The 72089-nt window shown below is 38.1% G+C and overlaps 1 protein-coding gene and 1 long non-coding RNA gene across 9 annotated transcripts; both read right to left on the bottom strand.

Annotated features, from left to right (window-relative positions):
* Nucleotides 1-15189: 15189 nt before the first annotated feature.
* On the bottom strand, nt 15190-16787 carry LOC108024076 (TBC1 domain family member 20). Of its 3 annotated transcripts, none has more exons than XM_044091377.2 (4): nt 16595-16787; nt 15760-16544; nt 15598-15707; nt 15190-15543 (listed from the first exon to the last, which is right to left on the bottom strand). In XM_044091377.2, exons 1-4 carry the CDS (start codon nt 16635-16637, stop codon nt 15330-15332), a joined length of 1152 nt encoding a protein of 383 aa, XP_043947312.1. In that variant the 5' UTR covers nt 16638-16787; the 3' UTR covers nt 15190-15329. The 3 variants fall into 3 exon arrangements, with proteins under 3 accessions (XP_043947312.1, XP_016949340.1, XP_016949336.1); XM_017093851.3 differs by having other exon boundaries at nt 15760-15839; nt 16595-16786; XM_017093847.3 differs by having other exon boundaries at nt 15760-16529; nt 16595-16783.
* An 8410-nt stretch (nt 16788-25197) lies between these two features.
* On the bottom strand, nt 25198-57235 carry LOC127011807 (uncharacterized). 6 transcript variants are annotated; one of them, XR_007765171.1, is made up of 3 exons: nt 56854-57235; nt 37231-37697; nt 25198-25254 (listed from the first exon to the last, which is right to left on the bottom strand). It is a non-coding gene; the product is annotated as an uncharacterized LOC127011807 (long non-coding RNA). The 6 variants fall into 6 exon arrangements; XR_007765170.1 differs by lacking the exon at nt 37231-37697 and adding an exon at nt 49022-49488 and having other exon boundaries at nt 25205-25254; XR_007765169.1 differs by lacking the exons at nt 25198-25254; nt 37231-37697 and adding exons at nt 28146-28240; nt 49022-49488.
* Between the last annotated feature and the right edge of the window lie 14854 nt (nt 57236-72089).

The following is a 72089-nucleotide window of genomic DNA, read 5'->3' as shown; positions in this document are numbered from 1 at the left end:
ATCAGTGTAGAGCAGTAGTTTATCTAGATGTCTCCATCTCGCTCGCTGGCGATGCTTTATTATTAACAGTTTGGCCTTGTGAAAGAAATTCATAGTGCACCATACCGCGAGTAAAATAAATGTCTTAGAACTTGATTTTTGAACGCTTATTCTACATTAGCTTGATTGGTCGTTCCTGTTCGGGATCGTAAGCATAAATATTTTTTTTTTCAAGAAACGCCGTTTGGTGAACAGAAGCGCAAGTAAATTACCTAAAATGGCATTTACTAGAAATTTGGGAAAGATGTAATTCACAGTCTTACCAATTCAAGAAAAAAAATTTAAACCGAAAGATTAGAACCGCGAGTAATAATATATATTATAATTACCCAAGAAGAATGTGTTGTCCCAGCACTCATGTAATTCATTCGCAACATACGCGAAAACAAATTTATTGCGTATTGACCTCCAAATTGAATATACAGAAGCCATTTTAAAGGCTTTCACAAACTGTCCAATATCTTTGTCGAATAGTATAAACGACTAAAAATAAAAAAAATTTAAACAAGAACTTTAAGTGAAATTTGATTGTAAAGTTCAAAATGTACCTCACAATGCGTCACTTCAATAGATAAAATAATTTTGATAAGAAGGTCATCAAATAAAACATTTTTTTCTTGTAACTCTTTTTTTTTTAAGCCAGCATTGAAAAAACATTTACCATCGTTGTTTTTTAATTTTAGAATATCAATTCCCACATAGCTGATGTAATCTTCGGTTTGAAGCAGTTGAAACTCAAATTTATCGTTCCAGAATATACAGACTGTACTTTGCTTTAGATATGTCCCCACTATGAAAATAGAAGTTTCAATATTAAGAGATTGTTATAACACACTCTAATTAATTTTCATTACTAATAGCACTAAGGACAAGTGACCAACTTTGGTTGATAATCATTTTGGCTTTTCACTTATAAGTTTGGTAAAGAAAAACCGCTACTATTATCGGAAAATTGTGCAGGGAATGGACTCTATGAATTCGTAATAGTATGTATACCCTTTACTTCCATAGTAAAATGGATTATTCTATTCTTTGAAAAGTATGTAACAGCATTTGTAGTGTATATACATATTTGTTCAGGACCACTAACCACATCTGCATATCTATATAATCTATCATTAAGTTTTTAAAGCTAAGAAATTTTTATGATAGATATAACATTTCATAAATTGTATTTGCGTCGCAATTAAAATTGTGTAAATAAAGTTCATTACTTATCAATATATATATGCCCAAGTCCGTACCAATCGTTAGGCCAATTTATGGTTATTTTTGTAGGCGACTTCAATGTGCAGCTATATGTTATAGCCGTCTGTATTTTTTTAAATTGTATTCAAAATGTTGAAATGTGAAATAAGTGATATTCCCAAAAGTATGAGTTAATTGTTAAAAGCCACCAATAATATTTTTATTTATTTCCAATGTCTATATTGACTGCAATAGAATTAAGCCCTTGGTTATATTTCGAAAGCTTTAAAATTGAGAGACTTCTTTCCGTAGAGACTGGCGCCCATGGCTAGATTGACTCCTCTAGTGTTGCTGATCAACAATAAATACACTTTATGGGTTCAAAAACGTCTCCTTCACTGCGTTTTAACTTTCTGTGGAAGCTTTACTATATAGAGAGTAAATAATTTAAAAATCTCCATGAAAATTTTGGCGTCAATGAAGAGGTAAATTAAATTCCGCTTGAGTGGTTTGTTTATTGAAAATGTTTAATTTTTGTAAAATTCTACTTTTTGAGAATATTATTTATATTCTTACACATTCTATAAAGACAAATATTTTTCTAATTATTTAATGATAAATTTAAAAACATTATTAGAAGTCATAAAATGTATAAAGAAAACAAAAAACGAAGTTAACTATATACCCAGTTATAAGAAATACTGAACTTCATTAAAACAATGTGAAATTTTTAAGAATTGTTGCTGACTTCAGTGATGTTAAAAAATATTTTTTTTTCAGACCATTTGTTTACATCTATATGTAAGAGTAGTCCAACTTCTATTATTAAATGGAATTCGAAATTTTAAAAAATATTTAAAATTATATGCCCAATATTATAAGATAAAATGTCAAAAAGCCCTAAAGCTATATTTTGTTTCATATTATTTTCCTACCAATTTTTCGATCGTTTCTATGACAGCTATATGATATAGTCGTCCAATTTCGATAAAATTCAGAACTTATGAAAATTACTATTTGATATAGTCATCCGATTTTGATTAAGTTAAATTTGAAATTCTGAATTAATTAAAAAATGTTATTTACAAGCGTAAGAAGTTTTATGTTAATAAACAATAAAGAAATAATTTAAAAAAAAAGTTGTTCTAGATAGTTCCTATGGATAAGGTAAGATAAGATATAGTTTTATATATTTGATATAGTCGGCCGAATTTGATTAAGTTTATTTCGAAATTCTGAACTAATTTAAAAATGTTATTTCCAAGTGTAAGCGGTTATATGTTAATAAACAGTAAAGATAAAGATAAAAAAAGTTTTTCGATAGTTCCAATGGGAGTTATAAGATATAGTTTTACGATCAGGCTGGCTTATACTACCTGCAACAGAACGTTTCACGCTGATAGCTTTTAAACTGACAGACTAGTTTGCTAGAAACGGACCGAAAGATGGACTCGATCGACTCTTTAGTGATGGTGATCAAGATATGTATACATTATGGGGTCGGAAACGTCTTCTTCACTGCGTTGCAAACTTCTGACGGAAATCATTATACCCTCTGCAAGGGTATAAAGATAGAAATATATATAATTTATACGCTAAAGCGGAAAGGGTAAGACAACCTCGTTTTCCAAGTTTCCTTTCTTGTTCTGAATTTATACTCAATCAACAACAAATTAAGCAAATAAAAAAATGACTTGCATATTTTGAATACTTTAGTTACTTAGGCACGCGATATTTTTTCAGGAGAAAATTAATAGTAGCTCTAAACGAAATATGTTCCTAGTAAAAATAGTAACAATAATTCAGTCCATAAATGCAATCTCGTAAATATATATTTATGTTAATATAGCATTTAAAATAGTAACCAAATTTAAAACTTTCTTAAGCTAAAAAAATCAACTTGCCGGAAAAAACGTAATAATTCAGAACTTATTGAAAAATTATATTTCCAAGCGTTGGAAATTATGTGTTAAAAAACACAAGAGATATTATTTTTGAACATTTTTTTTATTCCTATAAGAGCTAAGATATACTTGTCCGATCCGACTGGTTCCGACTTATATACTACCTGCAATAGAAAAAATACTTTTGGGAAAGTATAATCCCTATAGCTGTAAACCTGAGAGACTAGTTTGCGTAGACACGGACGGACAGACGGACTGCGTTGCATACTTCTGACTGAAATCATAATTTTTAAACATTATAAAAATTAACCATACTTATGCCAGATTGTGTACTTTTCCGATTCGGATCGTGTCGAGTTATATACTTGTATTACGAGGTTTGTTTTGTCTTGTACTACTTTTTGAGCAGTGTAATTTAGTGTAGTTTGTTTTCCGGCTAGTCGTCAAATGTCCCAGAAAGAGAAAAAACAAAATTTGATCTACGCAGCAGACAAAACAAAACTAAATTTAAAATTTAGACAAAGGCAGTTTTCAGAACGTATTGTTGAACATCTGGAATGGACTACATCTGGAATATCTACTGCCACAAATCCATTTCGCTAACACATTGTATTTCAGAGCATTCAACTTGCGAGCCAGCGATTCATATTTTCCATTCGTAAACATATGTATGTGTGTTGTCTGAACATGGCAAAGTACGGCGAAGATGCTGTTATGGATGGATGACCTTAGCGACGCTTGTAGGTCCGCCAAGTCTTCACCCCATTGCGTGTGGTCGTCCTTAAGGTTCACTCGAATCGCTGCTAACACGTATTGCTCTCTCCGACGTGTTGGATTGTGGTGCGTATCCCCACGTCCTTAGATATGTAATCCAATATTCTTACAGCATGTTATCTATCAAATTCCTTGGAGATAAACTGTCTTCCGTTGTCCGTGTGGATGAACTCTAATTCTGTGAATATTTCGTTTCGCAGGAATCAGATCACAGCTGTCGTGTGGCCTTCGAAATCGCTTCTAGCCACACAAACTGGGTTAAGTGATTGAACGCGATAAATAACATGGAATTTAATCTGCGAGAACGCGTAGACTTTCTAGGAAATCCAAGTACAACTTTTAATACTATCTGAACGTTATGCGCACTGCACGCAGAGCACGTATTTTTTGTATGTACGAGATTTAAAAATGAACGTCGAGATCTGAGCATAAGGGTAGGGAGGACGCCAACCGTTTGTAACCTAACCGAATCATAAATCTAAAAAAAAAAACTGCGCATCGCAGAAACACTACTAAATTCCAATAGGATAGAGTATATTTAAGTCCCTGCTAAGAATACTTCATCCGAATACTGGGTTCCATATCCCGCCTTGGATGGCAGACATTCCCGAGGTATTAAATCCTACCAATGCCGAGACTGATCCATTCTCTACGGAAATGCCACCACTTTCTGCGGCTTCGCTCCCAGGAACATCCACAAGTACTGCTCCAATTGCTTGGCTCACAAACATTCCACAGACTCCTGCCGCAGTGCTCATCAGTGCCACAAGTATGAAATGGACCACCCCACTCTCCTACATACGGACAACCGATCTTCACTTCCCTTATACTCCTGAGCCTACTATTCTGACGTTCTTGCCCCGGGTGTCCTCGCAAGGAGGGAAAGACAGTTTACGCCAGAAGGGTGTTTAATATCGAAATTTTTAAAAATGTATTAAATCATATTCTCAAATAATAATACGAAAAAAAACAGAAGCTATACTTTGGTTCTAAAATTTGTCCCACCAATTTTCCGATCGTTTCCATGACAGCTATATGATATAGTCGTCCGGCTCTGATAAAATTTAATTCGAAGCTCAGAACTAATTACAAAATGTTATTTCCAAGCTTTATTAAGTTAAAAAACACAAGAGATAATTTATAATAATTAATTTTTCTCTGATAGTTTATACTGAATCTATAGGATATAGTGGTCCGATCCAGCTGGTTTAGACTTATATACTAGCCGCAATAGAAACTTTTGGGAAAGTTTCAGCGCTATAGCTTTAAAACTGAGAGACTAGTATAGACTAGTAGAAACGGCCGGACAGACGGAAATGGCTAGATCGACTCGTCTAGTGATACTGATCATATTATATTATTTTCCCAAATAACTAAAATGCAAGTTAGTTTACTAAAACATTTTATTAAATAAATCTACACACCAAAACGGCGTGTAATTTTTGGAGGTAGTGTAGAGCAGCAGTTTATCTAGATGTCTTCCACGGAGCTCGCTCGCACTGCCATCTGCTTTCCCTCTGCATACTTCCCCTAAGTCACCACTCTGCTGCGGAGCGCCTTAGTTAAGCTAGGCCTAAGCAGTTAATTTACCCAAGTGTACCAATAAATACCCACGCACGATTTTTCAGTCCTGGAGTTACATTGGATTTTTCCCAGCATCAACGGTGGCTCACCGCTTCAGATAAGGTTTTTCGAACTTATTTCGACAAAACTTCTGAATGATTATTGTCTTACTATGAAAGTAATTAATACGATACAACGGCGATTAATTTATATATTCCAATATTCCATTTTCTCTCACCCACAATTGTAAACTCAAAACAATTTCAGTGAGATACAAAAGAAATGCCAGTGCTACCCTTCAACCCACATATTTATTTCTTCTTATTTTTTATTCTCATTGTGCGTGAAATATAACCCAGCCACAGTAAAAGAAATACAGATTTTTTCCTCAACAATTGCACTCTTTTTTTAACTATGTTCCAGCTGCGTGTTTATATATACATTATACATTAAATGTTTACGCGTTAAGAATCAATTCTAATACTGACAAATTTACTACAGGAAAAACGAATAAAATTGATTTGTGTCGGTGACAAGCAAACTCACCGACAAATAAACATAAGCGAATACTTCATAATTTTATTGCGCTATTCACAATCCACATTGCACATACAATCGGACATATTCGTTTTCTGCAGAAAAAAGTTTTTTAGAAAAATCCGACCATCCTATCTAATTAATTATTATTGAATTTGCCTGTTTGCATCGTATATTTCTATGGATTTCAATTGGTTCCTGATTTCCGACCCATAAGCAAAATCCGCTTTATCGCTGACGTTTCAGGCCATTCAGAACTCTACAGGGTCTCCTACTATAAACTTATTCGAATGTATAAATCGACGCGATCATTTAAATTCCTTGTATAAAACGTTGATTGCGTTTTAAATGCAGGCGAGAGCTCCACGTACACAAAATCAATTCTTGTATCCAACTATTATCGTGTAACAGTTAGTTAGTTAACAAACCTTGAAATACTGCTGAAGCATTTTTGATGCCCATAGGCATTCTCAAAAATTTAAACGGAGATATTTATTGATTCGTCGTTCACAAAAACGTGAAAGTATATATTTTTCAGATCGAGCTTTGAGAATATACTTTTATTGACTAGCTTGTCAAATAGGTAATCTATTAAAGGTAAAGGATAGTTGTCTTTTATATGATCTTTGTTTAACTTCCTATAGTCTTTGCATAATCTAAGATCTCCCGTTTTTGTATACCCTTGCAGAGGGTATAATGATTTCAGTCAGAAGTTTGCAGCGCAGTGAACGACACGTTTCCGACCCCATAAAGTATATATATTCTTGATCAGCTTAACTAGACGTCCGTCTGTTCGTCTGTCCGTCCGTTTGTATGCAAATTAGTCTCTCAGTTTTAAAGCTATCTGGCTGAAACTTTTCCAAAAGTCTTCTTTCTATTGCAGGTAGTATAAAGGTCGGAACCAGCCGGATCGGACAACTAGATCTTATAGCTCCCGAGAAATAATTAAAAAAATATATATCTTTGGTGTTTTTTAATATATATGCTCCTACTCTTGAAAATAAAAATTAATAATTCAAATTTCGAATTAAATTTTATCAAAATTGAACTACTATATCATATAGCTACCATAGAAACAATGGGAAAATTAGTAGGAAAACATGCAATATAAATTATATCTTTTGTGTTTTTTAACATATGACCTTATAAGCTTGAAAATAACATTTTTTAATTAGATCTAAATTTCGAATTAAATTTTATCAAAATCGGACGACTATATCATATAGCTGCCATAGGAACGATCGGAAAATTAGTAGGAAAACATGCAATATAAATTATTCTTTTGTGTTTTTTAACATATAACCTTATAAGCTTGAAAATAACATTTTTTATTTAGTTCTGAGTTTTGAATTAAATTTTATCAAAATCGGAAAATTAGTAGGAAAACATGCAATATAAATTATATCTTTTGTGTTTTTTAACATATAACCTTATAAGCTTGAAAATAACATTTTTTAATTAGTTCTGAATTTCGAATTAAATTTTATTAAAATCGAACGACTATATCATATAGCTGTCATAGGAACGATCGCATAATTGGTGGGAAATAATGTGAAACAAATTATAGCTTTGGGGCTTTTTGACATTATCTTATAACATTGGGAATATAAATTTTTATATTTTTAAGAATTTCGAATTCAATTTAATAAAATGATCGATTACTTTTTATAACTGCAAGGGTATACAAACTTCGGCTTGCCGAAGTTAACTTCCATTCTCCAATCGGTAAAAAGTGATCCTCCGATGAGCCTACTACAATTCGGCCATCCTGCGTATTGGATATCCTGATCCTTATATACTTAAGACTTAATTTAAATTAAATAATTATAATATTTTTATAATGGTATTATTATGTTTCTGTACATGTTATATTAAATCTATGCGTTACAATGACGGTCTTACGTTTTAAGCACTCCCAACAACCCTGAATGGATTTCGTGACACTTGGAAGCCCTCAACATCCTTCAACAAGAACCTGTCGTTGTGGATTACCTTTGCTATAATATATGGGCCTTTATTCTTGGATATTAATATATGTTATATATATACCAAATAGCATTTTGCTAGGGATCTGTTCAAAGACTGTGTAATGCGTTATTGAGTGTATACTAAATTTTCTTAATTACTGTGTCCTAATGTGCTCCGTTTTCAGGCTCCGTAAATTTTGCAATCATAGGACCAATACTTCTATTTATTCGTTCGACCTGTCCATTTGCTTGTGGGGATCCAGTACTTATTTTTTTGTGTTTTACGTTTCTTTTACACAGGAAATGTTCAAATTTATTAGAAATAAAGCAACTGCATCTGTCTAAAACAATATACTTTGGAGTGCTATAAGCCCTGTAGTAGTCGCTTAATGCTTTTAAAACTTCTTTTGTAATTGTCATCTCGTCTTTACATTCCGTATCTGTCGTTCCCTTAACACCGCACCGAAACCTAAAAAACTTGCATCGCAATCCAACTCAACATCTTCTTTATTATCATAAATAGCTAAAACTGGAGATTCTATTAGCTTTTTCTCAAGGTTAAGAAAAGAAAAAGGCCCAAAAAACTTTGAACACTGTGCACTTTTTCTGGAATTGGAAAGTTCCTAATTTCATCAAGGCCTCTGTCATCAGCTTTTATTTCTTCCTTAGTTATAAAGAATCCTAAGTATTTGATGCTTGATTGCCTAAATTCGCATTTGTCCAATCGTAGTTCTAACTTGTTATTAACTAATCGTATAAATACTTCTTTCAAAGCTTTTAAATGTTTTCTACATCCTTGCTTGCTACCATAATGTCGTCCATATATACGATAACTTTACTTTCTCTAAACAAATCGGCAAAAATCTAGTTAACAAACCTTGAAATACTGCTGAAGCATTTTTGATGCCCATAGGCATTCTCAAAAATTCAAACGGAGTTATTTATTGATTCGTCGTTCACAAAAACGTGAAAGTATATATTTTTCAGATCGAGCTTTGAGAATATACTTTTATTGACTAGCTTGTCAAATAGGTAATCTATTAAAGGTAAAGGATAGTTGTCTTTTATTAGATCTTTGTTTAGCTTCCTATAGTCTTTGCATAATCTAAGATCTCCCGTTTTTGTATACCCTTGCAGAGGGTATAATGATTTCAGTCAGAAGTTTGCAGCGCAGTGAACGACACGTTTCCGACCCCATAAAGTATATATATTCTTGATCAGCTTCACTAGACGTCCGTCTGTTCGTCTGTCCGTCCGTTTGTACGCAAATTAGTCTCTCAGTTTTAAAGCTATCTGGCTGAAACTTTTCCAAAAGTCTTCTTTCTATTGCAGGTAGTATAAAGGTCGGAACCAGCCGGATCGGACAACTATATCTTATAGCTCCCGAGAAATAATTAAAAAAATATATATCTTTGGTGTTTTTTAATATATATGCTCCTACTCTTGAAAATAAAAATTAATAATTCAAATTTCGAATTAAATTTTATCAAAATTGAACTACTATATCATATAGCTACCATAGAAACAATGGGAAAATTAGTAGGAAAACATGCAATATAAATTATATCTTTTGTGTTTTTTAACATATGACCTTATAAGCTTGAAAATAACATTTTTTAATTAGATCTAAATTTCGAATTAAATTTTATCAAAATCGGACGACTATATCATATAGCTGCCATAGGAACGATCGGAAAATTAGTAGGAAAACATGCAATATAAATTATATCTTTTGTGTTTTTTAACATATAACCTTATAAGCTTGAAAATAACATTTTTTAATTAGTTCTGAATTTCGAATTAAATTTTATTAAAATCGAACGACTATATCATATAGCTGCCATAGGAACGATCGCATAATTGGTGGGAAATAATGTGAAACAAATTATAGCTTTGGGGCTTTTTGACATTATCTTACAACATTGGGAATATAAATTTTTATATTTTTAAGAATTTCGAATTCAATTTAATAAAATGATCGATTATTTTTTATAACTGCAAGGGTATACAAACTTCGGCTTGCCGAAGTTAACTTCCATTCTCCAATCGGTAAAAAGTGATCCTCCGATGAGCCTACTACAATTCGGCCATCCAGCGTATTGGATATCCTGATCCTTATATACTTAAGACTTAATTTAAATTAAATAATTATAATATTTTTATAATGGTATTATTATGTTTCTGTACATGTTATATTAAATCTATGCGTTACAATGACGGTCTTACGTTTTAAGCACTCCCAACAACCTTGAATGGATTTCGTGACACTTGGAAGCCCTCAACATCCTTCAACAAGAACCTGTCGTTGTGGATTACCTTTGCTATAATATATGGGCCTTTATTCTTGGGTATTAATATATGTTATATATATACCAAATAGCATTTTGCTAGGGATCTGTTCAAAGACTGTGTAATGCGTTATTGAGTGTATACTAAATTTTCTTAATTACTGTGTCCTAATGTGCTCCGTTTTCAGGCTCCGTAAATTTTGCAATCATAGGACCAATACTTCTATTTATTCGTTCGACCTGTCCATTTGCTTGTGGGGATCCAGTACTTATTTTTTTGTGTTTTACGTTTCTTTTACACAGGAAATGTTCAAATTTATTAGAAATAAAGCAACTGCATCTGTCTAAAACGATATACTTTGGAGTGCTATAAGCTCTGTTGTAGTCGCTTAATGCTTTTAAAAGTTCTTTTGTAATTGTCATCTCGTCTTTAAACTCCGTATCTGTCGTTCCCTTTGAGAAATAGAATCCGAGATGAAATTTTCCATCTCCTATCTTTTGTCTTAACACCGCACCGAAACCTAAAAAACTTGCATCGCAGTGCAACTCAACATCATCTTTATGATCATAAATAGCTAAAACTAGAGATTCTATTAGCTTTTTCTCAAGGTTCAGAAAAGAAAAAGGCCCAAAAAACTTTGAACACTGTGCACTTTTTCTGGAATTGGAAAGTTCCTAATTTCATCAAGGCCTCTGTCATCAGCTTATATTTCTTCCTTAGTTATAAAGAATCCTAAGTATTTATTGCTTGATTGCCTAAATTCGCATTTGTCCAATCGTAGTTCTAACTTGTTATTAACTAATCGTATAAATACTTCTTTCAAAGCTTTTAAATGTTTTCTACATCCTTGCTTGCTACCATAATGTCGTCCATATATACGATAACTTTACTTTCTCTAAACAAATCGGCAAAAATCTTGTTAACAAACCTTGAAATACTGCTGTAGCATTTTTAATGCCCATAGGCATTCTCAAAAATTCAAACTGTCCTAACGGAGTTACGAAGAAAGTGTATTTTATTGATTCGTCGTTCACGAAAACGTGAAAGTATATATTTTTCAGATCGAGCTTTGAGAATATACTTTTATTGACTAGCTTGTCAAAAAGGTAATCTATTAAAGGTAAAGGATAGTTGTCTTTTATTAGATCTTTGTTTAGCTTCCTATAGTCTTTGCATAATCTAAGATCTCCCGTTTTTGTATACCCTTGCAGAGGGTATAATGATTTCAGTCAGAAGTTTGCAGCGCAGTGAAGGACACTAGACGAGTCGATCTAACCATGTCCATCTGGACGCCTGTCCGTCCGTTTCCACGCAAATTAGTCTCTCAGTTTTAAAGCTATCTGGCTGAAACTTTCCCAAAAGTCTTCTTTCTATTGCAGGTAGTGTATAAGTCAGAACTATAGGGAAAAATTTTTAAGAAAAATTATAATTTTTGTGTTTTTTAACATAAAAACTTCTAGGCTTGGACAGAAAATTTTTTAATTATGTCTGAATTTCGAATTAAATTTTATCAAAATCGAATGATCGGAAAATTAATGGTAAATAATAAGAAAAATTATATCTTGGGTGTTTTTTAACATATATCCTTCTAAGCTTGGAAATAACATATTTTAAATTTTTAAAAATTTCGAATTTAATTTAATAAAAATCGGACTACTCTAACATATAGGTGTCAAGAAAATGGTCTAAAGAAACGAAGTGAACGCAGTGAAGAAGACGTTTCCGACCCCATAATGTATATTTATTCTTGATCAGCATCACTAAACGAGTCGATCTAGCCATGTCTGTTCGTCCTTCTGTCCGTCCGTTTCTACGCAAACTAGTCCCTCAGCTTTAAAGCTATCGGGCTGAAACTTTCCAAAAAGTCTTCTTTCTATTGCATGTAGTATATAAGTCGGAACCAGCCAGATCGGATAACTATATCTTATAGCTCCCATAGGAACTATCGGAAAAAAAAAATATTTAAAAAATTATATCTTTGGTGTTTTTTAACATATAAGCTCCTACGCTTGGAAATAACATTTTTTAATTAGTTCTGAATTTAAAATTTTTTCTTTATCATTAAAACTGTAGGCGCTAAGATTTTTACTGATTGTGAGCGTTACAGTGAGCGTGGCACCTCGCTGAAACAAACTTGCGCTGCAAGTCTGAATATTCTGGCTCTCGGCTTGTGATCCTTATCAAGATTATTTATACATTATGAAGTCGGAAAAGCTTTCTTTTACCTGCTACATAATTTCTGACGCATCTAGTATACGAGTAACGGGTAAACTTAACTATATCGGCTATTTACGATACTTCACTAACAAGCCACAAAGCGTGAAACCTAGGCTTAAACAGCTGAGTGCTGTATGAATACATTTCCATCCCTTTCGCACTATTGAATTGTTTAATATTGGTTGGTAGAGCTGTAAAAACATCAATAGTGCCCCTATTCGATGTTTTTGATAGTGATAGTCCAAACCATCGATATTTTCGATAGTATCAATTGAATTATTATTTAATTTCCTATTTTGTATTTTAAGCGTATTTGCTTTCATTTTTTTAATTGCGAGGTATAAATACAGCTGCGACAAAAACCATAAAATTTATTAGACTGCTAAACACACATAAAAACAAATATGTTAAAAATTAAAAAGATTTTGACTATAATAACTTATAAACTTTTTTTATTCATAAGTTAGAAAACTTAAAAATTCTCGTATGCTTTAAAAAGTCGTTATAAGCCATTATCGTTTGCCTTCTGATGCTAAAATGTCTACTAGATAAAAGTCTGTAGATAAAAAACGGATATATATATAATTTTTAAACATTTTATATAATTTGTATAATTTTGTACTGCCTAAGTGCCAAGATTGAGTCCACCCTCTTGTTTTTGATTTTAGTTTGACATTTTTTTTTGAACGTACCCAATTAGCGACAATCCGTCGACCTCTCTTTGTGATTGTTCTTCTGGCTCTACTTCGATTGTAGGAGAGATTGTTAGATCATCCTCTAACGCCTTCCTGGCCTCCCCGGCGTTAAAAGGACTTCTAAAGGCCTCCTTCTTAAATGTCGGATCCATAGTGGCAATCCTAATTACCGTCCTTGTCTCGAACTGAAACAATCGAGCTTGAACTACTTTCTTTAATTATTCACAGACTTCAAGTCCTTCTGTGGTTTGCAATTTGGTTGTAATTTTTTATAGGTTTAAGTACAAGTCGCATACCACCGGTATTCTTAAAGAAATTGTCACCTTTGTATCGGCGTAGCAGCGTCAAAAATTTTTAAAAACTTGCAAATGTCAGTCAGCAGGTTTATTTCATCTGCATTTAACATTTGCTCCGACTTCGGAGTATTTAACAGAACTAAGCTGATTTCATTTTTCAGTTGCAAAAAATTATTTCAGCATATTGAACGCTCAGTTCCAGCGGGCTGGCACTTCTTGAATTAGGCTATATGGATTGTCACCTTGAGCCGTCTTTAATTTGGCATAAGCAGTGGCGCTACTTTTAAAATACGTCACAATTGCTTTGCACTTACCAAGTGCCGTCTTGACAAATCATCTTGTACAACAAGATTTAGGGTATGAGCGAAACATCCCAAACGACGCTTCTTAAGAAATTTGCACGCATTTAACATCGTAGCTGCGTTGTTCGTGACTATAGCAACTACCTTGTTAAAAATATGCCATTCATGATAATGAAGTGGCAGGTTATTGTCAAATAATTAGTGTTCGCTTTTGATGTTCATCCGTCAGTCATGATTGCACAATATTCTATCTTGCGTAAGATGTCTTGAAGTTTGGCCATCATACTTAAATGCATGTTTTTCAGATAGATATCGCGTATCTGGTACCGACTTGGTATTTTGTATTTGGGATCAACAATTTTGAGGAGGTTGATAAAACCCTCGTTTTCAACAATTGAAATAGGCTGAACGTCCGTGGCGATCATTTTTGCCACTGCCCTATCGATGCTATGTTTACCAAAGGTTTCTTTGGCTAAGTCGTTGTACTGACGTCGTTGTTGTTGTCATCTATTAAACGAAACAGACAGGACATACATAAATACATATACATTAATGAATTATATTGATTTACCTGCTTTTGTTGCCAAAAACTTGTCTATTTTTCACTTTTCATACATTTTTCGTTTTTTCTGGAACGACGCTTCTGCAACTAGTGATGTTAAATAAACGAGATACATCGATGGTGGAAAAAAATCGAGCTATCGCGCAGCCCAGCTACTATCGATAACATCGATAATACTATCGATGCTTTTACAGCTCTATTGGTTGGTTATAACTATTTAATTAAAAATTTTATTTTAATCTGGTTAGGTTTTCTTGGTTGCGCAGTAAGCCTGTAGCGTTTTAAATCACAGCGTTCAGAAGGGCAGGCGGATATGGCTAGATCAGCTAGTGATACTGATCAAGAATATACATAATGGGTCATACTTTCCGTGGAGTATTCGTCAAATACGAATACAAATACAGAGAAAATAAAGAATTTGACTCATAGCGACTTATGTTCCAAAAGGAGCAAGCGTACTGCAATTTTTACGTCGTTTACACTGCATTTACAGTCAAATCAGAGAAATCCAATAATTCTAGTCTAATTTGTAGGATATTCTTTATGTATCAAAATTTTTTCTTTTACCGCGTTACACACCGCTCTCAAATTGTTGAAACAAAAACACCTTTTAATCTAGTAAAAATAAAACAGGTCCGATTACACCTTCTATATCCACTTAATAAATATTCCTCACATATAACTTATTATTCCTTTACAGGCAAGGTTTTTGATTTTAATAATGCATGCCAAATGCTAACAATGCATAAAGAAAAATAATTTATATACCATTTAACTCGTATATCGGTAAAAATTAAAATTATAAGATAGGTACATGTTGCTTCTCCGAGGATACTTAATTTAAAAAAAAAATTAGTTGTTATATCAAGAATTATTTTATTAATCGTATTTTACAACAAACCGAACACCTTTCATTAAACTAAATTTCGGCAAAATTGGATTAAACCGCAAAATATAGATCATGTTTAAATGAAGACAAGAATAAGTAGTTAAAACTCAGCTTATTCCTGCAGCCAAGTACTGATTCTTGTAATAATATGCACATACACCAACTATAATAGAAACCGCAGTTGTCAATATCACTGACTTCGAAGTAAACATATTTGGAAACCATTCGCTGATGGTAGAAATTTTATTTGCAGTGACTGGTCCAGATATCTTTTGCCGTCGTTCTATAACCATATTTTCCTCAGCTTGCCGTTGTTTTTTTCTATTACAAGAACAAATTTGTTTTTAATAAATTCAATTATCTAATTGTACTTACTCTTGGTAAATGATATTTTCAACATCTTGCTCTACTACTGTTAAGCTATACTTTTTCATAAGTTTGTTAGAAGTTTTTAAAAGCTCTTCAAATGGTAAATGATCGGGTAGCTGAAAAGATGTTAATTATAAAATATGTATGTTTTCTGAAACCATTATATACCGTTGATAAGAGACAATGTACTGATGCCATATCACAGTCTTCTTTCAGTATTTCATCAGACCGATACAGTAGAATGGCAGCTGTTACAAATATAGGTGTATAAATAGGCGATGCTAAAAAATAGTCATATAAACGGACTACAGCTTTGTAGGAATTTAAACTGTGACCAAACCAAGTCAAATACCATGGCAACGCGAATAAAGTTCCGACCGTTGACCTTTGCAGAAACTTATAAAGTTCTGGATTTTCAAACTTTATGACGGGCCAAATAAACATAAGTCGTCTCTGGGTTGCTTCCATGGTCTCCTGCATACATTCTGAGAAATGCGTTTGGGAGAGGTGTTCCATTATAGCATAAGCTATTTGTTCACCAACCACTAACAGAAATGTGACAGCGACATCATGATAGCCTTGATAATACCGCAAATTAGGATACTTATGGATTACACGTAAAATAAGAACAGTAAGTTGGTCTTGCAGTGCAATACGTTGCTCATACGGAATACCAGGTGGAAATCTCTTTAAAGAGCGATTTACATCCAACACAACCTGATTATATTCAGGGTGGGACTGCAACTCGTCAAGAGTTGGAGCTTGTTCTAAGCTGTTTACGTCGACACCCGCTAACTGCGGCCACAAAATTCTGCGCAAATGGTCGTCAACCAATCCGTGAGGCGTAACAGACAACTTCACAAGCACTTCCAACGAAAGATGTTGGTCGATGCTTTTTTCAATAAATTCTTCTATCTCCTTACGTTTTTTGAGTTCACCTTTACTTTCGGGAGCTTGAATTAAAGGATTTAATTATAGCAATGATCATAACCATTTAACATACCTTTCTCAAATCTAAGGGGACGCTGATCACGAACAACACTCATTGTTATCCAACCACTAGTCTAAGGATACAGAAAAATCACTTGAATACTAAAATTTATATTTCGGAAGTTGCAAGTGAAGTACGCAAGATATTTCTTGAAATGCATTCCTGAAACACAAAATAGAAGGAAATGATTTTCAGTGTGACAGCATCGTTTACGTTTAAAAATACCAAAGGCATAAAAACAACATTTCATGGCATACCAGCTTCCGACAACAGAAATACATTCAGGGTGTTCCCATAATTATTTAATTGCTGAATGGTGAAAATTCAACAGTAAAATTCAGCCATTAAGGAAGCGACCCTAAAAGTTTCTGTTAAATTTTTTATTTTCATATGTCTCCAGTTAGTGAGATTGATTAAATGCCAGATACTTTTAGCCAAAAATTATTTTAAAAAACAAGGAAAATAAGCCAAAAACAAGAAAGGGAGTTAACTTCGGCAAGCCGAAGTTTGTATACCCATGCAGATATAAGAAATAATCAACTTTAGTAACAGCATGTGAAATTTCCGATTTTTATTAAATTATTAATTTCTAAAAATATTAATAATTTTATTATAAGATAATTTGTCAAAAAGCACCAAAGCATAATTTGTTTCATATTATTTTTCCTCCAATTTTACGATCGTTCCTATGACAGCTATTTCATAGTCGTGCGACTTTGATAAAATTTAATTCGAAATTCAGAGCCAAATAATAAATGTTATTTCCAATCTTAGAAGGTTATTTGTTAAAAAACACCAAAGATATAATTTGTTTTTCATTATTTTTCCACCAATTTTCCAATCATTCCTATGACAGATATATGACATAGTCGTCGTTTCATTCAAAACCAATTAAAAATGTTATTTCCAAGCGTAGGAATATATATTTTTTTTTAAATTTTCTCCGGGAGTTCCTATGGTTCCTATGTAGTTGTCTGATCCGACTGGTTCCGACTTATATACTACCTACAATTGAAAGAAGACTTTTGGGAAAGTTTCAGCGCGATAGCTTTAAAACTGAGAGACTAGTTGGCGTAGAAACGGACGGACAGACGGACATGGAAAGATCGACTCGTACTTTATGGGGTCGGAAACGTCTCCTTCACTGCGTTGCAAACTTCTGAGTGAATTCATTATACCCTCTGCAAGGGTATAAAAAACTAAACGGCTAACAGATATCTTTTATTTGTATATTTTTTTACCAAACCATTTCCACGCCAAAGCTTTGGTTGCCTACTTGAACGACCTGGCACATTCCGAAAATGTCCTTTAATAAACCGAATTAGTTTCTCTAATTCAGCTACTAAAATTTGTCATTTTACGCCATACGCTTTAGAAATATTTTAAATGAATACGTTTTTACACTTTAAGATTATTTCCTAAAGACTATTACTCAGATCGACTAATAGATCAACTAGTCGAAAAATCGTATTTCTTATAGTGTGACCGACGATTTCAAAGTTCACTCTCAATGATTCCCAATTCAATTATTCTGATTCCCAGTATGCCAACATGGGCCTTGGGGGAGTTGGAGCCGGGATGGGAATTTAGTCGTACCGCTAATACTGAAGAAAGACGACCGCTAAGACACACCTGTTTTAAGCAACATTTTAATTACCTTGTATTAATAATTAATATACTCTTCGGTGCCACGTCTTGCCAAGAAGATTGGTTATAACGTCTTCCCACAGAGATCCATCCACCATCCGTTGAACGTATGGTCCATAACGGTTTGCCGCTCTACAAATGTCCCAGCTAGTTGCCCATCTAAATTTGATAGACTTTTTTATGCGATAGTTAGGCGATGTTTTTTCGGTGCAAATCTGAGTTGAAATTGAAAAAAATCTGAAAAAATTGAAACGTATTGAAACTTCACTACGAAAACATTGGTTAGACTAGCCAGATTAGCTGTTATCGGATGGTAAATGGTGGACGTGATCTGCGGGAATCGGAGTTTAGCGTTTAAAAAGGGAGGCGCAAAAGCAACAGGTTTAGTTTGATTAGCCACAGGTCTTCAGATCGGATGGTGGATATGCCGTGTGGAAATCGTAGTTTTACATCCGGACTCTATGGGAGTATCGACTCGGATAAATACATACCTAAGACTCAAGAAAGTTGGGCTTCGTGAAAAGCACGGAACAATTGAGCAAGTAAATCGGATAACATCAGAAATTTGGAACGCGTTTGAAAACGAGAGTACTGTACTGCAATATTTTTAGATGTCTCCCAGGCATTTCATAAACTCTGGCTAGAAGGTCTAATATACAAGATCAAGAGAATACTCCAACACCAACAAGATTTTAGAGTCTTACCTTTACAACAGATAATTTGTAGTGAGGTGCAATACTGCTATATGTGATGATTTCACTGTCGGCACATTCAAGCCAAAAGTTTTTATTGGCATATCTTCCCTTAGAATAATAAAACCTGCTGTGTAACTCGTACTAAAACCTATATGGAGAAATGCCAGCAATATTGACATAGTCCAGCGAGTTCAGTCGAAGATCTAGAGCTCAATCACCGGGGTACCGTGGTACGTTCGCAACTTACACATACTACCAGTCAAAGAATTGATTGCAGAACAGAACTAAAATTACTTTGCCGTCTATTGTTGCACCCTAAACCGTTGGCGAGAGGTCTAACAAGGTTGGGCAAACAATTGGGTCTTCGTCGCAATGACTTAAATACCCAGCGACCGCCTTGAGGAACGCGCAACCAGAATGCAGTCATAGTATATGTAAGTTAAATTTAAATGTTGAGATCCGTAAACTCATTTTTAGTAAAAAAAATTAGAGAAGATTAAATAATTTAAAATTAAACATATAATAAATAAATAAAAGTATCACATAGTTTTATGTCATGTGTAAACATATGCGAATATTTACTTTTGTGATTATATACTAAATAGTATTAAGTGTGAACAAACTGGTATGTTACGCATTGTATTTTAGTGTGTTCCTTTTATAAAAGAATTTTATATTAAGCATCGATAAAATAAAAGATATCGATTACATGGTGAACTCGATCGTTAATACTCAACGAATGTACATAAATTGAAGAGAATCCGTTGAACATTAAAAGAGGACATTAATTAAAAAGACATCATCTACAATTCAGGTGTGTTTTCGCATCTAATCGAATCGGTTGAAATCGCGGTTATAATGTCGGTAGTGGAACCCTCTCCCTTGGGAGAAGATGGCACTCCTCACAAATTATGGATTGAAGAGTAAGAAATAAGTAATTAAACTGCATTACATCCATGTGCGGAATTGCAAGTTAAGCTGATTTGGAAGATCGTGACTTAATTGGGGACATTGTTGCCGTATTAATTGACACAAGTGGCATTAGTACGTCACTTTGTTGTTGCAAGATTCTTGATCAATTGCGTCGCTGTTTAATAGAGAATGTTTCGGGGTAAAATTCTTAGGTTGGTTGTGGTACTTCGAGCGCTCATGATAAAAACGCAACAATTGTCGTAAGACGGGACATATGATAAGGGACTGCAACAAGCCCATAAATCCACCGAACAGTAGCTTTACTTGTTGAAGCGTGGTTCATTAATTCCGTTACTGCCCGAAGCGTGTGACTGCAAGACTTCAGCAGACAGTGGCGAGTGTGGAAAATGAACCAGTTATTGCTAATTAAAATGTTAAACATTTAGTAAATTTTCATATAAATGAACTAGAGACACAAAAAGAGGTAGCCCAGCTAGCTTTATTAAGTTTAACTTAAAAGTTTATTATTGGCCGAACCGGCCAATAGCATTCTATTCGGCGAAGCTGAGAGGATCACAACTCAATTACAGCGTAACGCAAAAAGAGTGCCTCGGAGCAGTAAAAGCCGTGGAAAGATTCCGTCCCTAAGTGAAGTTAATGCCGTTTACTATCGTTACCGATCACGCAAGCCTGCAATGGCTTATGAAGGATTAGAACAGGAGACTAGCGCGGTGATCGGTAGCATTACAGGCATTCGACTTTGTTCTTCGATTTTGAGACAACGGAGTTTGAGAATCCTGAATACTTGAAAAGACTTTCATTGATTGAAGAGCATGGGAGAGACAAGTTTCCAGACTTACATGCGGAAGAGGGACCTATGGTCAAGAAGAAGCACTTCAACAGAAAGGAAAGTGATGAAATTGAATGGAAACTTTTGACTTCGAAAGCACTGACGACGACTTTAATCTAGCAAGCCCACGGCAGCGATATAGAAATGCATGGGGGTATGGCAAAGACCTTAGAGAGACTCCAGAATATTTAATACTGCCCCAAAATGGTAGTTCAAGTCTGAGAATTTGCGGCAGCATTCGAAAGCTGCAAGGAAAACCAACACACAACGCTGATAAAGCGACCAGTGATGGGAAGGAGTTACGCACAGATTGACACATTCAAAAGCTGTACCTGGATTTCTTAGGAAAGTATCCGCGTTCTCGCCGAGGAAATGCCATCTTATTAATCTCGTTGGATCACCTAACCAAGTTTGTGTGGTAAAAAGCGATGCCGAAGGCCACATCGACAGCTGTGATCAGATTCCAGCAAGACGAAATATTTACCAAAATTAGATTTCCGGAAACACCACATGGACAACGGAAAACAGTTTATCTTCAAGAAATTTTAGAATATGCTGCAAGAATACACATGAGGACAGGCAGATAAGCATCACAATCCAACGCATCGGAGACAGTAAACCAATCCATATTAGCAGCAATTCGCGTGAATATCCAGGACGACCACACGCGATGGGATGTTGCTTAGGTCACGCATCCATAACAGTACAGAAACTTTGCCATACTATACCATGTTCGGATAACATATGTTTACGAAGGGAAAAGATTACTCGCTGGCTCGCAAGTTGAATGCTATGAATGAAGCTGAGTGAGCCCAATTGCCCAAATTTGAACGACAACAGCGACTTACCGGGATAAGAAATCTATAAGTACCTTTAGCAAGAATAGGAATTCAAAGTTTTTCAGAAAGTACACTAAATGTTGAGACACAAAAGCGTTGGGAAATTAATTGTACGCTTTGTAAAACTTGCGAACAAAAGTTCCCGGCTAGCAAACTACACTCATCAGAGATTAAACTCCTGTCGCGAGACGAGCATCGAAACCGTATTGTGCTTGTTATTTGCTAAATTATCAAAAGAATACAAATTAACATAAGTTAACCGGACAGAGAGTCAATGTCCGAAGACTGAGCGCTGGTCACATTGCTGACACTGCATTTGACCGGACGCTCGTGCTATGAAGCTCTCTTATTCGTTAAGCTTAAGCAGTTCATTCGAAGAATAAAGAACACAAGTTCTATACAAAACAACTTCGGCAACCGCCGTTAGATATTTTATTATTTCGATTCTGACTGAGTCTCTAGGCCAGCAGGAAAAGGAGAATAGTTATCTCCCAACATAATCATCCTAATTGTACAGTAGATGACCAGTGACGCGAACCCTTGGACGCTGTTAAGTGTTTACCGAAAATTTCGGGAACACAGTAGTCGGAATGGTCTCGGCAAGCGGCGTCAACGTATCACATATTTAGACACATGATGGCAGCTCCCGCCACTATCAAGCTGTTATTATTATTAGAAGTAATGAAAGCGGACTCGCTGATGCGGCACTATCTTCGTTTCGGACTGTGTTGAATTTCGACGCGATCATAAATCGCTTGGACTTCACATACAGCGACAAACGACCGATGCATGTCATCAAACAAGAGTTAGGCACCCTCAGACTGGGTAGTCTGACATTGTTACAGTATTGCGATGAGGTTGAGAACTTGTCATTTGAAACAGCTATGGGAAAGGTATTATGCGACAAATTCCGAGAAGACGCTTTGTGGGTATTCATTTGCGTCCTTAAGAGAAACCTCACAGACGAGCTTTTTGCGGCAAAACTCATAGACATGCCATCCGCTCTCGCCTTGGCACAAGAGGTAGAATCAAATCTTGAGAATCAAATCTTTGCGAGAAGTCAAGAGGATAGGTATAAAAGAGCAGGGACAAAGTCGCCAGAGCGCCAGCAAGACAAAATCTCTCAGCAGAGTCAACAAGTTCAACAGTGCAACAACTGACCCAAAAAAAGTCCAAGCCATTCAAGACTTCCCTGAACCAAAATCCACGTTCGAAGTCAGGTCATTCCTTGTGTATCAGGCTTAAGTTCACGTCTTCTTTATTCGCTTAGAACTGTCTGTCCGATTCTACGCAAACTAGTCTCTCAGTTTTAAAGCTATCGAACAACTATATCTTATAGCTCACATAGGAACTATCGATGAAAAAATTATATCTGTCGTGTTTTTTCACACAATATTCTAAGCTTGGAAGTAACATTTTTTAAAATTTTAAAAATTTTGAATTCAATTTATCAAAAAGCGGACTAAATGGTCTAAAAAAAAATGAAATACATTTTTTTTAATTATCACTGAAGTCAGCAACAATCCTTAAAAATTTGACATGGTGGTACTAAAGTTGATTATTTCTTATAACTGGAAGGGTATACAAACTTCGGTTTGCCGAAGTTAACTTTCTTTCTTGTTGACATATTTTCTAATAATATTGGGAATATAATTTTTTATTTTTTAAATAATCATGCATAGCCACGGTACACAGCAAGCTCTTTTTGACCTACACCATTAATTCTACGAACAAGCCTCTCATTAAGTAAATTTTCATATAAATGAATTTAGAGACACAAAAACCGATAGCCCGGCTAGCTTTATTAAGTTTAACTTAAAAGTTTAATATTGGCCGAACCGGCCAATAGCGTTCTTTTCGGCGAAGCTGAGAGGAGCACAACTCAATTACAGCGTAACGGAAAAAGAGTGCCGGAGCAGTAAAAGACGTGGAAAGATTCCGTCCCTAAGTGAAGTTAATTGCGTTTACTATCGTTACCGATCACGCAAGCCTGCAATGGCTTATGAAGGATTAGAACAGGAGACTAGCGCGGTGATCGGTAGCATTACAGGCATTCGACTTTGTTCTTCGATTTTGAGACAACGGAGTTTGAGAATCCTGAATACTTGAAAAGACTTTCATTGATTGAAGATCATGGAAGAGACAAGTTTCCAGACTTACATGTGGTCAAGAAGAAGCACTTCAACAGAAAGGAAAGTGATGAAATTGAATGGAAACTTTGGACTACGGAAGCACTGACGAGGGGTATGGGGGTATGGCAAAGACCTCAGAAAGACTTCAGAATATTTATTACTGTCCCAAAATGGTAGTTCAAGTCTGAGAATTTGCAGAAGAATGCGAAAACTGCAAGGAAAACCAACATACAACGCTGATAAAGCGACCAGTGATGGAAAGAAGTTACGCACGGATCGACACATTTAAAAGCTATACCTGGATTTCCTAGGAAAGTACCAGCGTTCTCGCCGAGGAAATTCCATCTTATTAATCTCGTTGGATCACCTAACCAAGTTTGTGTGGTAAAAAGCGATGCCGAAGGCCACATCGACAGCTGTGATCAGATTCCAGCAAGACGAAATATTTACCAAAATTAGATTTCCGGAAACATCACATGGACAACGGAAAACAGTTTATCTTCAAGAAATTTTAGAATATGCTGCAAGAATACACATGAGGACTGGCAGATAAGCATCACAATCCAACGCATCGGAGACAGTAAACCAATCCATATTAGCAGCAATTCGAGTGAATATCCAGGACGACCACACGCGATGGGATGTTGCTTAGGTCACGCATCCATAACAGTACAGAAACTTTGCCATACTATACCATGTTCGGATAACATATGTTTACGAAGGGAAAAGATTACTCGCTGGCTCGCAAGTTGAATGCTATGAATGAAGCTGAGTGAGCCCAATTGCCCAAATTTGAACGACAACAGCGACTTACCGGGATAAGAAATCTATAAGTACCTTTAGCAAGAATAGGAATTCAAAGTTTTTCAGAAAGTACACTAAATGTTGAGACACAAAAGCGTTGGGAAATTAATTGTACGCTTTGTAAAACTTGCGAACAAAAGTTCCCGGCTAGCAAACTACACTCATCAGAGATTAAACTCCTGTCGCGAGACGAGCATCGAAACCGTATTGTGCTTGTTATTTGCTAAATTATCAAAAGAATACAAATTAACATAAGTTAACCGGACAGAGAGTCAATGTCCGAAGACTGAGCGCTGGTCACATTGCTGACACTGCATTTGACCGGACGCTTGTGCATAGCAGGCAACACAGCCGCTATGAAGCTCTCTTATTCGTTAAGCTTAAGCAGTTCATTCGAAGAATAAAGAACACAAGTTCTATACAAAACAACTTCGGCAACCGCCGTTAGATATTTTATTATTTCGATTCTGACTGAGTCTCTAGGCCAGCAGGAAAAGGAGAATAGTTATCTCCCAACATTATCATCCTAATTGTACAGTAGATGACCAGTGACCGTGGCGATGTACAATGCACAGTGTAGCGAACCCTTGGACGCTGTTAAGTGTTTACCGAAAATTTCGGGAACACAGTAGTCGTATGTGTCTCGGCAAGCGGCGTCAACGTATCACATATTCGGCTTGCCGAAGTTAAGTTTCTTTCTTGTTGACATATTTTCTTATAATATTGGGAATATAATTTTTTATTTTTTTTAATAATCATGCATAGCCACGGTACACAGCAAGCTCTTTTTGACCTTCGCCATTAATTCTACGAACAAGCCTCTCATTAAGTAAATTTTCATATAAATGAATTTAGAGACACAAAAACCGATAGCCCGGCTAGCTTTATTAAGTTTAACTTAAAAGTTTAATATTGGCCGAACCGGCCAATAGCATTCTTTTCGGCGAAGCTGAGATGAGCACAACTTAATTACAGCGTAACGGAAAAAGAGTGCCTCGGAGCAGTAAAAGTCGTGGAAAGATTCCGTCCCTAAGTGAAGTTAATTGCGTTTACTATCGTTACCGAACACGCAAGCCTGCAATGGCTTATGAAGGATTAGAACAGGAGACTAGCGCGGTGATCGGTAGCATTACAGGCATTCGACTTTGTTCTTCGATTTTGAGACAACGGAGTTTGAGAATCCTGAATACTTGAAAAGACTTTCATTGATTGAAGAGCATGGAGGAGACAAGTTTCCAGACTTACATGTGGTCAAGAAGAAGCACTTCAACAGAAAGGAAAGTGATGAAATTGAATGGAAACTTTGGACTACGGAAGCACTGACGAGGGGTATGGGGGTATGGCAAAGACCTCAGAAAGACTTCAGAATATTTATTACTGTCCCAAAATGGTAGTTCAAGTCTGAGAATTTGCAGAAGAATGCGAAAACTGCAAGGAAAACCAACACACAACGCTGATAAAGCGACCAGTGATGGGAAGAAGTTACGCACGGATCGACACATTTAAAAGCTATATCTGGATTTCCTAGGAAAGTACCACCGTTCTCGCCGAGGAAACTCCATCTTATTAATCTCGTTGGATAACCTAACCAAGTTTGTGTGGTAAAAAGCGATGCCGAAGGCCACATCGACAGCTGTGATCAGATTCCAGCAAGACGAAATATTTACCAAACACCACATGGACAACGGAAAACAGTTTATCTTCAAGAAATTTTAGAATATGCTGCAAGAATACACATGAGGACAGGGAGATAAGCATCACAATCCAATGCATCGGAGACAGTAAACCAATCCATATAAGCAGCAATCCAGGACGACCACACGCGATGGGATGTTGCTTAGGTCACGCATCCATAACAGTACAGAAACTTTGCCATACTATACCATGTTCGGATAACATATGTTTACGAAGGGAAAAGATTACTCGCTGGCTCGCAAGTTGAATGCTATGAATGAAGTTTAGTGAGCCCAATTGCCCAAATTTGAACGACAACAGCGACGTACCGGGATAAGAAATCTATAAGTGACTTTAGCAAGAATAGGAATTCAAAGTTTTTCAGAAAGTACACTAAATGTTGAGACACAAAAGCGTTGGGAAATTAATTGTACGCTTTGTAAAACTTGCGAACAAAAGTTCCCGGCTAGTAAACTACACTCATCAGAGATTAAACTCCTGTCGCGAGACGAGCATCGAAACCGTATTGTGCTTGTTATTTGCTAAATTATCAAAAGAATATAAATTAACATAAGTTAACCGGACAGAGAGTCAATGTCCGAAGACTGAGCGCTGGTCACATTGCTGAAAGCCGCTTGAAGCTCTCTTATTCGTTAAGCTTAAGCAGTTCATTCGAAGAATAAAGAACACAAGTTCTATACAAAACAACTTCGGCAACCGCCGTTAGATATTTTATTATTTCGATTCTGACTGAGTCTCTAGGCCAGCAGGAAAAGGAGAATAGTTATCTCCCAACATAATCATCCTAATTGTACAGTAGATGTGACCGTGGCGATGTATAATGCACAGTGTAGCGAACCCTTGGACGCTGTTAAGTGTTTACCGAAAATTTCGGGAACACAGTAGTCGTATGTGTCTCGGCAAGCGGCGTCAACGTATCACATATTTAGACACATGATGGCAGCTCCCGCCACTATCAAGCTGTTATTATTATTAGAAGTAATGAAAGCGGACTCGCTGATGCGGCACTATCTTCGTTTCGGACTGTGTTGAATTTCGACGCGATCATAAATCGCTTGGACTTCACATACAGCGACAAACGACCGATGCATGTCATCAAACAAGAGTTAGGCACCCTCAGACTGGGTAGTCTGACATTGTTACAGTATTGCGATGAGGTTGAGAAAAGCTCACCTATGGTCAACTTGTCATTTGAAACAGCTATGGGAAAGGTATTATGCGACAAATTCCGAGAAGACGCTTAGTGGGTATTCATTTGCGGCCTTAAGAGAAACCTCACAGATGAGCTTTTTGCGGCAAAACTCATAGACATGCCATCCGCTCTCGCCTTGGCTTAAGAGGTAGAATCAAATCTTGAGAATCAAATCTTTGCTAGAAGTCAAGAGGATAGGTATAAAATAGCAGGGACAAAGTCGCCAGAGCGCCAGCACGAAAAAATCTCTCAGCAGAATCAACAAGTTCAACAGTGCAACAACTGACCCAAAAAAAGTCCAAGCCATTCAAGACTTCCCTGAACCAAAATCCGCGTTCGAAGTCAGGTCATTCCTTGTGTATCAGGCTTAAGTTCACGTCTTCTTTATTCGCTAAGAACTGTCTGTCCGATTCTACGCAAACTAGTCTCTCAGTTTTAAAGCTTTCCCAAAAGTCTTCTTTCTATTGCAGGTAGTACATAAGTCGGATCCAGTCGGATCGAACAACTATATCTTATAGCTCACATAGGAACTATCGATGAAAAAAATTATATCTGTCGTGTTTTTTCACACAATATTCTAAGCTTGGAAGTAAAATTTTTTAAAATTTTAAAAATTTTGAATTCAATTTATCAAAAAACGGACTAAATGGTCTAAAAAAAAAAATGAAATACATTTTTTTTAATTATCACTGAAGTCAGCAACAATCCTTAAAAATTTGACATGGTGGTACTAAAGTTGATTATTTCTTATAACTGGAAGGGTATACAAACTTCGGCTTGCCGAAGTTAAGTTTCTTTCTTGTTGACATATTTTCTTATAATATTGGGAATATAATTTTTTATTTTTTTAATAATCATGCATAGCCACGGTACACAGCAAGCTCTTTTTGACCTACGCCATTAATTCTACGAACAAGCCTCTCATTAAGTAAATTTTCATATAAATGAATTTAGAGACACAAAAACCGATAGCCCGGCTAGCTTTATTAAGTTTAACTTAAAAGTTTAATATTGGCCGAACCGGCCAATAGCATTCTTTTCGGCGAAGCTGAGATGAGCACAACTTAATTACAGCGTAACGGAAAAAGAGTGCCTCGGAGCAGTAAAAGCCGTGGAAAGATTCCGTCCCTAAGTGAAGTTAATTGCGTTTACTATCGTTACCGAACACGCAAGCCTGCAATGGCTTATGAAGGATTAGAACAGGAGACTAGCGCGGTGATCGGTAGCATTACAGGCATTCGACTTTGTTCTTCGATTTTGAGACAACGGAGTTTGAGAATCCTGAATACTTGAAAAGACTTTCATTGATTGAAGAGCATGGAAGAGACAAGTTTCCAGACTTACATGTGGTCAAGAAGAAGCACTTCAACAGAAAGGAAAGTGATGAAATTGAATGGAAACTTTGGACTACGGAAGCACTGACGAGGGGTATGGGGGTATGACAAAGACTTCAGAATATTTATTACTGTCCCAAAATGGTAGTTCAAGTCTGAGAATTTACAGAAGAATGCGAAAACTGCAAGGAAAACCAACACACAACGCTGATAAAGCGACCAATGATGGGAAGAAGTTACGCACGGATCGACACATTTAAAAGCTATATCTGGATTTCCTAGGAAAGTACCACCGTTCTCGCCGAGGAAATTCCATCTTATTAATCTCGTTGGATAACCTAACCAAGTTTGTGTGGTAAAAAGCGATGCCGAAGGCCACATCGACAGCTGTGATCAGATTCCAGCAAGACGAAATATTTACCAAAATTAGATTTCCGGAAACACCACATGGACAACGGAAAACAGTTTTTCTTCAAGAAATTTTAGAATATGCTGCAAGAATACACATGAGGACAGGGAGATAAGCATCACAATCCAATGCATCGGAGACAGTAAACCAATCCATATTAGCAGCAATTCGAGTGAATATCCAGGACGACCACACGCGATGGGATGTTGCTTAGGTCACGCATCCATAACAGTACAGAAACTTTGCCATACTATACCATGTTCGGATAATGTTTACGAAGGGAAAAGATTACTCGCTGGCTCGCAAGTTGAATGCTATGAATGAAGCTAAGTGAGCCCAATTGCCCAAATTTGAACGACAACAGCGACTTACCGGGATAAGAAATCTATAAGTGACTTTAGCAAGAATAGGAATTCAAAGTTTTTCAGAAAGTACACTAAATGTTGAGACACAAAAGCGTTGGGAAATTAATTGTACGCTTTGTAAAACTTGCGAACAAAAGTTCCCGGCTAGCAAACTACACTCATCAGAGATTAAACTCCTGTCGCGAAACGAGCATCGAAACCGTATTGTGCTTGTTATTTGCTAAATTATCAAAAGAATACAAATTAACATAACACTGCATTTTACCGGACGCTCGTGCATAGCAGGCAACACAGCCGCTATGAAGCTCTCTTATTCGTTAATCTTAAGCAGTTCATTCGAAGAATAAAGAACACAAGTTGTATACAAAACAACTTCGGCAACCGCCGTTAGATATTTTATTATTTCGATTCTGACTGAGTCTCTAGTCCAGCAGGAAAAGGAGAATAGTTATCTCCCAACATAATCATCCTAATTGTACAGTAGATGACCAGTGACCGTGGCGATGTATACTGCACAGTGTAGCGAACCCTTGGACGCTGTTAAGTGTTTACCGAAAATTTCGGGAACACAGTAGTCGTATGTGTCTCGGCAAGCGGCGTCAACATATCACATATTTAGACACATGATGGCAGCTCCCGCCACTATCAAGCTGTTATTATTATTAGAAGTAATGAAAGCGGACTCGCTGATGCGGCACTATCTTCGTTTCGGACTGTGTTGAATTTCGACGCGATCATAAATCGCTTGGACTTCACATACAGCGACAAACGACCGATGCATGTCATCAAACAAGAAATAGGCACTCTCAGACTGGGTAGTCTGACATTGTTACAGTATTGCGATGAGGTTGAGAAAAGCTCACCTATGGTCAACTTGTCATTTGAAACAGCTATGGGAAAGGTATTATGCGACAAATTCCGAGAAGACGCTTTGTGGGTATTCATTTGCGGCCTTAAGAGAAACCTCACAGATGAGCTTTTTGCGGCAAAACTCATAGACATGCCATCCGCTCTCGCCTTGGCACAAGAGGTAGAATCAAATCTTGAGAATCAAATCTTTGCGAGAATTCAAGAGGATAGGTATAAAAGAGCAGGGACAAAGTCGCCAGAGCGCCAGCAAGAAAAAATCTCTCAGCAGAATCAACAAGTTCAACAGTGCAACAACTGACCCAAAAAAAGTCCAAGCCATTCAAGACTTCCCTGAACCAAAATCCGCGTTCGAAGTCAGGTCATTCCTTGTGTATAAGGCTTAAGTTCACGTCTTCTTTATTCGCTTAGAACTGTCTGTCCGATTCTACGCAAACTAGTCTCTCAGTTTTAAAGCTATCGGGCTTTCCCAAAAGTCTTCTTTCTATTGCAGGTAGTACATAAGTCGGATCCAGTCGGATCGAACAACTATATCTTATAGCTCACATAGGAACTATCGATAAAAAAAATTATATCTGTCGTGTTTTTTCACACAATATTTTAAGCTTAGAAGTAAAATTTTTTAAAATTTTAAAAATTTTGAATTCAATTTATCAAAAAACGGACTAAATGGTCTAAAAAAAAATGAAATACATTTTTTTAAATTATCACTGAAGTCAGCAACAATCCTTAAAAATTTGACATGGTGGTACTAAAGTTGATTATTTCTTATAACTGGAAGGGTATACAAACTTCGACTTGCCGAAGTTAACTTTCTTTCTTGTTGACATATTTTCTTATAATATTGAGAATATAATTTTTTATTTTTTTAATAATCATGCAAAGCCACGGCACACAGCAAGCTCTTTTTGACCTACACCATTAATTCTACGAACAAGCCTCTCATTAAGTAAATTTTCATATAAATGAATTTAGAGACACAAAAACCGATAGCCCGGCTAGCTTTATTAAGTTTAACTTAAAAGTTTAATATTGGCCGAACCGGCCAATAGCATTCTTTTCGGCGAAGCTGAGAGGAGCACAACTTAATTACAGCGTAACGGAAAAAGAGTGCCTCGGAGCAGTAAAAGCCGTGGAAAGATTCCGTCCCTAAGTGAAGTTAATTGCGTTTACTATCGTTACCGAACACGCAAGCCTGCAATGGCTTATGAAGGATTAGAACAGGAGACTAGCGCGGTGATCGGTAGCATTACAAGCATTCGACTTTGTTCTTCGATTTTGAGACAACGGAGTTTGAGAATCCTGAATACTTGAAAAGACTTTCATTGATTGAAGAGCATGGAGGAGACAAGTTTCCAGACTTACATGTGGTCAAGAAGAAGCACTTCAACAGAAAGGAAAGTGATGAAATTGAATGGAAACTTTGGACTACGGAAGCACTGACGAGGGGTATGGGGGTATGGCAAAGACCTCAGAAAGACTTCAGAATATTTATTACTGTCCCAAAATGGTAGTTCAAGTCTGAGAATTTGCAGAAGAATGCGAAAACTGCAAGGAAAACCAACACACAACGCTGATAAAGCGACCAGTGATGGGAAGAAGTTACGCACGGATCGACACATTTAAAAGCTATATCTGGATTTCCTAGGAAAGTACCACCGTTCTCGCCGAGGAAATTCCATCTTATTAATCTCGTTGGATAACCTAACCAAGTTTGTGTGGTAAAAAGCGATGCCGAAGGCCACATCGACAGCTGTGATCAGATTCCAGCAAGACGAAATATTTACCAAAATTAGATTTCCGGAAACACCACATGGACAACGGAAAACAGTTTTTCTTCAAGAAATTTTAGAATATGCTGCAAGAATACACATGAGGACAGGGAGATAAGCATCACAATCCAATGCATCGGAGACAGTAAATCAATCCATATTAGCAGCAATTCGAGTGAATATCCAGGACGACCACACGCGATGGGATGTTGCTTAGGTCACGCATCCATAACAGTACAGAAACTTTGCCATACTATACCATGTTCGGATAACATATGTTTACGAAGGGAAAAGATTACTCGCTGGCTCGCAAGTTGAATGCTATGAATGAAGCTGAGTGAGCCCAATTGCCCAAATTTGAACGACAACAGCGACTTACCGGGATAAGAAATCTATAAGTACCTTTAGCAAGAATAGGAATTCAAAGTTTTTCAGAAAGTACACTAAATGTTGAGACACAAAAGCGTTGGGAAATTAATTGTACGCTTTGTAAAACTTGCGAACAAAAGTTCCCGGCTAGCAAACTACACTCATCAGAGATTAAACTCCTGTCGCGAGACGACCATCGAAACCGTATTGTGCTTGTTATTTGCTAAATTATCAAAAGAATACAAATTAACATAAGTTAACCGGACAGAGAGTCAATGTCCGAAGACTGAGCGCTGGTCACATTGCTGACACTGCATTTGACCGGACGCTCGTGCATAGCAGGCAACACAGCCGCTATGAAGCTCTCTTATTCGTTAAGCTTAAGCAGTTCATTCGAAGAATAAAGAACACAAGTTCTATACAAAACAACTTCGGCAACCGCCGTTAGATATTTTATTATTTCGATTCTGACTGAGTCTCTAGGCCAGCAGGAAAAGGAGAATAGTTATCTCCCAACATAATCATCCTAATTGTACAGTAGATGACCAGTGACCGTGGCGATGTACAATGCACAGTGTAGCGAACCCTTGGACGCTGTTAAGTGTTTACCGAAAATTTCGGGAACACAGTAGTCGTATGTGTCTCGGCAAGCGGCGTCAACGTATCACATATTTAGACACATGATGGCAGCTCCCGCCACTATCAAGCTGTTATTATTATTAGAAGTAATGAAAGCGGACTCGCTGATGCGGCACTATCTTCGTTTCGGACTGTGTTGAATTTCGACGCGATCATAAATCGCTTGGACTTCACATACAGCGACAAACGACCGATGCATGTCATCAAACAAGAGTTAGGCACCCTCAGACTGGGTAGTCTGACATTGTTACAGTATTGCGATGAGGTTGAGAACTTGTCATTTGAAACAGCTATGGGAAAGGTATTATGCGACAAATTCCGAGAAGACGCTTTGTGGGTATTCATTTGCGGCCTTAAGAGAAACCTCACAGATGAGCTTTTTGCGGCAAAACTCATAGACATGCCATCCGCTCTCGCCTTGGCACAAGAGGTAGAATCAAATCTTGAGAATCAAATCTTTGCGAGAAGTCAAGAGGATAGGTATAAAAGAGCAGGGACAAAGTCGCCAGAGCGCCAGCAAGACAAAATCTCTCAGCAGAATCAACAAGTTCAACAGTGCAACAACTGACCCAAAAAAAGTCCAAGCCATTCAAGACTTCCCTGAACCAAAATCCGCGTTCGAAGTCAGGTCATTCCTTGTGTATCAGGCTTAAGTTCACGTCTGCTTTATTCGCTGAGAACTGTCTGTCCGATTCTACGCAAACTAGTCTCTCAGTTTTAAAGCTATCGGGCTTTCCCAAAAGTCTTCTTTCTATTGCAGGTAGTACATAAGTCGGATCCAATCGGATCGAACAACTATATCTTATAGCTCACATAGGAACTATCGATGAAAAAAATTATATCTGTCGTGTTTTTTCACACAATATTCTAAGCTTGAAAGTAACATTTTTTAAAATTTTAAAAATTTTGAATTCAATTTATCAAAAAACGGACTAAATCGTCTAAAAAAAAATGAAAAATTTAAATTTAAAAATTTGACATGGTGGTACTAAAGTTGGTTATTTCTTATAATATACAAACTTCGGCTTGCCGAAGTTAACATTCTTTCTTGTTGACATATTTTCTTATAATATTGGGAATATAATTTTTTATTTTTTTAATAATCATGCATAGCCACGGTACACAGCAAGCTCTTTTTGACCTACACCATTAATTCTACGGACAAGCCTCTCATTAAGTAAATTTTCATATAAATGAATTTAGAGACACAAAAACCGATAGCCCGGCTAGCTTTATTAAGTTTAACTTAAAAGTTTAATATTGGCCGAACCGGCCAATAGCGTTCTTTTCGGCGAAGCTGAGAGGAGCACAACTTAATTACAGCGTAACGGAAAAAGAGTGCCTCGGAGCAGTAAAAGCCGTGGAAAGATTCCGTCCCTAAGTGAAGTTAATTGCGTTTACTATCGTTACCGAACACGCAAGCCTGCAATGGCTTATGAAGGATTAGAACAGGAGACTAGCGCGGTGATCGGTAGCATTACAGGCATTCGACTTTGTTCTTCGATTTTGAGACAACGGAGTTTGAGAATCCTGAATACTTGAAAAGACTTTCATTGATTGAAGAGCATGGAAGAGACAAGTTTCCAGACTTACATGTGGTCAAGAAGAAGCACTTCAACAGAAAGGAAAGTGAGGAAATTGAATGGAAACTTTGGACTTCGGAAGCACTGACGAGGGGTATGGGGGTATGACAAAGACTTCAGAATATTTATTACTGTCCCAAAATGGTAGTTCAAGTCTGAGAATTTGCAGAAGAATGCGAAAACTGCAAGGAAAACCAACACACAACGCTGATAAAGCGACCAGTGATGGGATCGACACATTTAAAAGCTATACCTGGATTTCCTAGGAAAGTACCAGCGTTCTCGCCGAGGAAATTCCATCTTATTAATCTCGTTGGATAACCTAACCAAGTTTGTGTGGTAAAAAGCGATGCCGAAGGCCACATCGACAGCTGTGATCAGATTCCAGCAAGACGAAATATTTACCAAAATTAGATTTCCGGAAACACCACATGGACAACGGAAAACAGTTTTTCTTCAAGAAATTTTAGAATATGCTGCAAGAATACACATGAGGACAGGGAGATAAGCATCACAATCCAATGCATCGGAGACAGTAAACCAATCCATATTAGCAGCAATTCGAGTGAATATCCAGGACGACCACACGCGATGGGATGTTGCTTAGGTCACGCATCCATAACAGTACAGAAACTTTGCCATACTATACCATGTTCGGATAACATATGTTTACGAAGGGAAAAGATTACTCGCTGGCTCGCAAGTTGAATGCTATGAATGAAGTTTAGTGAGCCCAATTGCCCAAATTTGAACGACAACAGCGACTTACCGGGATAAGAAATCTATAAGTGACTTTAGCAAGAATAGGAATTCAAAGTTTTTCAGAAAGTACACTAAATGTTGAGACACAAAAGCGTTGGGAAATTAATTGTACGCTTTGTAAAACTTGCGAACAAAAGTTCCCGGCTAGCAAACTACACTCATCAGAGATTAAACTCCTGTCGCGAGACGAGCATCGAAACCGTATTGTGCTTGTTATTTGCTAAATTATCAAAAGAATACAAATTAACATAACACTGCATTTTACCGGACACTCGTGCATAGCAGGCAACACAGCCGCTATGAAGCTCTCTTATTCGTTAATCTTAAGCAGTTCATTCGAAGAATAAAGAACACAAGTTCTATACAAAACAACTTCGGCAACCGCCGTTAGATATTTTATTATTTCGATTCTGACTGAGTCTCTAGTCCAGCAGGAAAAGGAGAATAGTTATCTCCCAACATAATCATCCTAATTGTACAGTAGATGACCAGTGACCGTGGCGATGTATACTGCACAGTGTAGCGAACCCTTGGACGCTGTTAAGTGTTTACCGAAAATTTCGGGAACACAGTAGTCGTATGTGTCTCGGCAAGCGGCGTCAACGTATCACATATTTAGACACATGATGGCAGCTCCCGCCACTATCAAGCTGTTATTATTATTAGAAGTAATGAAAGCGGACTCGCTGATGCGGCACTATCTTCGTTTCGGACTGTGTTGAATTTCGACGCGATCATAAATCGCTTGGACTTCACATACAGCGACAAACGACCGATGCATGTCATCAAACAAGAGTTAGGCACCCTCAGACTGGGTAGTCTGACATTGTTACAGTATTGCGATGAGGTTGAGAAAAGCTCACCTATGGTCAACTTGTCATTTGAAACAGCTATGGGAAAGGTATTATGCGACAAATTCCGAGAAGACGCTTTGTGAGTATTCATTTGCGACCTTAAGAGAAACCTCACCGATGAGCTTTTTGCGGCAAAACTCATAGACATGCCATCCGCTCTCGCCTTGGCACAAGAGGTAGAATCAAATCTTGAGAATCAAATCTTTGCGAGAAGTCAAGAGGATAGGTATAAAAGAGCAGGGACAAAGTCGCCAGAGCGCCAGCAAGAAAAAATCTCTCAGCAGAATCAACAAGTTCAACAGTGCAACAACTGACCCAAAAAAAGTCCAAGCCATTCAAGACTTCCCTGAACCAAAATTTGCGTTCGAAGTCAGGTCATTCCTTGTGTATAAGGCTTAAGTTCACGTCTTCTTTATTCGCTTAGAACTGTCTGTCCGATTCTACGCAAACTAGTCTCTCAGTTTTAAAGCTATCGGGCTTTCCCAAAAGTCTTCTTTCTATTGCAAGTATAACATAAGTCGGATCCAGTCGGATCGAACAACTATATCTTATAGCTCACATAGGAACTATCGATGAAAAAAATTATATCTGTCGTGTTTTTTCACACAATATTCTAAGCTTGGAAGTAAAATTTTTTAAAATTTAAAAAATTTTGAATTCAATTTATCAAAAAACGGACTAAATGGTCTAAAAAAAAAAATGAAATACATTTTTTTTAATTATCACTGAAGTCAGCAACAATCCTTAAAAATTTGGCATGGTGGTACTAAAGTTGATTATTTTTTATAACTGGAAGGGTATACAAACTTCGGCTTGCCGAAGTTAACTTTCTTTCTTGCTGACATATTTTCTTATAATATTGGGAATATAATTTTTTATTTTTTTAATAATCATGCAAAGCCACGGTACACAGCAAGCTCTTTTTGACCTACACCATTAATTCTACGAACAAGCCTCTCATTAAGTAAATTTTCATATAAATGAATTTAGAGACACAAAAACCGATAGCCCGGCTAGCTTTATTAAGTTTAACTTAAAAGTTTAATATTGGCCGAACCGGCCAATAGCATTCTTTTCGGCGAAGCTGAGAGGAGCACAACTTAATTACAGCGTAACGGAAAAAGAGTGCCTCGGAGCAGTAAAAGCCGTGGAAAGATTCCGTCCCTAAGTGAAGTTAATTGCGTTTACTATCGTTACCGAACACGCAAGCCTGCAATGGCTTATGAAGGATTAGAACAGGAGACTAGCGCGGTGATCGGTAGCATTACAAGCATTCGACTTTGTTCTTCGATTTTGAGACAACGGAGTTTGAGAATCCTGAATACTTGAAAAGACTTTCATTGATTGAAGAGCATGGAAGAGACAAGTTTCCAGACTTACATGTGGAAGAGGGACCTATGGTCAAGAAGAAGCACTTCAACAGAAAGGAAAGTAATGAAATTGAATGGAAACTTTGGACTACGGAAGCACTGACGAGGGGTATGGGGGTATGACAAAGACCTCAGAAAGACTTCAGAATATTTATTACTGTCCCAAAATGGTAGTTCAAGTCTGAGAATTTGCAGAAGAATGCGAAAACTGCAAGGAAAACCAACACACAACGCTGATAAAACGACCAGTGATGGGAAGAAGTTACGCACGGATCAACACATTTAAAAGCTATACCAGGATTTCCTAGGAAAGTACCAGCGTTCTCGCCGAGGAAATTCCATCTTATTAATCTCGTTGGATAACCTAACCAAGTTTGTGTGGTAAAAAGCGATGCCGAAGGCCACATCGACAGCTGTGATCAGATTCCAGCAAGACGAAATATTTACCAAAATTAGATTTCCGGAAACACCACATGGACAACGGAAAACAGTTTTTCTTCAAGAAATTTTAGAATATGCTGCAAGAATACACATGAGGACAGGGAGATAAGCATCACAATCCAATGCATCGGAGACAGTAAACCAATCCATATAAGCAGCAATTCGAGTGAATATCCAGGACGACCACACGCGATGGGATGTTGCTTAGGTCACGCATCCATAACAGTACAGAAACTTTGCCATACTATACCATGTTCGGATAACATATGTTTACGAAGGGAAAAGATTACTCGCTGGCTCGCAAGTTGAATGCTATGAATGAAGTTTAGTGAGCCCAATTGCCCAAATTTGAACGACAACAGCGACTTACCGGGATAAGAAATCTATAAGTGACTTTAGCAAGAATAGGAATTCAAAGTTTTTCAGAAAGTACACTAAATGTTGAGACACAAAAGCGTTGGGAAATTAATTGTACGCTTTGTAAAACTTGCGAACAAAAGTTCCCGGCTAGCAAACTACACTCATCAGAGATTAAACTCCTGTCGCGAGACGAGCATCGAAACCGTATTGTGCTTGTTATTTGCTAAATTATCAAAAGAATACAAATTAACATAACACTGCATTTTACCGGACACTCGTGCATAGCAGGCAACACAGCCGCTATGAAGCTCTCTTATTCGTTAATCTTAAGCAGTTCATTCGAAGAATAAAGAACACAAGTTCTATACAAAACAACTTCGGCAACCGCCGTTAGATATTTTATTATTTCGATTCTGACTGAGTCTCTAGTCCAGCAGGAAAAGGAGAATAGTTATCTCCCAACATAATCATCCTAATTGTACAGTAGATGACCAGTGACCGTGGCGATGTATACTGCACAGTGTAGCGAACCCTTGGACGCTGTTAAGTGTTTACCGAAAATTTCGGGAACACAGTAGTCGTATGTGTCTCGGCAAGCGGCGTCAACGTATCACATATTTACACACATGATGGCAGCTCCCGCCACTATCAAGCTGTTATTATTATTAGAAGTAATGAAAGCGGACTCGCTGATGCGGCACTATCTTCGTTTCGGACTGTGTTGAATTTCGACGCGATCATAAATCGCTTGGACTTCACATACAGCGACAAACGACCGATGCATGTCATCAAACAAGAGTTAGGCACCCTCAGACTGGGTAGTCTGACATTGTTACAGTATTGCGATGAGGTTGAGAAAAGCTCACCTATGGTCAACTTGTCATTTGAAACAGCTATGGGAAAGGTATTATGCGACAAATTCCGAGAAGACGCTTTGTGAGTATTCATTTGCGGCCTTAAGAGAAACCTCACAGATGAGCTTTTTGCGGCAAAACTCATAGACATGCCATCCGCTCTCGCCTTGGCACAAGAGGTAGAATCAAATCTTGAGAATCAAATCTTTGCGAGAAGTCAAGAGGATAGGTATAAAAGAGCAGGGACAAAGTCGCCAGAGCGCCAGCAAGAAAAAATCTCTCAGCAGAATCAACAAGTTCAACAGTGCAACAACTGACCCAAAAAAAGTCCAAGCCATTCAAGACTTCCCTGAACCAAAATTTGCGTTCGAAGTCAGGTCATTCCTTGTGTATAAGGCTTAAGTTCACGTCTTCTTTATTCGCTTAGAACTGTCTGTCCGATTCTACGCAAACTAGTCTCTCAGTTTTAAAGCTATCGGGCTTTCCCAAAAGTCTTCTTTCTATTGCAAGTATAACATAAGTCGGATCCAGTCGGATCGAACAACTATATCTTATAGCTCACATAGGAACTATCGATGAAAAAAATTATATCTGTCGTGTTTTTTCACACAATATTCTAAGCTTGGAAGTAAAATTTTTTAAAATTTAAAAAATTTTGAATTCAATTTATCAAAAAACGGACTAAATGGTCTAAAAAAAAAATGAAATACATTTTTTTTAATTATCACTGAAGTCAGCAACAATCCTTAAAAATTTGGCATGGTGGTACTAAAGTTGATTATTTTTTATAACTGGAAGGGTATACAAACTTCGGCTTGCCGAAGTTAACTTTCTTTCTTGCTGACATATTTTCTTATAATATTGGGAATATAATTTTTTATTTTTTTAATAATCATGCAAAGCCACGGTACACAGCAAGCTCTTTTTGACCTACACCATTAATTCTACGAACAAGCCTCTCATTAAGTAAATTTTCATATAAATGAATTTAGAGACACAAAAACCGATAGCCCGGCTAGCTTTATTAAGTTTAACTTAAAAGTTTAATATTGGCCGAACCGGCCAATAGCATTCTTTTCGGCGAAGCTGAGAGGAGCACAACTTAATTACAGCGTAACGGAAAAAGAGTGCCTCGGAGCAGTAAAAGCCGTGGAAAGATTCCGTCCCTAAGTGAAGTTAATTGCGTTTACTATCGTTACCGAACACGCAAGCCTGCAATGGCTTATGAAGGATTAGAACAGGAGACTAGCGCGGTGATCGGTAGCATTACAAGCATTCGACTTTGTTCTTCGATTTTGAGACAACGGAGTTTGAGAATTCTGAATACTTGAAAAGACTTTCATTGATTGAAGAGCATGGAAGAGACAAGTTTCCAGACTTACATGTGGAAGAGGGACCTATGGTCAAGAAGAAGCACTTCAACAGAAAGGAAAGTAATGAAATTGAATGGAAACTTTGGACTACGGAAGCACTGACGAGGGGTATGGGGGTATGACAAAGACCTCAGAAAGACTTCAGAATATTTATTACTGTCCCAAAATGGTAGTTCAAGTCTGAGAATTTGCAGAAGAATGCGAAAACTGCAAGGAAAACCAACACACAACGCTGATAAAACGACCAGTGATGGGAAGAAGTTACGCACGGATCAACACATTTAAAAGCTATACCAGGATTTCCTAGGAAAGTACCAGCGTTCTCGCCGAGGAAATTCCATCTTATTAATCTCGTTGGATAACCTAACCAAGTTTGTGTGGTAAAAAGCGATGCCGAAGGCCACATCGACAGCTGTGATCAGATTCCAGCAAGACGAAATATTTACCAAAATTAGATTTCCGGAAACACCACATGGACAACGGAAAACAGTTTTTCTTCAAGAAATTTTAGAATATGCTGCAAGAATACACATGAGGACAGGGAGATAAGCATCACAATCCAATGCATCGGAGACAGTAAACCAATCCACATAAGCAGCAATTCGAGTGAATATCCAGGACGACCACACGCGATGGGATGTTGCTTAGGTCACGCATCCATAACAGTACAGAAACTTTGCCATACTATACCATGTTCGGATAACGTATGTTTACGAAGGGAAAAGATTACTCGCTGGCTCGCAAGTTGAATGCTATGAATGAAGTTTAGTGAGCCCAATTGCCCAAATTTGAACGACAACAGCGACTTACCGGGATAAGAAATCTATAAGTGACTTTAGCAAGAATAGGAATTCAAAGTTTTTCAGAAAGTACACTAAATGTTGAGACACAAAAGCGTTGGGAAATTAATTGTACGCTTTGTAAAACTTGCGAACAAAAGTTCCCGGCTAGCAAACTACACTCATCAGAGATTAAACTCCTGTCGCGAGACGAGCATCGAAACCGTATTGTGCTTGTTATTTGCTAAATTATCAAAAGAATACAAATTAACATAAGTTAACCGGACAGAGAGTCAATGTCCGAAGACTGAGCGCTGGTCACATTGCTGACACTGCATTTGACCGGACGCTCGTGCTATGAAGCTCTCTTATTCGTTAAGCTTAAGCAGTTCATTCGAAGAATAAAGAACACAAGTTCTATACAAAACAACTTCGGCAACCGCCGTTAGATATTTTATTATTTCGATTCTGACTGAGTCTCTAGGCCAGCAGGAAAAGGAGAATAGTTATCTCCCAACATAATCATCCTAATTGTACAGTAGATGACCAGTGACGCGAACCCTTGGACGCTGTTAAGTGTTTACCGAAAATTTCGGGAACACAGTAGTCGGAATGGTCTCGGCAAGCGGCGTCAACGTATCACATATTTAGACACATGATGGCAGCTCCCGCCACTATCAAGCTGTTATTATTATTAGAAGTAATGAAAGCGGACTCGCTGATGCGGCACTATCTTCGTTTCGGACTGTGTTGAATTTCGACGCGATCATAAATCGCTTGGACTTCACATACAGCGACAAACGACCGATGCATGTCATCAAACAAGAGTTAGGCACCCTCAGACTGGGTAGTCTGACATTGTTACAGTATTGCGATGAGGTTGAGAAAAGCTCACCTATGGTCAACTTGTCATTTGAAACAGCTATGGGAAGGTATTATGCGACAAATTCCGAGAAGACGCTTTGTGGGTATTCATTTGCGGCCTTAAGAGAAACCTCACAGATGAGCTTTTTGCGGCAAAACTCATAGACATGCCATCCAACTGACCCAAAAAAAGTCCAAGCCATTCAAGACTTCCCTGAACCAAAATCCGCGTTCGAAGTCAGGTCATTCCTTGTGTATCAGGCTTAAGTTCACGTCTGCTTTATTCGCTTAGAACTGTCTGTCCGATTCTACGCAAACTAGTCTCTCAGTTTTAAAGCTATCGGGCTTTCCCAAAAGTCTTCTTTCTATTGCAGGTAGTACATAAGTCGGATCCAATCGGATCGAACAACTATATCTTATAGCTCACATAGGAACTATCGATGAAAAAAATTATATCTGTCGTGTTTTTTAACACAATATTCTAAGCTTGAAAGTAACATTTTTTAAAATTTTAAAAATTTTGAATTCAATTTATCAAAAAACGGACTAAATGGTCTAAAAAAAAATGAAATACATTTTTTTAAATTATCACTGAAGTCAGCAACAATCCTTAAAAATTTGACATGGTGGTACTAAAGTTGGTTATTTCTTATAACTGGAAGGGTATACAAACTTCGACTTGCCGAAGTTAACTTTCTTTCTTGTTGACATATTTTCTTATAATATTGGGAATATAATTTTTTATTTTTTTAATAATCATGCATAGCCACGGTACACAGCAAGCTCTTTTTGACCTACACCATTAATTCTACGAACAAGCCTCTCATTAAGTAAATTTTCATATAAATGAATTTAGAGACACAAAAACCGATAGCCCGGCTAGCTTTATTAAGTTTAACTTAAAAGTTTAATATTGGCCGAACCGGCCAATAGCATTCTTTTCGGCGAAGCTGAGAGGAGCACAACTTAATTACAGCGTAACGGAAAAAGAGTGCCTCGGAGCAGTAAAAGCCGTGGAAAGATTCCGTCCCTAAGTGAAGTTAATTGCGTTTACTATCGTTACCGAACACGCAAGCCTGCAATGGCTTATGAAGGATTAGAACAGGAGACTAGCGCGGTGATCGGTAGCATTACAGGCATTCGACTTTGTTCTTCGATTTTGAGACAACGGAGTTTGAGAATCCTGAATACTTGAAAAGACTTTCATTGATTGAAGAGCATGGAAGAGACAAGTTTCCAGACTTACATGTGGAAGAGGGACCTATGGTCAAGAAGAAGCACTTCAACAGAAAGGAAAGTAATGAAATTGAATGGAAACTTTGGACTACGGAAGCACTGACGAAGGGTATGGGGGTATGACAAAGACCTCAGAAAGACTTCAGAATATTTATTACTGTCCCAAAATGGTAGTTCAAGTCTGAGAATTTGCAGAAGAATGCGAAAACTGCAAGGAAAACCAACACACAACGCTGATAAAACGACCAGTGATGGGAAGAAGTTACGCACGGATCAACACATTTAAAAGCTATACCAGGATTTCCTAGGAAAGTACCAGCGTTCTCGCCGAGGAAATTCCATCTTATTAATCTCGTTGGATAACCTAACCAAGTTTGTGTGGTAAAAAGCGATGCCGAAGGCCACATCGACAGCTGTGATCAGATTCCAGCAAGACGAAATATTTACCAAAATTAGATTTCCGGAAACACCACATGGACAACGGAAAACAGTTTTTCTTCAAGAAATTTTAGAATATGCTGCAAGAATACACATGAGGACAGGGAGATAAGCATCACAATCCAATGCATCGGAGACAGTAAACCAATCCACATAAGCAGCAATTCGAGTGAATATCCAGGACGACCACACGCGATGGGATGTTGCTTAGGTCACGCATCCATAACAGTACAGAAACTTTGCCATACTATACCATGTTCGGATAACGTATGTTTACGAAGGGAAAAGATTACTCGCTGGCTCGCAAGTTGAATGCTATGAATGAAGTTTAGTGAGCCCAATTGCCCAAATTTGAACGACAACAGCGACTTACCGGGATAAGAAATCTATAAGTGACTTTAGCAAGAATAGGAATTCAAAGTTTTTCAGAAAGTACACTAAATGTTGAGACACAAAAGCGTTGGGAAATTAATTGTACGCTTTGTAAAACTTGCGAACAAAAGTTCCCGGCTAGCAAACTACACTCATCAGAGATTAAACTCCTGTCGCGAGACGAGCATCGAAACCGTATTGTGCTTGTTATTTGCTAAATTATCAAAAGAATACAAATTAACATAAGTTAACCGGACAGAGAGTCAATGTCCGAAGACTGAGCGCTGGTCACATTGCTGACACTGCATTTGACCGGACGCTCGTGCATAGCAGGCAACACAGCCGCTATGAAGCTCTCTTATTCGTTAAGCTTAAGCAGTTCATTCGAAGAATAAAGAACACAAGTTCTATACAAAACAACTTCGGCAACCGCCGTTAGATATTTTATTATTTCGATTCTGACTGAGTCTCTAGGCCAGCAGGAAAAGGAGAATAGTTATCTCCCAACATAATCATCCTAATTGTACAGTAGATGACCAGTGACGCGAACCCTTGGACGCTGTTAAGTGTTTACCGAAAATTTCGGGAACACAGTAGTCGGAATGGTCTCGGCAAGCGGCGTCAACGTATCACATATTTAGACACATGATGGCAGCTCCCGCCACTATCAAGCTGTTATTATTATTAGAAGTAATGAAAGCGGACTCGCTGATGCGGCACTATCTTCGTTTCGGACTGTGTTGAATTTCGACGCGATCATAAATCGCTTGGACTTCACATACAGCGACAAACGACCGATGCATGTCATCAAACAAGAGTTAGGCACCCTCAGACTGGGTAGTCTGACATTGTTACAGTATTGCGATGAGGTTGAGAAAAGCTCACCTATGGTCAACTTGTCATTTGAAACAGCTATGGGAAGGTATTATGCGACAAATTCCGAGAAGACGCTTTGTGGGTATTCATTTGCGGCCTTAAGAGAAACCTCACAGATGAGCTTTTTGCGGCAAAACTCATAGACATGCCATCCAACTGACCCAAAAAAAGTCCAAGCCATTCAAGACTTCCCTGAACCAAAATCCGCGTTCGAAGTCAGGTCATTCCTTGTGTATCAGGCTTAAGTTCACGTCTGCTTTATTCGCTTAGAACTGTCTGTCCGATTCTACGCAAACTAGTCTCTCAGTTTTAAAGCTATCGGGCTTTCCCAAAAGTCTTCTTTCTATTGCAGGTAGTACATAAGTCGGATCCAATCGGATCGAACAACTATATCTTATAGCTCACATAGGAACTATCGATGAAAAAATTATATCTGTCGTGTTTTTTAACACAATATTCTAAGCTTGAAAGTAACATTTTTTAAAATTTTAAAAATTTTGAATTCAATTTATCAAAAAACGGACTAAATGGTCTAAAAAAAAATGAAATACATTTTTTTAAATTATCACTGAAGTCAGCAACAATCCTTAAAAATTTGACATGGTGGTACTAAAGTTGGTTATTTCTTATAACTGGAAGGGTATACAAACTTCGACTTGCCGAAGTTAACTTTCTTTCTTGTTGACATATTTTCTTATAATATTGGGAATATAATTTTTTATTTTTTTAATAATCATGCATAGCCACGGTACACAGCAAGCTCTTTTTGACCTACACCATTAATTCTACGAACAAGCCTCTCATTAAGTAAATTTTCATATAAATGAATTTAGAGACACAAAAACCGATAGCCCGGCTAGCTTTATTAAGTTTAACTTAAAAGTTTAATATTGGCCGAACCGGCCAATAGCATTCTTTTCGGCGAAGCTGAGAGGAGCACAACTTAATTACAGCGTAACGGAAAAAGAGTGCCTCGGAGCAGTAAAAGCCGTGGAAAGATTCCGTCCCTAAGTGAAGTTAATTGCGTTTACTATCGTTACCGAACACGCAAGCCTGCAATGGCTTATGAAGGATTAGAACAGGAGACTAGCGCGGTGATCGGTAGCATTACAGGCATTCGACTTTGTTCTTCGATTTTGAGACAACGGAGTTTGAGAATCCTGAATACTTGAAAAGACTTTCATTGATTGAAGAGCATGGAAGAGACAAGTTTCCAGACTTACATGTGGTCAAGAAGAAGCACTTCAACAGAAAGGAAAGTGATGAAATTGAATGGAAACTTTGGACTTCGGAAGCACTGACGAGGGGTATGGGGGTATGACAAAGACTTCAGAATATTTATTACTGTCCCAAAATGGTAGTTCAAGTCTGAGAATTTGCAGAAGAATGCGAAAACTGCAAGGAAAACCAACACACAACGCTGATAAAGCGACCAGTGATGGGATCGACACATTTAAAAGCTATACCTGGATTTCCTAGGAAAGTACCAGCGTTCTCGCCGAGGAAATTCCATCTTATTAATCTCGTTGGATAACCTAACCAAGTTTGTGTGGTAAAAAGCGATGCCGAAGGCCACATCGACAGCTGTGATCAGATTCCAGCAAGACGAAATATTTACCAAAATTAGATTTCCGGAAACACCACATGGACAACGGAAAACAGTTTTTCTTCAAGAAATTTTAGAATATGCTGCAAGAATACACATGAGGACAGGGAGATAAGCATCACAATCCAATGCATCGGAGACAGTAAACCAATCCATATTAGCAGCAATTCGAGTGAATATCCAGGACGACCACACGCGATGGGATGTTGCTTAGGTCACGCATCCATAACAGTACAGAAACTTTGCCATACTATACCATGTTCGGATAACATATGTTTACGAAGGGAAAAGATTACTCGCTGGCTCGCAAGTTGAATGCTATGAATGAAGTTTAGTGAGCCCAATTGCCCAAATTTGAACGACAACAGCGACTTACCGGGATAAGAAATCTATAAGTGACTTTAGCAAGAATAGGAATTCAAAGTTTTTCAGAAAGTACACTAAATGTTGAGACACAAAAGCGTTGGGAAATTAATTGTACGCTTTGTAAAACTTGCGAACAAAAGTTCCCGGCTAGCAAACTACACTCATCAGAGATTAAACTCCTGTCGCGAGACGAGCATCGAAACCGTATTGTGCTTGTTATTTGCTAAATTATCAAAAGAATACAAATTAACATAACACTGCATTTTACCGGACACTCGTGCATAGCAGGCAACACAGCCGCTATGAAGCTCTCTTATTCGTTGATCTTAAGCAGTTCATTCGAAGAATAAAGAACACAAGTTCTATACAAAACAACTTCGGCAACCGCCGTTAGATATTTTATTATTTCGATTCTGACTGAGTCTCTAGTCCAGCAGGAAAAGGAGAATAGTTATCTCCCAACATAATCATCCTAATTGTACAGTAGATGACCAGTGACCGTGGCGATGTATACTGCACAGTGTAGCGAACCCTTGGACGCTGTTAAGTGTTTACCGAAAATTTCGGGAACACAGTAGTCGTATGTGTCTCGGCAAGCGGCGTCAACGTATCACATATTTAGACACATGATGGCAGCTCCCGCCACTATCAAGCTGTTTTTATTATTAGAAGTAATGAAAGCGGACTCGCTGATGCGGCACTATCTTCGTTTCGGACTGTGTTGAATTTCGACGCGATCATAAATGGCTTGGACTTCACATACAGCGACAAACGACCGATGCATGTCATCAAACAAGAGTTAGGCACCCTCAGACTGGGTAGTCTGACATTGTTACAGTATTGCGATGAGGTTGAGAAAAGCTCACCTATGGCCAACTTGTCATTTGAAACAGCTATGGGAAAGGTATTATGCGACAAATTCCGAGAAGACGCTTTGTGGGTATTCATTTGCGGCCTTAAGAGAAACCTCACAGATGAGCTTTTTGCGGCAAAACTCATAGACATGCCATCCGCTCTCGCCTTGGCACAAGAGGTAGAATCAAATCTTGAGAATCAAATCTTTGCGAGAAGTCAAGAGGATAGGTATAAAAGAGCACGGACAAAGTCGCCAGAGCGCCAGCAAGAAAAAATCTCTCAGCAGAATCAACAAGTTCAACAGTGCAACAACTGACCCAAAAAAAGTCCAAGCCATTCAAGACTTCCCTGAACCAAAATTTGCGTTCGAAGTCAGGTCATTCCTTGTGTATAAGGCTTAAGTTCACGTCTTCTTTATTCGCTTAGAACTGTCTGTCCGATTCTACGCAAACTAGTCTCTCAGTTTTAAAGCTATCGGGCTTTCCCAAAAGTCTTCTTTCTATTGCAAGTATAACATAAGTCGGATCCAGTCGGATCGAACAACTATATCTTATAGCTCACATAGGAACTATCGATGAAAAAAATTATATCTGTCGTGTTTTTTCACACAATATTCTAAGCTTGGAAGTAAAATTTTTTAAAATTTAAAAAATTTTGAATTCAATTTATCAAAAAACGGACTAAATGGTCTAAAAAAAAAATGAAATACATTTTTTTTAATTATCACTGAAGTCAGCAACAATCCTTAAAAATTTGGCATGGTGGTACTAAAGTTGATTATTTTCTATAACTGGAAGGGTATACAAACTTCGGCTTGCCGAAGTTAACTTTCTTTCTTGTTGACATATTTTCTTATAATATTGGGAATATAATTTTTTATTTTTTTAATAATCATGCAAAGCCACGGTACACAGCAAGCTCTTTTTGACCTACACCATTAATTCTACGAACAAGCCTCTCATTAAGTAAATTTTCATATAAATGAATTTAGAGACACAAAAACCGATAGCCCGGCTAGCTTTATTAAGTTTAACTTAAAAGTTTAATATTGGCCGAACCGGCCAATAGCATTCTTTTCGGCGAAGCTGAGAGGAGCACAACTTAATTACAGCGTAACGGAAAAAGAGTGCCTCGGAGCAGTAAAAGCCGTGGAAAGATTCCGTCCCTAAGTGAAGTTAATTGCGTTTACTATCGTTACCGAACACGCAAGCCTGCAATGGCTTATGAAGGATTAGAACAGGAGACTAGCGCGGTGATCGGTAGCATTACAAGCATTCGACTTTGTTCTTCGATTTTGAGACAACGGAGTTTGAGAATCCTGAATACTTGAAAAGACTTTCATTGATTGAAGAGCATGGAAGAGACAAGTTTCCAGACTTACATGTGGAAGAGGGACCTATGGTCAAGAAGAAGCACTTCAACAGAAAGGAAAGTAATGAAATTGAATGGAAACTTTGGACTACGGAAGCACTGACGAGGGGTATGGGGGTATGACAAAGACCTCAGAAAGACTTCAGAATATTTATTACTGTCCCAAAATGGTAGTTCAAGTCTGAGAATTTGCAGAAGAATGCGAAAACTGCAAGGAAAACCAACACACAACGCTGATAAAACGACCAGTGATGGGAAGAAGTTACGCACGGATCAACACATTTAAAAGCTATACCAGGATTTCCTAGGAAAGTACCAGCGTTCTCGCCGAGGAAATTCCATCTTATTAATCTCGTTGGATAACCTAACCAAGTTTGTGTGGTAAAAAGCGATGCCGAAGGCCACATCGACAGCTGTGATCAGATTCCAGCAAGACGAAATATTTACCAAAATTAGATTTCCGGAAACACCACATGGACAACGGAAAACAGTTTTTCTTCAAGAAATTTTAGAATATGCTGCAAGAATACACATGAGGACAGGGAGATAAGCATCACAATCCAATGCATCGGAGACAGTAAACCAATCCATATAAGCAGCAATTCGAGTGAATATCCAGGACGACCACACGCGATGGGATGTTGTTTAGGTCTCGCATCCATAACAGTACAGAAACTTTGCCATACTATACCATGTTCGGATAACATATGTTTACGAAGGGAAAAGATTACTCGCTGGCTCGCAAGTTGAATGCTATGAATGAAGTTTAGTGAGCCCAATTGCCCAAATTTGAACGACAACAGCGACTTACCGGGATAAGAAATCTATAAGTGACTTTAGCAAGAATAGGAATTCAAAGTTTTTCAGAAAGTACACTAAATGTTGAGACACAAAAGCGTTGGGAAATTAATTGTACGCTTTGTAAAACTTACGAACAAAAGTTCCCGGCTAGCAAACTACACTCATCAGAGATTAAACTCCTGTCGCGAGACGAGCATCGAAACCGTATTGTGCTTGTTATTTGCTAAATTATCAAAAGAATACAAATTAACATAAGTTAACCGGACAGAGAGTCAATGTCCGAAGACTGAGCGCTGGTCACATTGCTGACACTGCATTTGACCGGACGCTCGTGCATAGCAGGCAACACAGCCGCTATGAAGCTCTCTTATTCGTTAAGCTTAAGCAGTTCATTCGAAGAATAAAGAACACAAGTTCTATACAAAACAACTTCGGCAACCGCCGTTAGATATTTTATTATTTCGATTCTGACTGAGTCTCTAGGCCAGCAGGAAAAGGAGAATAGTTATCTCCCAACATAATCATCCTAATTGTACAGTAGATGACCAGTGACCGTGGCGATGTATACTGCACAGTGTAGCGAACCCTTGGACGCTGTTAAGTGTTTACCGAAAATTTCGGGAACACAGTAGTCGTATGTGTCTCGGCAAGCGGCGTCAACGTATCACATATTTAGACACATGATGGCAGCTCCCGCCACTATCAAGCTGTTATTATTATTAGAAGTAATGAAAGCGGACTCGCTGATGCGGCACTATCTTCGTTTCGGACTGTGTTGAATTTCGACGCGATCATAAATCGCTTGGACTTCACATACAGCGACAAACGACCGATGCATGTCATCAAACAAGAGTTAGGCACCCTCAGACTGGTTAGTCTGACATTGTTGAAGAATTGCGATGAGGTTGAGAAAAGCTCACCTAAGGTCAACTTGTCATTTGAAACAGCTATGGGAAAGGTATTATGCGACAAATTCCGAGAAGACGCTTTCCGGCCTTAAGAGAAGCCTCACAGATGAGCTTATCGCGGCAAAACTCAAAGACATGCCATCCGCTCTCGCCTTGGCACAAGAGGTAGAATCAAATCTTGAGAATCAAATCTTTGCGAGAAGTCAAGAGGATAGGTATAAAAGAGCAGGGTCAAGTCGCCAGAGCGCCAGCAAGACAAAATCTCTCAGCAGAATCAACAAGTTCAACAGTGCAACAACTGACCCAGAAAAAGTCCAAGCCATTCAAGACTTCCCTGAACCAAAATCCGCGTTCGAAGTAAGGTCATTTCTTGTGTATCAGGCTTAAGTTCACGTCTTCTTTATTCGTTTAGAACTAACTCTCTGCTCGCAGGCAACTCTCTTTTCAACCCCCGTTTTCCGGTTCTCTGGAGAGAGCATCTCCTCTCTCGAGGATCGAATAGTGTGACCAGAGCAGATTCATATACTCTGCCCTCTTCATATAACTTTGAGCATAACAACATAATATTTAGAACAAGTGTATTGCATATAAGCACGCCTGTTACAATGTAGAATAGCCAGCCTGTTACACGTGGCCTTGCACGTTAATACAGATGTTATATAAAAGATTTAGCTTCGGTAGCATGACCTATTCTAGACATCTTAAAGAGCAAAAATGGAAACTTTAGCAGTCATAGATCGCGAAATATTCCAGAACAATTCTCTGAGGCGCAGCAACAAGCGTTTTGGAAACATTTTGTCATCTGAAAACGTCATGTTAAGATACCCTGATTATAAAAAGCAGATGGTATAATGATTTTAGTTAGAAGTTTGCAACGCAGTAAAGGAGACGTTTCCGACCCTATAAAATATATATATTCTTGATCAGCCCCACTAGACGAGTCGATCTAGCAATGACTGTCTGTCCGCCTGTCTGTCCGTTTCAACGCAAACTAGTCTCTCAGTTTTAAAACTATCGGGCTAAAACTTTCCCAAATGTCTTCTTTCTATTGCAGGTAGTACATAAGTCGGATCCAATCGGATCGAACAACTATATCTTATAGCTCACATAGGAACTATCGATGAAAAAAATTATATCTGTCGTGTTTTTTAACACAATATTCTAAGCTTGAAAGTAACATTTTTTAAAATTTTAAAAATTTTGAATTCAATTTATCAAAAAACGGACTAAATGGTCTAAAAAAAAATGAAATACATTTTTTTAAATTATCACTGAAGTCAGCAACAATCCTTAAAAATTTGACATGGTGGTACTAAAGTTGATTATTTCTTATAACTGGAAGGGTATACAAACTTCGGCTTGCCGAAGTTAACTTTCTTTCTTGTTGACATATTTTCTTATAATATTGGGAATATCATTTTTTATTTTTTTAATAATCATGCATAGCCACGATACACAGCAAGCTCTTTTTGACCCACACCATTAATTCTACGACAAGCCATTCATTTAGTAAATTTTCATATAAATGAAATTAGAGACACAAAAACCGATAGCCCGGCTAGCTTTATTAAGTTTAACTTAAAAGTTTAATATTGGCCGAATCGGCCAATAGCGTTCTTTTCGGCGAAGCTGAGAGGAGCACAACTCAATTACAGCGTAACGGAAAAAGAGTGCCTCGGAGCAGTAAAAGCCGTGGAAAGATTCCGTCCCTAAGTGAAGTTAATTGCGTTTACTATCGTTACCGATCACGCAAGCCTGCAATGGCTTATGAAGGATTAGAACAGGAGACTAGCGCGGTGATCGGTAGCATTACAGGCATTCGACTTTGTTCTTCGATTTTGAGACAACGGAGTTTGAGAATCCTGAATACTTGAAAAGACTTTCATTGATTGAAGAGCATGGAAGAGACAAGTTTCCAGACTTACATGTGGAAGTGGGACCTATGGTCAAGAAGAAGCACTTCAACAGAAAGGAAAGTGATGAAATTGAATGGAAACTTTGGACTACGGAAGCACTGACGAGGGGTATGGGGGTATGGCAAAGACCTCAGAAAGACTTCAGAATATTTATTACTTTCCCAAAATGGTAGTTCAAGTCTGAGAATTTGCAGAAGAATGCGAAAACTGCAAAGAAAACCAACACACAACGCTGATAAAACGACCAGTGATGGGAAGAAGTTACGCACGGATCAACACATTTAAAAGCTATACCAGGATTTCCTAGGAAAGTACCTGCGTTCTCGCCGAGGAAATTCCATCTTATTAATCTCGTTGGATAACCTAACCAAGTTTGTGTGGTAAAAAGCGATGCCGAAGGCCACATCGACAGCTGTGATCAGATTCCAGCAAGACGAAATATTTACCAAAATTAGATTTCCGGAAACACCACATGGACAACGGAAAACAGTTTTTCTTCAAGAAATTTTAGAATATGCTGCAAGAATACACATGAGGACAGGGAGATAAGCATCACAATCCAATGCATCGGAGACAGTAAACCAATCCATATAAGCAGCAATTCGAGTGAATATCCAGGACGACCACACGCGCCATACTATACCATGTTCGGATAACATATGTTTACGAAGGGAAAAGATTACTCGCTGGCTCGCAAGTTGAATGCTATGAATGAAGTTTAGTGAGCCCAATTGCCCAAATTTGAACGACAACAGCGACTTACCGGGATAAGAAATCTATAAGTGACTTTAGCAAGAATAGGAATTCAAAGTTTTTCAGAAAGTACACTAAATGTTGAGACACAAAAGCGTTGGGAAATTAATTGTACGCTTTGTAAAACTTGCGAACAAAAGTTCCCGGCTAGCAAACTACACTCATCAGAGATTAAACTCCTGTCGCGAGACGAGCATCGAAACCGTATTGTGCTTGTTATTTGCTAAATTATCAAAAGAATACAAATTAACATAAGTTAACCGGACAGAGAGTCAATGTCCGAAGACTGAGCGCTGGTCACATTGCTGACACTGCATTTGACCGGACGCTCGTGCATAGCAGGCAACACAGCCGCTATGAAGCTCTCTTATTCGTTAAGCTTAACAGTTCATTCGAAGAATAAAGAACACAAGTTCTATACAAAACAACTTCGGCAACCGCCGTTAGATATTTTATTATTTCGATTCTGACTGAGTCTCTAGGCCAGCAGGAAAAGGAGAATAGTTATCTCCCAACATAATCATCCTAATTGTACAGTAGATGACCAGTGACCGTGGCGATGTATACTGCACAGTGTAGCGAACCCTTGGACGCTGTTAAGTGTTTACCGAAAATTTCGGGAACACAGTAGTCGTATGTGTCTCGGCAAGCGGCGTCAACGTATCACATATTTAGACACATGATGGCAGCTCCCGCCACTATCAAGCTGTTATTATTATTAGAAGTAATGAAAGCGGACTCGCTGATGCGGCACTATCTTCGTTTCGGACTGTGTTGAATTTCGACGCGATCATAAATCGCTTGGACTTCACATACAGCGACAAACGACCGATGCATGTCATCAAACAAGAGTTAGGCACCCTCAGACTGGTTAGTCTGACATTGTTGAAGAATTGCGATGAGGTTGAGAAAAGCTCACCTAAGGTCAACTTGTCATTTGAAACAGCTATGGGAAAGGTATTATGCGACAAATTCCGAGAAGACGCTTTCCGGCCTTAAGAGAAGCCTCACAGATGAGCTTATCGCGGCAAAACTCAAAGACATGCCATCCGCTCTCGCCTTGGCACAAGAGGTAGAATCAAATCTTGAGAATCAAATCTTTGCGAGAAGTCAAGAGGATAGGTATAAAAGAGCAGGGTCAAGTCGCCAGAGCGCCAGCAAGACAAAATCTCTCAGCAGAATCAACAAGTTCAACAGTGCAACAACTGACCCAGAAAAAGTCCAAGCCATTCAAGACTTCCCTGAACCAAAATCCGCGTTCGAAGTAAGGTCATTTCTTGTGTATCAGGCTTAAGTTCACGTCTTCTTTATTCGTTTAGAACTAACTCTCTGCTCGCAGGCAACTCTCTTTTCAACCCCCGTTTTCCGGTTCTCTGGAGAGAGCATCTCCTCTCTCGAGGATCGAATAGTGTGACCAGAGCAGATTCATATACTCTGCCCTCTTCATATAACTTTGAGCATAACAACATAATATTTAGAACAAGTGTATTGCATATAAGCACGCCAATGTAGAATAGCCAGCCTGTTACACGTGGCCTTGCACGTTAATACAGATGTTATATAAAAGATTTAGCTTCGGTAGCATGACCTATTCTAGACATCTTAAAGAGCAAAAATGGAAACCTTAGCAGTCATAGATCGCGAAATATTCCAGAACAATTCTCTGAGGCGCAGCAACAAGCGTTTTGGAAACATTTTGTCATCTGAAAACGTCATGTTAAGATACCCTGATTATAAAAAGCAGATGGTATAATGATTTTAGTTAGAAGTTTGCAACGCAGTGAAGGAGACGTTTCCGACCCTATAAAATATATATATTCTTGATCAGCCCCACTAGACGAGTCGATCTAGCAATGACTGTCTGTCCGCCTGTCTGTCCGTTTCAACGCAAACTAGTCTCTCAGTTTTAAAACTATCGGGCTAAAACTTTCCCAAATGTCTTCTTTCTATTGCAGGTAGTACATAAGTCGGATCCAGCAGGATCGAACAAATATATCTTATAGCTCCCATAGGAAGTATCGGGGAAACAATTAAAAAAATTATATCTTTTATGTTTTTTAGCATATAACCTCCTACGCTTGGAAATAACATTTTTTAATTGGTTTTGAATTTCGAATTAAATTTTATCAAAATCGGACGACTATATCATATACCTGTCATAGGAACAATAGGAAAATTATTGGTAAAGTAATATGAAAAATTATATCTTCGGTGTTTTTTAACATATAACATCCTTAGCTTGGAAATAACATTTTTAATTAGTTCGGAATTTCGAATATAATTTTATCAAAATCGGACGACTTTATAATATCGATGCCATAGGTACTATCGAAAAATTAGTGGTAAAATGAAAAAATTATATATTTGGTGTTTTTTATCATATAACCTCTTACGCTTGGAAATAACATTTTTTATTGGTTTTGAATTTCGAATTAAATTTTATTAAAATCAGACGACTATATCATATAGCTGCCATAGAAACAATCGGAAAATATGAAAAAAATTATATCTGTCGTGGTTTTTCACACATAACAATCTAAGCTTGGAAGAAACATTTTTAAAATTTTTAAAAATTTCGAATTCAATTTATCAAAAAACGGCCTAAATGGTCTAAAAAAAAAAAATGAAATACATTTTTTTTAATTATCACTGAAGTCAGCAACAATCCTTAAAAATTTGACATGGTGGTACTAAAGTTGATTATTTCTTATAACTGGAAGGGTATACAAACTTCGGCTTGCCGAAGCTAACTTTCTTTCTTGTTGACATATTTTCTTATAATATTGGGAATATCATTTTTATCATTTTTTATCACGATCACGCAAGCCTGCAATGGCTTATGAAGGATTAGAACAGGAGACTAGCGCGGTGATCGGTAGCATTACAGGCATTCGACTTTGTTCTTCGATTTTGAGACAACGGAGTTTGAGAATCCTGAATACTTGAAAAGACTTTCATTGATTGAAGAGCATGGAAGAGACAAGTTTCCAGACTTACATGTGGAAGTGGGACCTATGGTCAAGAAGAAGCACTTCAACAGAAAGGAAAGTGATGAAATTGAATGGAAACTTTGGACTACGGAAGCACTGACGAGGGGTATGGGGGTATGGCAAAGACCTCAGAAAGACTTCAGAATATTTATTACTTTCCCAAAATGGTAGTTCAAGTCTGAGAATTTGCAGAAGAATGCGAAAACTGCAAAGAAAACCAACACACAACGCTGATAAAACGACCAGTGATGGGAAGAAGTTACGCACGGATCGACACATTTAAAAGCTATACCTGGATTTCCTAGGAAAGTACCAGCGTTCTCGCCGAGGAAATTCCATCTTATTAATCTCGTTGGATCACCTAACCAAGTTTGTGTGGTAAAAAGCGATGCCGAAGGCCACATCGACAGCTGTGATTCCAGCAAGACGAAATGTTCACCCAAATTAGATATCCGAAAACACAACATGGACAACGGAAAACAGTTTATCTTCAAGAAATTTTAGAATATGCTGCAAGAATACACATGAGGACAGGGAGATAAGCATTACAATCCAATGCATCGGAGACAGTAAACCAATCCATATTAGCAGCAATTCGTGTGAATATCCAGGACGACCACACGAGATGGGATGTTGCTTAGGTCACCCATCCATAACAGTACAGAAACTTTGCCATACTATACCATGTTCGGATAACATGTTTCCGAAGGGAAAAGATTACTCGCTGGCTCGCAAGTTGAATGCTATGAATGAAGCTGACTGAGCCCAATTGCCCAAATTTGAACGACAACAGCGACTTACCGGGATAAGAAATCTATAAGTGACTTTAGCAAGAATTGGAATTCAAAGTTTTTCAGAAAGTACACTAAATGTTGAGACACAAAAGCGTTGAGAAATTAATTGTACGCTTTGTAAAACTTGCGAACAAAAGTTCCCGACTAGCAAACTACACTCATCAGAGATTAAACTCCTGTCGCGAGACGAGCATCGAAACCGTATTGTGCTTGTTATTTGCTAAATTATCAAAAGAATACAAATTAACATAAGTTAACCGGACAGAGAGTCAATGTCCGAAGACTGAGCTCTGGTCACATTGCTGACACTGCATTTTACCGGACGCTCGTGCACAGCAGGCAACACAGCCGCTATGAAGCTCTCTTATTCGTTAAGCTTAAGCAGTTCATTCGAAGATCAAAGAACACAAGTTCTACAAAACAACTTCGGCAACCGCCGTTAGATATTTTATTATTTCGATTCTGACTGAGTCTCTAGGCCAGCAGGAAAAGGAGAATTTCGGGAACTCAGGAGTCGTATGTGTCTCGGCAAGCGGCGTCAACGTATCACATATTTAGACACATGATGGCAGCTCCCGCCACTATCAAGCTGTTATTATTATTAGAAGTAATGAAAGTGGACCCGCTGATGCGGCACTATCTTCGTTTCGGACAGTGTTGAATTTCGACGCAATCATAAATCGCTTGGACTTCACATACAGCGACAAACGACCGATGCATGTCATCAAACAAGAGTTAGGCACCCTCAGACTGGTTAGTCTGACATTGTTGAAGAATTGCGATGAGGTTGAGAAAAGCTCACCTAAGGTCAACTTGTCATTTGAAACAGCTATGGGAAAGGTATTATGCGACAAATTCCGAGAAGACGCTTTCGGGCCGTAAGAGAAGCCTCACAGATGAGCTTATCGCGGCAAAACTCAAAGACATGCCATCCGCTCTCGCCTTGGCACAAGAGGTAGAATCAAATCTTGAGAATCAAATCTTTGCGAGAAGTCAAGAGGATAGGTATAAAAGAGCAGGGTCAAGTCGCCAGAGCGCCAGCAAGACAAAATCTCTCAGCAGAATCAACAAGTTCAACAGTGCAACAACTGACCCAAAAAAAGTCCAAGCCATTCAAGACTTCCCTGAACCAAAATCCGCGTTCGAAGTAAGGTCATTCCTTGTGTATCAGGCTTAAGTTCACGTCTTCTTTATTCGTTTAGAACTAACTCGCTACTCGCGGGCAACTCTCTTTTCAACCCCAGTTTTCTGGTTCTCTGGAGAGAGATCCTCTCTCGAGGATCGAATAGTGTGACCAGAGCAGATTCATATACTCTGCCCTCTTCATATAACTTTGAGCATAACAACATAATGCTTAGAACTAGTGTATTGCATATAAGCACGCCTGTTACAATATATAATAGCCAGCCTGTTACAACTCGTCCGTCCTGACATTGAGATATCCCACTATCTCTGATATTTTATAATTTACTTTTCACAATTGAAACATTTGGTTATCTATTGCTTACAATCTAGTACATATACATATGTATAGAATTCATTACTATATTATACTATTGTGAATTTTATTATTCATGGAATACTATACTTTTTCAATGACATTATCCCAATGTAAACCATTCTCTGGTTCCGCTAACTTCGCTATCGTAGGCTCAAGCTTCTATTGATCCGCTCCACTTGGCCGTTGGCGTGTGGCGATCCCGTTGCAATTTTTATATGCTTTCTCTTATTTTCCTCCATAAATTTAGCAAAATCTGTCGAAGTAAAGCAGCTTCCGCGATCTGAAATAACACATTTGGGCCTGCTATATGTGCTTTTTTGATCTACTATTATCCACAGGTCCATAATGATCTATGTGAATAAATTCGAAAGGCTTATGCCCTTTGGGATACTGTGCAAGTATCCATCACCTTTGCCTACCTTTGGACTATATGCTATACACTTCAAACAATTTTTAACATGATCAGAAACTTTACTCTTCATGTTTGGAAACCAGTAGCTTTTTCCAATTGCTTCTATCGATTTGTCCCTTCCTATGTGGCCTAATTCGTCATGATACTTATATAAAACATGATCTTCCATCCGATTCCGTACATAAAATAACATATTCTTTTCATTACTTTTCCTGTATATAACACCATTCCTCATTTCAAACCATTTGTGCTTTCCTAATATGCTTTTAAAATTCTACTTTCTAAAGTTTCTTATAAAGTTTACTTTCTAATTTTTTACCACCTACCATTTCATACCCTAACATCTCATTTCCTAACTTTTCATTTTCTATTATTTCACAACCTAACATTTTATCCTCTAATATTTCATTTTCTGGATCTAATTAGCGGATAGCGATACTGGGCTCCCTGAATCTATTAGGCATTCTGTAATAATTGACTGGTTAGGGTTTCCAAAACAAAAAATTGTAAACAACCTTACATAGTTATTGACATCTTGCTTCTTATTTTGAGGATATCCGTTGATGAAATGATCGGTAGCTCCACATCCGTAGCACGTCCCTGGTGTTCTCTTCGGTTTGGCGCACTCTCTAGCCCAATGCCCCTTTCCGTTGCAGTTGTAGCAACGAGTCTCCTTGCTCGCCGGATCGGTTTTCGAAGACTGCACATTGTTGCTCCCAGCAGCCGTTGTTAGCAGCATTATGTCAGTGAAGGCTCTAAGCATCCTTCCAGGATTGTCAAAGCACTGTTACTTGGCCTGCGTGCTTAAGTTAATCGTCGGTATGGCCACAATTAGTCAATCCAGGAGCTCGTCCACCTCCATGTTGACATCTCGTGCCAGCCTGCACTTCTCTTCACAGTACATCGCGAATTTTTTATTCGGTTGCCACAGACGCGCTTCAAATTTTCGCCTCAAGTCTGCCTTCAGCTCGTTACCACCAAAAGCAAGTTCTAATTGTTGCAGCAACTCACTCGTTGGTGTAATAAAACGAGAAAGATCCGCATGCATTCACTCCAAAGCGGTGTCTTTTAGTTTGCTGATCAGCAACACTCTTCGCTGGGTGTCTTACAAGGCATACAACGTGGATATGTTATCTCATTGGGACATCCAGGATCGTACAGGAATCTTCTCGGCAAAGTCCATTAAAATTTTCTTGGCTAGATTAAATCCAGCTGACGAAAACTCAGCCCTTCCCACGGGACGCTGTATCACGATTTCGTCAGAAGTTCGATGCGCATCTCTGCCATTTTTGTCACCATAATCTGCGCAGCCAAGTTTTTGCAAGTTCTCGAAATTTCCTTGTAGCATGTTCGTAGAACCGCGGCCTCGCTCGCCAACTCCCTCTCGCCTGTTCTCGGAATTCTCCGAACCGCAGGTTGCCATGCCATCTCGTTCTTGCCCGATCACGGAATTCTCCGAACCGCTGTTCGCATTGCTTGTGCAGAAATTCTAAAAATTTCTGGGCCTTGGTTTTTAAGCCACCAATCGACTCCATCGGACCTTGTGACTCGATATTTTCGTCTTCCGAGTCTGTAGTCACCTTGTCCATAATTTCTCCGACTTCCTGATCAACTTGCGGGACGGCTCGCCGATTTTCCGGCGGAACACTGCTAAGTCGCGAAAAAAGTTCGGCTTTAGATCCAGTTGTCGGCAAATTGTGAGATTCTGAGATTGTATCAGGCTTAAGTTCACGTCTTCTTTATTCGCACTCTCGGTTAGAACTAACTCTCTGCTCGCAGGCAACTCTCTTTTCAACCCCCGTTTTCCGGTTCTCTGGAGAGAGCATCTCCTCTCTCGAGGATCGAATAGTGTGACCAGAGCAGATTCATATACTCTGCCCTCTTCATATAACTTTGAGCATAACAACATAATATTTAGAACAAGTGTATTGCATATAAGCACGCCTGTTACAATGTAGAATAGCCAGCCTGTTACACGTGGCCTTGCACGTTAATACAGATGTTATATAAAAGATTTAGCTTCGGTAGCATGACCTATTCTAGACATCTTAAAGAGCAAAAATGGAAACTTTAGCAGTCATAGATCGCGAAATATTCCAGAACAATTCTCTGAGGCGCAGCAACAAGCGTTTTGGAAACATTTTGTCATCTGAAAACGTCATGTTAAGATACCCTGATTATAAAAAGCAGATGGTATATAGATTTTAGTTAGAAGTTTGCAACGCAGTAAAGGAGACGTTTCCGACCCTATAAAATATATATATTCTTGATCAGCCCCACTAGACGATTCGATCTAGCAATGACTGTCTGTCCGCCTGTCTGTCCGTTTCTACGCAAACTAGTCTCTCAGTTTAAAAACTATCGGGCTAAAACTTTCCCAAAAGTCTTCTTTCTATTGCAGGTAGTACATAAGTCGGATCCAGCAGGATCGAACAACTATATCTTATAGCTCCCATAGGAAGTATCGGGGAAACAATTAAAAAAATTATATCTTTTATGTTTTTTAGCATATAACCTCCTACGCTTGGAAATAACATTTTTTAATTGGTTTTGAATTTCGAATTAAATTTTATCAAAATCGGACGACTATATCATATACCTGTCATAGGAACAATAGGAAAATTAGTGGTAAAATAATATGAAAAAATTATATCTTTGGTGTTTTTTATCATATAACCTCTTACGCTTGGAAATAACATTTTTTATTGGTTTTGAATTTCGAATTAAATTTTATTAAAATCAGACGACTATATCATATAGCTGCCATAGAAACAATCGGAAAATATGAAAAAAATTATATCTGTCGTGTTTTTTCACACATAACAATCTAAGCTTGGAAGAAACATTTTTAAAATTTTTAAAAATTTCGAATTCAATTTATCAAAAAACGGCCTAAATGGTCTAAAAAAAAAAATGAAATACATTTTTTTTAATTATCACTGAAGTCAGCAACAATCCTTAAAAATTTGACATGGTGGTACTAAAGTTGATTATTTCTTATAACTGGAAGGGTATACAAACTTCGGCTTGCCGAAGTTAAGTTTCTTTCTTGTTGACATATTTTCTTATAATATTGGGAATATCATTTTTTATTTTTTTAATAATCATGCATAGCCACGATACACAGCAAGCTCTTTTTGACCCACACCATTAATTCTACGACAAGCCTTTCATTTAGTAAATTTTCATATAAATGAAATTAGAGACACAAAAACCGATAGCCCGGCTAGCTTTATTAAGTTTAACTTAAAAGTTTAATATTGGCCGAATCGGCCAATAGCGTTCTTTTCGGCGAAGCTGAGAGGAGCACAACTCAATTACAGCGTAACGGAAAAAGAGTGCCTCGGAGCAGTAAAAGCCGTGGAAAGATTCCGTCCCTAAGTGAAGTTAATTGCGTTTACTATCGTTACCGATCACGCAAGCCTGCAATGGCTTATGAAGGATTAGAACAGGAGACTAGCGCGGTGATCGGTAGCATAACAGGCATTCGACTTTGTTCTTCGATTTTGAGACAACGGAGTTTGAGAATCCTGAATACTTGAAAAGACTTTCATTGATTGAAGAGCATGGAAGAGACAAGTTTCCAGACTTACATGTGGAAGAGGGACCTATGGTCAAGAAGAAGCACTTCAACAGAAAGGAAAGTCATGAAAATGAATGGAAACTTTGGACTACGGAAGCACTGACGAGGGGTATGGGGGTGTGACAAAGACCTCAGAAAGACTTCAGAATATTTATTACTGTCCCAAAATGGTAGTTCAAGTCTGAGAATTTGCAGAAGAATGCGAAAACTGCAAGGAAAACCAACACACAACGCTGATAAAACGACCAGTGATGGGAAGAAGTTACGCACGGATCGACACATTTAAAAGCTATACCTGGATTTCCTAGGAAAGTACCAGCATTCTCGCCGAGGAAATTCCATCTTATTAATCTCGTTGGATCACCTAACCAAGTTTGTGTGGTAAAAAGCGATGCCGAAGGCCACATCGACAGCTGTGATTCCAGCAAGACGAAATGTTCACCCAAATTAGATTTCCGAAAACACAACATGGACAACGGAAAACAGTTTATCTTCAAGAAATTTTAGAATATGCTGCAAGAATACACATGAGGACAGGCAGATAAGCATCACAATCCAACGCATCGGAGACAGTAAACCAATCCATATTAGCAGCAATTCGAGTGAATATCCAGGACGACCACACGAGATGGGATGTTGCTAAGGTCACCCATCCATAACAGTACAGAAACTTTGCCATACTATACCATGTTCGAAAAACATTTTTCCGAAGGGAAAAGATTACTCGCTGGCTCGCAAGTTGAATGCTATGAATGAAGTTTAGTGAGCCCAATTGCCCAAATTTGAACGACAACAGCGACTTACCGGGATAAGAAATCTATAAGTGACTTTAGCAAGAATAGGAATTCAAAGTTTTTCAGAAAGTACACTAAATGTTGAGACACAAAAGCGTTGGGAAATTAATTGTACGCTTTGTAAAACTTGCGAACAAAAGTTCCCGGCTAGCAAACTACACTCATCAGAGATTAAACTCCTGTCGCGAGACGAGCATCGAAACCGTATTGTGCTTGTTATTTGCTAAATTATCAAAAGAATACAAATTAACATAAGTTAACCGGACAGAGAGTCAATGTCCGAAGACTGAGCGCTGGTCACATTGCTGACACTGCATTTTACCGGACGCTCGTGCACAGCAGGCAACACAGCCGCTATGAAGCTCTCTTATTCGTTAAGCTTAAGCAGTTCATTCGAAGAATAAAGAACACAAGTTCTATACAAAACAACTTCGGCAACCGCCGTTAGATATTTTATTATTTCGATTCTGACTGAGTCTCTAGGCCAGCAGGAAAAGGAGAATAGTTATCTCCCAACATAATCATCCTAATTGTACAGTAGATGACCAGTGACCGTGGCGATGTATACTGCACAGTGTAGCGAACCCTTGGACGCTGTTAAGTGTTTACCGAAAATTTCGGGAACACAGTAGTCGTATGTGTCTCGGCAAGCGGCGTCAACGTATCACATATTTAGACACATGATGGCAGCTCCCGCCACTATCAAGCTGTTATTATTATTAGAAGTAATGCAAGCGGACCCGCTGATGCGGCACTATCTTCGTTTCGGACTGTGTTGAATTTCGACGCGATCATAAATCGCTGGGACTTCACATACAGCGACAAACGACCGATGTATGTCATCAAACAAGAGTTAGGCACCCTCAGACTGGGTAGTTTGACATTGTTACAGTATTGCGATGAGGTTGAGAAAAGCTCACCTATGGTCAACTTGTCATTTGAAACAGCTATGGGAAAGGTATTATGTGACAAATTCCGAGAAGACGCTTTCCGGCCGTAAGAGAAGCCTCACAGATGAGCTTTTCGCGGCAAAACTCAAAGACATGCCATCCGCTCTCGCCTTGGCACAAGAGGTAGAATCAAATCTTGAGAATCAAATCTTTGCTAGAAGTCAAGAAGATAGGTATAAAAGAGCAGGGTCATGTCGCCAGAGCGCCAGCAAGACAAAATCTCTCAGCAGAATCAACAAGTTCAACAGTGCAACAACTGACCCAAAAAAAGTCCAAGCCATTCAAGACTTCCCTGAACCAAAATCCGCGTTCGCCCTGTAGCGATCCCGTTGCAATTTTTATATGCTTTATCTTATTTTCCTCCATAAATTTAGCAAAATCTGTCGAAGTAAAGCAGCTTCCGCGATCTGAAATAAAACATTTGGGCCTGCTATATGTGCTTTTTTGATCTACTATTATCCACAGGTCCATAATGATCTATGTGAATAAATTCGAAAGGCTTATGCCCTTTGGGATACTGTGCAAGTATCCATCACCTTTGCCTACCTTTGGACTATATGCTATACACTTCAAACAATTTTTAACATGATCAGAAACTTTACTCTTCATGTTTGGAAACCAGTAGCTTTTTCCAATTGCTTCTATCGATTTGTCCCTTCCTATGTGGCCTAATTCGTCATGATACTTATATAAAACATGATCTTCCATCCGATTCCGTACATAAAATAAAATAATCTTGTCATTACTTTTCCTGTATATAACACCATTCCTCATTTCAAACCATTTGTGCTTTCCTAATATGCTTTTAAAATTCTACTTTCTAAAGTTTCTTATAAATTTTACTTTCTAATTTTTTACCACCTACCATTTCATACCCTAACATCTCATTTCCTAACTTTTCATTTTCTATTATTTCACAACCTAACATTTTGTCCTCTAATATTTCATTTTCTGGATCTAATTAGCGATTAGCGATACTGGGCTCCCTGAATCTATTAGGCATTCTGTAATAATTGACTGGTTAGGGTTTCCAAAACAAAAAAATTGTAAACAACCTTACATAGTTATTGACATCTTGCTTCTTATTTTGAGGATATCCGTTGATGAAATGATCGGTAGCTCCACATCCGTAGCACGTCCCTGGTGTTCTCTTCGGTTTGGCGCACTCTCGAGCTCAATGCCCCTTTCCGTTGCAGTTGTAGCAACGAGTCTCCTTGCTCGCCGGATCGGTTTTCGAAGACTGCACATTGTTGCTCCCAGCAGCCGTTGTTAGCAGCATTATGTCAGTGAAGGCTCTAAGCATCCTTCCAGGATTGTCAAAGCACTGTTACTTGGCCTGCGTGCTTAAGTTAATCGTCGGTATGGCAACAATTAGTCAATCCAGTAGCTCGTCCTCCTCCATGTTGACATCTCGTGCCAGCCTGCACTTCTCTTCACAGTACATCGCGAATTTTTTATTCGGTTGCCACAGACGCGCTTCAAATTTTCGCCTCAAGTCTGCCTTCAGCTCGTTACCACCAAAAGCAAGTTCTAATTGTTGCAGCAACTCACTCGTTGGTGTAATAAAACGAGAAAGATCCGCATGCATCCACTCCAAAGCGCTGTCTTTTAGTTGGCTGATCAGCAACTTTCTTCGCTGGGTGTCCTACAGGTCATACAACGTGGATATGTTATCTCATTGGGACATCCAGGATCGTACAGGAATCTTCTCGGCAAAGTCCATCAAAATTTTCTTGGCCAGATTAAATCCAGCTGACGAAAACTCAGCCCTTCAGAAGTTCGATGCGCAACTCTGCCATTTTTGTCACCGTAAACTGCGCAGCCAAGTTGTTGCAAGTTCTCGAAATTTCCTTGTAGCATGTTCGTAGAACCGCGGCCTCGCTCGCCAACTCCCTCTCGCCTGTTCTCGGAATTCTCCGAACCGCTGCTCGCCTTGCTTGTGCAGAAATTCTATAAATTTCTGGGCCTTCTCGATTTTTAATCGCAACTTTTCCATGGTTTCTTACCCACCAATCGGTTCCATCGGAACTTGTGACTCGATATTTTCGTCTTCCGAGTCTGTCGTCACCTTGTCCATAATTTCTCCGACTTCCTGATCGACTTGCGGGACGGCTACCCGACTGCTTAAATTTTTGAGGGTAAGTTATTTTAGATTTTTTTTTTCTTGCATCCCACTTCTGAGATTGTATCAGGCTTAAGTTCACATCTTCTTTATTCGCACTCTCGGTTAGAATTAACTCGCTGCTCACAGGCAACTCTCTTTTTTTTCCGGATCTCTCGAGAGAGCATCTCCTCTCTCGATGATCGAATAGTGTGACCAGAGCAGATTCATATACTCTGCCCTCTTTTATATAACTTTGAGCATAACAACATAATACTGAGAACTAGTGTATTGCATATAAGCACGACTGTTACAATATAGAAAAGCCAGGCTGTTACTCTTGGCCTTGCACGTTAATACAGATGTTATTTAAAAGATTTAGCTTCGGAAGCAAGACCTATTTTAGACATCTTAAAAAGCAAAAATGGAAACTTTAACAGGCATAGATCGCGAAATATCCCAGTACAAGATATCCTGATTATAAAAAGCCGATGGTATAATGATTTCAGTTAGAAGTTTGCAACGCAGTGAAGGAGACGTTTCCGACCCTATAAAATATATATTCTTGATCAGCCCCACTAGACGGGTCGATCTAGCAATGTCTGTCTGTCCGCCTGTCCGTCCGTTTCTACGCAAACTAGTCTCTCAGTTTTAAAGCTATCGGACTAAAACTTTCCCAAAAGTCTTCTTTCTATTGCAGGTAGTATATTAGTGGTAAATTCAGACGACTATATCGTATAGCTGCCATAGAGAAATGGTCTAAAAAATAATGAAATACATTTTTTTTTAAATATCACTGAAGTCAGCAACAATCCTTAAAAATTTGATATGGTGGTACTAAAGTTGATTATTTCTTATAACTGGAAGGGTATACAAACTTCGGCTTACCGAAGTTAACTTTCTTTCTTGTTGACATATTTTCTTATAATATTGGGAATATAATTTTTTATATTTTTAATAATTTCGAATTCAATTTAATAAAAATAAGAATACTCTAACATATAGATGTGAAAAAAATGGTCTGAAGAAAAGAATTAAATAATTTTTTTTAATATCACTGAAGTCAGCAACAATCCATAAAAATTTTACATGGTGCTACTTAAGTTGATTATTTCTTAAACATTCAAGGGCAAGCCGAGTTTAACTTCCTTTCTTGATTTAACGACAGATGGCTCAGCTTTAGTATTGGCGCGGTATTGTCCCAAGAACGACGTCCGAATACAATGATCTGAAGCACATTGACGAACAGAGAAATTTACTACGCTATAAATCTGAAGGACATTGAAGAACAGAGAAATTAACTACGCTATAAATGAAAGGGAATTGTTGGCCATAATTGCGGCATTGGCCAAACAGCGGCACTATCTATACGCGTTGAAAGATATAAATACCTATACTGATCACCAACATTTAACCGGAGTCGAATCCGAACGCTTAGATCAAAAGATGGAAAGCGCGCATTGATGAGTCAGAAAAATTTTATTTGTTGTCCAGACAACAACTCAATGTCATTGAGGAGCAAGAAGCTGAATCATGCATAGCCACGGTACACAGCAAGCTCTTTTCGACCCACACCATTAATTCTACGAACAAGTCTCTGAATTGCTTTCAGAACCAATTAGTTCTTACCAAGGGGCCCTCTCCATTGATGCGCAGTTTCGTACTTTTTGTGAACAAAAGGCGTTACTTTATTAGCTTTACATGCAAAGAAGCATTTCTTAAAGACATTTCGGACTTCATCGTTCCTAAAGGGGTGAATGCTATCCATTGCGACCTACACACATGGGCCATGGTACAGGACGAACTAGTTCGGCGATTTTTAGCCAGCAAAATTTGGCTCTGCAAAAATCATGTAACGGACATTATTGCAAGGGCTGAGAGAAATGAAATCCCAAGAGAGAGATTTACTCCACCAACAGGAAATATTTTCTTACTTGGATTGATACGCAATTTTCAGAATTTTTTTATTGTACAGCATGTCTGCTCGAGGTTTTTAAATCAGCTTTACTCCAACTCATGAATCACTTCCCGAAGGCTAAGAACTCGCACACAATCTCAACACTGCTCAGTATAGAATATAGCGTTAGCATCGCAAATGCTCCGCCTCATTATAGTGTTTCAAAAGGGCAAGCGGAGCGATTCCACAGTACCCAATCGGATCTCAGTCGTTGCTTAAAAATCGATAGTGGAATAACTGACACCGCGGAAGTAGTGATTCCACTGCTGGAATAGCTGACAACGTGAATGTAGTCCTTTTAGCCGTAACGAAATTCAACAAATCAATTCACTCAGTAATTGAGAAGCGACCAATCGACGTCGTGCAAGCGCAACCGGATGACCCACAGACGGACATTCAAAGTGAAATCAAAGTGACAAATTCCGACAGAATAGAACATTTGAAGTCGGTGAAAAAGTTCTCGTAAAGTCCAACCGAAGGCTCACAAATAAACTCACAACTTTGTGTGAGGAGCAAACCCTTGAAGTGGACCTGGGGACCACGGTCCAAAATAAAGGGAGGGTTGTCCACCAGGACAATCTTAGATAGAAAACAATATTAATTTTTAACAAGCCGCTTGGCACACATTTCTTACCAGTCGTAAGCATCTTTGCCACTGGCATCATTTACCATTTTTTAGTTTGCTTTTATGCATATTTTAGCTATTCTATGAACAAAAAAAGCTAATAACTCAATTCCACATGTCAAAAATCATCTGCATCTTCTCTTCCTTGACCATGGCTTTGGCGTATATCACAGACTATTCCCAAGCCAAGTGAATTCCTGTTGTCAACGGTAAAATCCTAGTGTGTGAAGAATTCGCGTATGTAAGACATTCAGTGAATCTATAGGAGTATAGGCGTGTAATAGAAGAAACAAACAATATGGGCGACAGGTTTCCATTGTCACATTTGTATGAAGAAACTTTTGAATGCTCGTCACTAATACCCACTAATAACCCCATAAATGATATATTGTCCGTAGCGTCCGTAGAAATTGTACAATCTATTAACATTATGCATTTTTATACCCTTGCAGAGGGTATATTGATTTCAGTCCGAAGTTTTTAACGCAGTGAAGGAAACGTTTCCGACCTCATAATGTATATATATTCTTGAACAGCATCACTAGACAAGTCCATCTAGCCATATCTGTCTGCCTTTCCGTTTCTACGCAAACCTAGTCTCTCAGATTTAAAGCTGTTGGTCTTCTTTCTATTGCACGTAGTATATAAGTCGAAACCAGCCGGATCGGACAACTATTTTATAGCTTTCATAGGAATTATCGAAAAAAAAGTTAAACAAAAATTATATCTTTGATGTTTTTTAACACATAACCTTCTACTCTTGGAAATGACATTTTTTGATTAGTTCTGAATTTCGAGTTAAGTTTTATTAAAATTGGACGACTATATCATATTGCTGCCATAGGAACGATCGGAATATTGGTGGAAAAATTATATGAAAAAATTATATCTTTTGTGGCTTTTACCATACAACCTCCTATGGAAATAACATTTTTTAATTATTCTGAATTTAGAATTTAATTTGATCGAAATCGGACGATTTTATCATATAGCCATCATAGGAAAGATCGGAAAATGGGCTGGAAAATAATATGAAACTATAGCTTTGGTGTTTTTGACATATTATCCTATAATATTGGAAATATAATTTTTTATATTTTAAGAATTTCAAATTTAAAATTAATAAAAATCAGACGACTCTAACATATAGCTGTCAAAGAAACGGTCAAAGAAATAAGGAATTTTTTTTTTCAATTTCACAGAAGCTAGCAACAATTCCTTAAAATTGCACATGCTGTTACAAACGTTGATTATTTCTTATAACTGCAAGGGTATGCAAACTGCGGCTTGCCGAAGTTAACTTCCTTTCCTGTTTTTATTATAAAACTCCCCAAAGTTAAATTAGCATTTAGCAATATTCAATCTGAATGTAAGGGAGAAATCCAGGCAATTAAAAGTTTCTCCGTAACACCAGCTGGACAGAGAGTTCATGTGCCCGAGAACTTTATGCTGGTGGGAAGGGGCCCTGCGAGTCCCAACTGAGCGAACTACACCCGATCACGTATGTCATCGTTATTATTAATGATCAAACAGGTCTGGTAAAAGTGGACGACGTAAGGAGCGTCTGGTTACATGGCACCCATCTTATCACCTTTAATGAGCGCGCCGCTATATACGAACACCGAGAGGCAAGCTCGCCCTCATTAAATATCAAAATCAGTCAGGATGTCTTAAGTCTTCCTTACCATTACCGTTTGAGTGAACGTAACCTGGAATACATTCAGCGGTTCGGAGCAGAAATCGACACCCACCGATCACACCTAGCGGCTCTTTTTTCTGGAGCAGTAATTTTCGCGTTGATTTGCGTCAGTCTAACCTATTGGCGATTCATCAGTAATAGGAGATCTAAAGTCCAGTTAAGGGAGGTGATCGCCCAGTTGGGGTCGGCCGCGGGCGGCTTAAATCTCGAGGGGGGAGTAGTTAACATAAGTTAACCGGACAGAGAATCAATGTCCGAGGACTAAGCGCTGTCGAAATTGCTGACACTGCATTTGACCGGACGCTCGTGAATAGCAGGCAAACACAGCATATTTGTGAGACCGCTATGAAGCTCTCTTGTTCGTTAAGCTTAGGCAGTTCAATTTTGTCATTAGAAGATTAAAGAATACAAGTTCTATACAAAACAACGCCGACAACCGTGGGCGGAGTCATCTGGACAAAGAGCAAGGCGTGGAGCAGTTTCGATTTCAACTAAAACCAAGGAAAGAAAGAGAAACGATTAGAGAGGTGTTGGTGATCAACGAGAAGTCCATCCTGGAACAGTATTGGTGACGCCAAGCGGCTCAGAAAGAAAGAGCGAATTGGTTGTCTGGAGCTTTGTTGGTGAGGCGGCAGAGCACATATGAACTTGTATTTGTAAGTCGAAAGCTGTCGCAATTTGGGTGAATTGCGGAAACTTTCACGTTTTGGCGGGCAGAAATCGGAGCAAAAACAGACTGAAAGGCGGAAAGACGTGAAGAAAAAGCTGACTAGAAGGAAAACAGAGGAAGATCTTTTGAAATTAACGTATTTATAATTTATAACTACGTTAACGTTCTGTTA

The sequence above is a fragment of the Drosophila biarmipes genome, unplaced genomic scaffold (assembly GCF_025231255.1).
Source record: "Drosophila biarmipes strain raj3 unplaced genomic scaffold, RU_DBia_V1.1 ptg000009l, whole genome shotgun sequence".
Taxonomy (NCBI): domain Eukaryota; kingdom Metazoa; phylum Arthropoda; class Insecta; order Diptera; family Drosophilidae; genus Drosophila; species Drosophila biarmipes.
Note: the sequence above shows the minus strand (reverse complement) of the source record. Positions and strands in the feature narration are given on the sequence as shown.

Coding starts and splice junctions, on each gene's coding strand:
- LOC108024076 (XM_044091377.2), bottom strand. CDS start 16,637: ATGAGTGTTGTTCGTGATCAGCGTCCCCTTAGATTTGAGAAAG. Junction 16,545..16,594: donor TCCCCTTAGATTTGAGAAAG/GTATGTTAAATG, acceptor CTTTAATTCAAG/CTCCCGAAAGTAAAGGTGAA. Junction 15,544..15,597: donor GAAAATATCATTTACCAAGA/GTAAGTACAATT, acceptor TTCTTGTAATAG/AAAAAAACAACGGCAAGCTG.